Genomic DNA, 72,089 nt, shown 5'->3' on the forward strand with positions numbered 1-72,089 from the left:
TCTGCATAAAGACAATCAGTTAGGTTATGAACTCTTTCTGCTACTACTTCTGCTTTTTTGTTTACTTCACTGTCCCTGTATATACTCATATTTGTATGTGCTGTTGTCTCTTTGTGTTTTGTCTGTAATAATTATGTATTAAGTGGGTTTTATTATCAACTTATTACATGTTTCACAGTACGCAAAACTCTAATAAGAAAGCAGTTATCATTTCATTATTCAACATGGCAAGATTATGAATATGGCACCTTCATCATGTATGCTGCACACACTGCCTATGTTTCTGCATGAGTAGCTTAGTATACTGGATAGAACTTCATAATAGAATGCTATTTATATCAATGCATTGCTTAATGCACTAATTAGCTCATGATATTTATCCCAATGATCCTTGACAGTTTTTGGTCAGCATTATAAGAATCCCTTGTACAGAGTTTTCATGAAAAGTAAATGCACATGTGATATCATCCTGGGTGTTAGTGTTAGCAGTGCACGGTGGCGTGAGTTATGGTTGCTTATCTTACCATAACTGCCGAATTTCAGGGGTTTTTCGGTTTTACTTTGAACCATAACGTCCCTTTAACAACGTTTTTTTCACTGAATTTCATAGGTTTTTAGTAGTGCAACTTAACCATAACGTCCCTTTAACAAAGTTTTTTACTGAATTTCATAGGTCTTTAGTAGCAAAACTTAACCATAACGTCCCTTTAACAAAGTTTTTTTACTGAATTTCATAGGTTTTTAGTAGCACAACTTAACCATAATATCCCTGACTTTAAATACATGTAACATAGAACATACTGAACCCCTAGGTAGTGATTTCGATGTCTGCGGACTATGGCCATGTCCACAGACATATCAAAAATCTGAGCGTGGTGAATGTAAATTTAAATAGTGTGCCCCATTTCCCCTTTGAGGTTGGCTCTGAAAAGAGACTTTTTTTTGTTTTTTTTGCAGATGCTTGACAGACACCTGTTATTTTGTATTTTTCTTTCTTACTTTACTCCTAAAATCTTCACATAACCTTCTCCAAAGCAACCCTTACATTCCAAAACAGCATGGCATTTCCCATAAAAGATAAGGAAATGCCAGCATTACTGGAATCAATATTCTCATTATTACAGAAGAACATACCAGCTCTAAGCATGAAGGCACACATGCCTCGGTTGATTAGACACCTAGCATTGTTTTGCTGAGGACAAAAAACTGAACTATTGTCCCATATTGCCCTAGGTAGTAATCCAGAAAAAATGACTTTGGCATTTGGAAGGATGTTCATTACTGCTTGAACCAAGTGTTCCAAATCTGCCAACAAAGTAGGGGCACTGACATAGCCCAAATGGAAAGCACCATAGTGCACAACTACCACATGGGGACTGTTCATCCTGCCCATATCTTCACAAACTTGTACAATTCCCTGTACATTGCAATCAGGCACAGTGCTCATCACCACCTCCACTCCTTTAACATCAAAATTCTTTGCAACATGCCTGCATTGAGCATGCTGTTGTAAACCATGCACAAACATATCTCCAAGCACCAACACCCTGACTTTCTCCACTTCTGCCATCTCACTACACACAGTCTCTTTCAACACAAATCCACAACCTCAACATCTGATTGGCTGATCCCTACAGTCTTCTTTCCATGCTGGATTTGCTGGAAAACCCTGGATGTAGGACGCCCTGTCCGCGGACAGCCGCGTTGTCTGCGGACCGCGTATCTCTTGGACAGCCCTTCTACCATTTCCACTTCACTCCCTGTGCCATTCCCTCATTGCATACAGCTAAGCAGTCAAACAATACAGAGAACGTCCTCAGAACACTCCATTTTGTTTATTTTCGAACATTTCAGGACACCGCGAGTGTTCTTATAACACATGCAACTTGCCAGCGAACAATACGGACAACGTCCTCAGAACACCCCCATTTTCTTTATGTACGAACATTTCAGGACACCGCAAGTGTTCTTCTGGCTCACTCTTTTTTCTTTTGCTGACATATCTAGGCCACATGGTTTTCTTCAGTAACAGTCAGAAACTAAAAATGTTATTTTATTTGTAGACATATCCTACAAGTAGGTTCTTATAGTAAGTCCCTTAGAGTCCAGTCACATCATATGAAACATATACATAGGGGAAGACACAAGCTTTAAAGACAGCATTATTTTCATGCAAATAAATGATGGTTTCTCTGTTTCAAAGCTGCTATTTACCCTATGTATATGTATATTGGTATGTGTTCTTGTCTCTTTGTGTTTTCTCTATAGTAATGCAATTATGTAATACATGGGTTTTATTAGCTACTTATTACATATTTCACAGTACACAAAAATCTATTAAGAAAACAATTATCATTTCATTATTCAACATATTAACATTACGAATATTATACCTTCATATTGTACGCTGCACACAATGCTATGTTTCTGCATTAGTAGCTTGGTATACTAGATAGAACCCCATAATAAAATGCTATTTATATCAATGCATCGTTCAAAGCACTAATTAGGGTATGATGTTTATTGCAATGATTCTTGACACTTTTTTCGCAACATTATAATAAGAATCCCTTGTACACATATTTCATGAAAAGTACATACACATTTGATGTCATCAGTGATGTCATCAATGAAATTTGTGATGTCATCTTTGATGTCGTGTGTGTTAGTCTTAGCAGTGCACGGTAGTGGCGCGAGTTATGGGTGCTTAGCTTACCATAACTGGCAAATTTCATGGGTTTTTCGGTTTTACTTGGAACCATAACGTCCCTTTAACAAAGTTTTTTTCACTGAATTTCATAGGTTCTTAGCAGCGTAACTTAACCATAACGTCCCGTTAACAAAGTTTTTTTATTAGCACGCAAACGATATACAAAGATGGAGTGAAAAAAGCAATTTTTCAGAGATGGCTGTACACAGAATGTTGCAAACTAAGAATTTATGGTCGTTTACAGTGAAGGTCAGCTGCTTCCATTTTTTGCTCGTGTGCCCGAGAGGCCCACGACTCGCACTATAAGGTTCTATTGTTTTTTGACCATGACAGACAGGGATCGTGCTAAAAGACTTCTTTTGAAGTAGTGTTGCAAAAACGTAAGACACGATAAGGATGACATTTCTGAAACGAAACCACTTTTATATACTATATCAGTATGAGAAAGATCGTTGGCACAGACGGAGTCGTATTTTGGGACTGCACTACGCTTAGACAATGGAAAATGCCAATATAATGTAAGTAACCCTTTAGATTATTTTATACCGGAATATAATAACAATAGCGTGGCGTTAAAGCCCTGTTAAATTGTACTTGTTCGTTCAATGTGGCATAGTGTTTTCTACTGTGCACTATCACCGCCAAATTGGTCGCCTGTCGTTTGGAGGGCTCTGAAAAAAGCAGAGGACAGAGGGTGGGTTAATCAGAATAAGTTAAGATACTCCGTTGCACTATCCTCGATAGGAAATAGTTTCACGCCCTAATAAATAAAATTAATATTTTTAATGAAGATCGACTGGTGAGACTAATTTATGTTTTTTAAAACAGGTACGTCCTTCCGTATTGTCAATGCCACGATTTTCAGACCCCAGCCGATGGTTGCTTTAACTGCCAGGTGCAGCTCCATGTAAGCAACTTCATGACCCTCACCATTTTATGGGACAATCACCAAGGACCAATATGCCCTTATGCAGTACTAGCGGCTAGAAGCAACATACCAACCATTATGGTGGTCTAATGCCTCTTTGTTGGAGCAGCCTTCCGATTATCAGTGCGACCATTTACTTCTTTTATCATAAACCAACAGCCTGTGTACCGCAAAGGAACAGCGCGTGGCTCAAGATGAACTTTTGCTGATCGACAGCAAAGACAAATGCAAATCGCTGAATATTCTCTAAACATTTGATGTGAAATAAATGTACTTTACGAACTGTACAATCTTGCTGTTTGCTTTTAAATCACAGTTTCATATTCCGAATTGTGACACACTCTGTTGTGAGATGATGTGTGTTGTTTTCCAGGTTCTGTGTAAAGTCGCGTAGGACTGGAGAGGACTGAGCACGTTTGGCTACGCACCCTGTAACGTCACGGAGAGAGGCAGGGAATATGAATGCTTTGATAATGTCAGGCTTAGGTGCGGGACATATGATTTAGTGTCGTAAAAGCAGGTCAGCCAGGTCGATGGCGCAAGTGATAGGATTATCACATAATGTCGGCGCACAGCAGCCTGATTTATCGTTTCTTTAGTGAACAAAAAGTCGAGTAAGGCCCATAGGAAATTGTACTATCAGCGGACATAAGGAGGGTTCTTAGAACACTTTCAACCGCAAACAACGAACAATACGAACAGCGTTCTCAGAACACCCCCATTTTGTTTAATTGCAAACATTTCGGGACACCGGGAGTGTTCTTAGAACACATTCAACTTGCCAGAGTACAATACGGACAGCGTCCTCAGGACACCCCCATTTTGTTTATGTATGAACATTTAAGGACACCGCGAGTGTTCTTAGCTCAATTTTAGCTTGCTTGCGAACAAAACGGACACATACTCCGTCCTCAGAACACCCCACCATTTAGTTTATTTACAAAATTTCAGAACAGCCGTGTTGTCCGCAGACAAATCGAACACAACAAAAGCGTCTAGCACATAAAAAAAACAGAACATTGAACCTATCTCATACTCCCCCACCCTCCCCAAACACTCTTACACACCAACACACTCCACTAAATACAATTTTTAATCCAAGTTTCACCACGCTGTCCGCGGTTGACGGCAAATGCAAGATGGCGGGCGCCACAGAAAATCTGACGCGCTCCACGCACCACGCCGTCCAATCAGCGAACACGTCGCATGTCCGCGGACATCATGCAAGCCGCTCGGCCAATCGGGGCACTGTCCGCGGAGCGAACCGGGAAGTCCGTCCGCGGAGCGAACGGAGCTATCACAATTTTTTTTGCCTTACATTTTGCTCATTTAAAAAAAAAACTACTGGACGGATTTACACCAAATTTGCAAAAGCACGCTTTCGGGACCAAGCCCCCACTCCTGCCGCAAATTTGGTGTAAATCCGTCCAGCGGTTTGGGCTGTAGGCGTGTACAAAGTTTTTTCCCATTATGTCTATGGGAAAAACAAAAGTTTTGGGATCCCCCCCTATAACTTTGCCCCCCCTGGACCAAACCTCTCCAGACTTTGTAAAAGAATTCAGAGTTGGCCATATACTTTTTTTGTAAAGTTTGGTGAGGATTCATCCAGAGGGAGCGAAGTTATAAGCCACCCAAAAAATGTTCTTCCTATGGAAACACCAACTTAACCATAACTACATGAACGCTAATGCGACCATGTAATATATATGAAAAAACAAGATAGCCAAAAATAGTGCACTGACTAACTTGTAGCTGGTGCTAGGAAAGGAAACTTTGGCTAAGCTCCTTAATGTATTTAATAAAACACATGTATATAGAGGGTTGTAGCACTACAAAAAAAACCCCCATAAAACATGTCACACATTTTCCAGCACTCAAGACCAAAACACCTTCTTACAAAAATACTTAGTTTTTATTCATTCTAAAAACAAACATTCAACAGTGCAAATATGCAATAAGGGGCAGGTATAAATCAAAAACCTCCCCATGGCATTCAAGTTAAACATCACTCACCCGCCAGGGTGGAAAATCGCCACGCGTTCCGCCTGGATATACCAAGCTTCCTCAGGCTGATCAAACTCCATATTCGTGAGAACACACCAATTTAAAACATAGGGAAAGCAACTCGAGCAAGCAGCTCCTCCCCCCTTCCTCATCAGGTTCGATCATGTGATCGCATAATACTGCATAGAAAACAGCATAAAGCGGGCCGCCAAGATGGAATGACTGAATAGTCCTTGTGTTCACTATGAACACAAAACGCTGGCCATAAATTAAACACCAGTATAATGTGAGAGTTTAGGAGAAGTGAACTTCTCGATCCACGATGCATTACCATAATTAAAATCTTATTATTAATGCACATTTTCTTGTGTTAAATTGCGCCAGTGCACCTGTCTATAACATGAATAGACCTCATCAACCTTGATATGGGTCTATCCATTACGTCCCTAGGTTTGTAACAATGTACTGCAAGCTAAACACTGCACGGCAACAAACTCTAGTCAAAACCATGGCTCTCCATTGTGAATATAAGACACAGTGCCCTCTAGTGGAGAAAGACTATGTTTGTCTTAATTCAGTCTCTGACACAATGTTCTGACACATATGGAATAATTTCCTTTGAATAGTTGTTCCTGCTCAATGCATGTGCATATATTCTCCACAGCAGATATGGTACCATACCGTGACTAGTGCATACTCAATCAAGTACAGATACTTGCAGTTTACAAATTAAAATATATTATTGAATGATAAAGTGCTGGTGCCATCGACCCTAAGTTGTTATTAAGTTTTGACCAACTGTGGTCTATACTCCACATTTAAATGAACCAAACTTTCTCACTGAAAGGACAATACCATTAGAGTGTAGAAAATGCCATCTTAGTTCCTGTTATTTCATACACATTCATAGACATAATTCCAATCTATTGAAGAAATACATACATCTCTGAATCAATGTTGAGTCCATTTGGCCTTAAGGTGTCAAATTTACAAATTAGAGATGCCTCTAATTGTCTAAGTTTAAGTTCTCTGTTTCACAATCTCTTATGTTGTGGGACATGAGCAAGGCCAACAAAAGACAATTCCTTAACATTGCCTCCATGTTTTTCCATGAAATGTCCTGTCAAAGGATTGGTTACATCTCCATTCTTGATGGCTCTATAGTGTTGAAGGATCCTAAGTTTAAGCATTCCTATAGTCGATCCAATATAATGAAGACCACAGGCACAAGTAATGGCATACACCACAAATTTGGTCAAGCAAGTCATTTTGTGTTTGTATTTCCGCGACAAGCCATTAGAACTGACAAATGGAGTTTTAGATACAAAACAACATATTTTACAATTCGCACATTTGCGAAAACTTCCCTGCTCCTGTTTCAAAAAATTGCCTGACTTTGTGGTTTCTGTAACTACCATGCTCGGTGACAATATATTTTTGAGAGTGGGCGCTTTACGGTATGTCACATTTGGGACTACATCTAACACCTTTTTCAGATCTGGATCTGTCAGGAGCACATTCCAATGTTTTTTCATTATTAATTTAACATTGTTAGCTTGATGATTATACCCTGTTATGAATCTTATTTTCTCTGTTTTCTTTCTAGCATGTGCCCCAAACAATTCCGATCTTTTGATAACTTCTGCTTTATAGAAGCAGTCTACAATTACATTTTTGTTGTAGCCTCGTTTGACAAACCTTTTACCAATCAGATTGTATTCAGCCTGATAATCTGGTTCTTTACTACACGCTCTCTTTGCTCTAAGAAACTCTCCATAGGGGATAGAATTCTTCAATGGGATAGGGTGGTGGCTAATGGCATGCAAAGTGGAGTTCAAACTAGTTTCTTTCCTAAATAACTTCAATGTCAGATTGTTGTTCTCTACAATAAACGATACATCTAGAAAAAACAATTCTTTTCTACTGTGTATACATGTCAATTCCAAATTGAGATTATTGACATTAAGAGTATGGACATAGTTATGTAGCTGAGTCTCGGTACCGTCCCATTTAATGAACCAGTCATCTATGAAATGGTACCAGACAACTATCAGGCCGATTCATGGAAATAATGTGCGCGGAAAAACCAGCGCACGCGTGCGAAAACGTGCGATTCGCAGTGGCACAGAAAAAATCGCAGAAAATCGCACAGAAAACAGCGCACATCCATTCATGGAAGCACAGGCACGCGCAAAATGTGGGATGTGCGCTGAGAAAGTGCACGGCGCACGCTGGCGCACGCTGGCGCACAGGTCATCGAACGCCGTGCGATAAGGCAACAGTAAATTCGCACATAGCGCGGCGCATAGAACAAAAGTAGGCGTAACACGGGGCGTCACACGCAGAATGGGGAACAACTCGTGAAAATGTGGGTGTCACGGGGGAAGTACAGGAGGCAAGTGCGCAGAACGCCCACACGCTCGCCTACAACACGTATTCATGGAATCGAATAGGGAAAAACAGCGCACGGCCAAAGACGCGCACAGGCCCATACATGTCCGCCACACGAAAGCAGGCGGTAGCGTCCCTGCGCAGGAAAAAAATGTGCGCCAAAGTCCTACACGCGCGAGAAGGCCCACACGCGATCGGGCCTGGGGGAGCGTGTGCGTGTATTTCAGGGGTGCGCGTGAAGTCCCACACGCGATTGGCCTGGGCGCGTGTATTTCAGGGGCTCGCGGGTGTTTTCACACGCAATTATCCTGGGCGCGTGTATTCCAGGGGTGCGCAAGAAGATTCACACGCGATCGGGCCTGGGGGAGCGTGTGCGTGTATATCAGGGGCTCGCGGGTGTTTTCCCACGCGATTGCCCTGGGCGCGTGTATTTCAGGGGTGCGCGAGAAGATTCACACGCGATCGGGCCTGGGGGAGCGTGTGCGTGTATTCCAGGGGCTCGCGGGTGTTTTCACACGCGATTGTCCTGGGCGCGTGTATTTCAGGGGTGCGCGAGAAGATTCACACGCGATCGGGCCTGGGGGAGCGTGTGCGTGTATTTCAGGGGCTCGCGGGTGTTTTCACACGCGAATGTCCTGGGCGCGTGTATTTCAGGGGTGCGCGAGAAGATTCACACGTGATCGGGCCTGGGGGAGCATGTGCGTGTATTTCAGGGGCTCGCGGGTGTTTTCACACGCAATTGTCCTGGGTGCGTGTATTCCAGTGGTGCGCGAGAAGTACCACACGCGTATTGGCTGGGTACGCGAATCCATTGGACCAAAGGCCCTTACAGCGCAGGCACGTCTGTGACGTGAACTGCACGTCCTAGTATCAGCACTTGTAATAGGTCCTTAGCACGTATACGCGGAAGTGACGTTGGACGTGTGGTCCGGTTTAAAAGGTACGTGTAGGACGTCATTTCCTTGTACGTGCTTTTCGTGGAGAGCGAGTGGGTGAAATCTGTACTTCTTGTCGGTTCACACGCGAATTACTTCACAGCGTTTCGAGTTCGTACTCCCTGTTACCTCTGTCAGATTTTATTTTTTCTCTTTTTCTCTGGACCTGTTCCCTCAGACAGCGTTCACTTCTCCTGTAGTCCTGTCTCCTCAGACAGCGTACAATTCTTCTTTTGGCGGGGGTGTTGCCAATGCGTGCTTCACGCACTTTTTCCAGGCAGACGGTGAGTTGCGCACCTATTTTCCAACAGTGCTTGCCCCGTGTGTCGCGTACCCCTTCAGAGGTCATTGTAGGCTGCGTGTGACACGCATACGTTCATTATTGTGTTTCTGGGTGCCACAGCGTAGTGCGTGTTTTTGTTTACACGCACGTGGTCTACGAGGGGTCGCTTGCACGTCATTTTCTGTAATTGGGGTGCCTGTGCATTGCGTGACCTGTCATCTTACCCCAGGGGTTCCATTCAGCCTTGCAAGTGCACTAGGGTACGAATACCATCTAGTACCCTACCCCTTTGACCCCCAATTGCCCAGGACAATACTTCCCTGCTACTCCCATACGCACAGCCATGTGCCATGTCTGGGAGGCGAGCAAGAGGTAAGGGTGGCAAAGGTGGCCGACCCTCAAGAGGTGGGCGTGGTGGGCGCGGTAGGGGACGTGGCCGGGATTTGCAGGGTACCCCTAGCACCCCACTTGTGGAGGACCAGTCAGGGAGACCCATGCCCCCTCCCCCCCATGGTTGAGGAAAACGTGGCTGACACCATCAATGCTCAGCCCTTGTTGGACCCGTCCATTGTGGCACCTGACCTGGCACAGGCTGACTCCGAGACTGATTTCCAGGTCCACAAGTCTAGGCCACGGGTGGCGTGCCAGTCAGTGTCACCAGGCCACGTGTATCAGGGGCAGCCATGTCATCTGCTGCCCCAAGTAGGCGGGGTGGGAAGGCTGCAGGGGCAGCTGCAGCTCCGTCCACCCCAGCTCTGACTCTCCCAGCCAGGACAGTGTTGGTCCCAGTCCGTCAGTCTGAGGTTCCCCCTGCCACTATCACACTCGAGCTAATGCCTGCAGGAAGTCAGATGGTCAGTGTGCCATTGCACACTACGACACAGTCCACCGGTGCTCCTTCCCCGAGTGGCCAGAGCGGCATATGCCACTCATAGTCCCCACCACCTTACAAGAGGAAGAGGAAGAGTGCACGTGCACTACAGGCTGATGCCCCAGACATGGCTACACAGTCCGGGACGCCGAGGAAGCCTAGCTTCAATGATGCCGAACTGAATCAACTTGTGCAGTATGTGTCCGATCATAACGCCAAAATGTTGAGCACTCCAGGGTCTAGGATCACACCTGCTCGCCGTCAGGCACACTGGCAGGCCGTCGCGGACAGCATAAGTTCACTTGGGTTTATGAGGCGCACAGCTACCGAGTGCTACAAGCGATGGAATGACCTGAAGCGCAGGGCAAAGAGTAAGCTGGCCTCAAGTCAAGCCGCAACTCTGGTGACTGGAGGTGGGTCTCCAGTAGAGGACATTGAGCTCACTCCACATGAGAATGTCGCTGGGACCTACGTCACAGAGGAGCAGATCCAAGGTGTGGGAGAACTTCCAGATTACGAGGCATTGTCCGGTGAGTGCACATGCATGTGTGTGTGATCCATGTGTACGTTGCATGTGGGAGGGGTCCAGGGTGGGTGCCAGGTCAGGGTGTGTGTGCCTGAGTGGTTTGGGTCACCCATGTGCTTCATCCAATGCATTTTAACCCCCGGGATTTGGGTATTGCAGTGTCCCTTCTGGCCACAGCAGGCATTTGCCACTATATTGCGCCAGTTGACCTTGAAGTGGCAACATGCAACAACATTGTTCCGTATTTCGCTGTGCACGTTCTGGCTGATTGTAGGAATACCCCCAGTTCTATTGCACATCACTCTGCCCTATTCTCACAAATATGACATGCCTATGGTACATGCCAACTGTGGGATGGCACTGCTAGCCAGCATGCATCTTATGTGTTGCCCTTCCATCTTGGTGTCATCAGTGTCTGACATTTACCTCCCCTTCCAACTCAGTGACAGTGCATGCATGTGAGGGACATAGTCATGTGGGACATGTGTCTATCAAGTACATTTCCTGTAGCTTGTCTGGCCTATTTGTGTGCCATGGTGCTAATGCCTGTTTCCATTTTCTGTCTTTCATGTTTTTTCAGAGGATGACGCACTTGATGCTGTTGAGGGTGAGGAGATGGTGCTCACCCAGGAGGGATCTCTGACACGTCCGAGCACGAGTGGGGGACGTGGTGTGTTGGTGGGTGAGAACCCACTCTTGCTGCAGGGCATTCTCTCCAGGGCTGTATATGGGTGCACCTCCCGAGAACTCTTTTCAAGTGTTGATTCGGATGAGACCCATGTGGATTCGCAGGTATGTGTTCATGGAAGGGATACTGTTCTGTCTGACCCACCTGCACCAGGGGTAGAGCCCACAATGGGGATGTCAGTGTTGGTAGCTGCGCCTGTGGTGGTTAGGGATGCAGGGCCACACTCCGCAACATCTGATCCTGTTCCTGGGCCAGCAGATCAGAGGGGAAATGCAGTCCTGCAGCCTCAGGCAGTGCCGACACAGCGAGGCGCAGTTCTCCTTGCCCCAGACAGGTGTGGTGCCCGCCAACGCGGTGGCCGTCCGCCACCTGGCAATACCGTATGGGAGCAATCCATATATGGTATGGCCAACCAACAGGCAGCATCATCAGAAATGATTGCTCAAGCCATGGACAGGGTGGCCACTTCCATTGTCCCCCCAGAAAGGCAGAGGGAGCTACTAGAGCAGGCAACAGCCTCCATTTGCCAATCAGTAAGGGAGGACATGTTGGCATCCAACAGGGACAGACAGGCAGCCCTGGACAATCTGAGGGAATCAATTTCTCTAGATGCCCAGGGACAGAGGGAAGCCCTGAGGGGGGAGGTCCAGCACCTCAGGCAGACTCTACTGGACCTTGAGGCTTCCACTCTCACCAGGACAGAACAGCTGCTGGAGCGCGTCACCCGTACGCTCTCGGCAGAGATGCAGGCAACTCGTGCGGAGGTCCGGGCAACACGTCGGGTGTTGCATGGGGATCTCCGCACCATATCCCTCCAGAACGAGGCCTTCAACACCCGCATGCTTGCTGCAATGGAGGACCACACCAAGGCTTTGCGTGGGCTGCCTCCCATAGCACCACCACCTCCTGTGGCAGCAGCAGAGGTCGAGGAGAGCGAATCCAGCAGTGATTCTCCTACAAATTAGTAGCCGTGCAGGCCATGAGCCCATGGAGGTGTTTTATTTTCGCAACATTCACCCAGGTGGCTGTTGGTGAGCATCCTGTCCTCGGACCTCCTGGGTGGACTCCCCCACCCCCCCTGCCCCCCACATGGCCATTTTTGATTTTTGCTTTTTGATTGTTGAAGTGCAGTGTGTTGCCTTGTGTGGCTCCCGTGGGCTTCCACTGTGTTCCGTTGGGCACCTGCAGGCTTGTCCTGAGTTTGGGTTAGATGCTTGGGTTTGTGAGACACACACTCCTCCTGCTTCCCGTTTCCATGGGCTTGCAAAGGGTGTGCCCAAGTGACAGTGAATTACACAGTGACGTTGGACTCCCATGAGCTATGTGGCCAGTCTGTAGTCAATACTGTGTATACATTCCTAGTGCATATTGTAGTAGTATTGTACACTGCATGGTGTATTGATGTGTGCTTGTGCTTCCATGTCTCCCTCCTAATTTGCAGGGTCAGTCCTCATGTCTTCACAAGCCCGTCTACTGTGGAGATGGAGTTCATGTTGTTAGCAGTGCACTCGCAGATGTGGCTGGCACCAACACTGTACAGTAAGAGGTGGTCGATGTGCTGGCATCATCAGGTTGTAGGTCAACGTATCCTTTAGTATTTGGTCATGTTTGTTGTTATTTATACATGTATGTAGGCATACTGTGTGTGGGCAGTTTCCATTTGGGACACTGTACTCTGTGGCACTTGTGTAATGTTTGGGGTATGAATTTGTTTGCTCTCACATTGCATGACATGCCATGGTGGAGATGAGTGTGGGCCTGTTGGCAGGTGCCCCTCACTGCTGGGGGGTGGGGGTGCAGGGGGACATGGATGGGGGCCTGTGGGGGAGGTGTTGGGTGACATGGCACTGTTGTCATGTACTATCTTTGATGGTGGTAGTGATATTGGCATCATTGAAGTGTGTCTTTTGATGACACAGCATTGGTGGTGTTTGTGTAGGTAGGGTGGCACACAATGGTACACTTCCAGTTGTACAGTCTCAGGCTGGTATGGTTGTGACAGGTGACTCTCCATTGAGGCATCATCTTTGTCAGAATGAGTCATCATTGATTGTCAGCTGGTATGTGCCAGGGCTGTGCCCACTCCACAGGGGTGTGATTTTATGTGAAGTAATCAGCCACCAGCTGCGTGCGGGCTGCCTCCCCCCGTGCCCTTTCCCCTCCCATGCGCAGTGGGCGTGCATGTGGTTGGGGATGTGGGGGCACCACCATGTCCACGGCCAGGCCCCGGCGTGTTGCAACGTTGTGCAGGACACATGCTGCCACTATGATCCTGCACACTACTGGGGGAGCGTATAACAGCTGCCCGCCAGAACGGTCAAGGGAGCGAAAGCGTGACTTGAGCACTCCGAATGTGCGCTCCACTATGCCCCGGGTTGCAATGTGGGCTGTGTTGTATCTTACCTGGGGTGGCGTGGTGGGGTTCCGAATTGGCGTCATCATGTGGGTGCTGAGAGGGTAGGCACTGTCCCCTGGGGAGGTGGTGATGGGTATCATTAGTGGGGTTGTGACATTACTCAGTATCTGACATGCATGCACGTGCAGTGGCATTTATACTCACCGAGCAGCCATGTATCGCCATGCCGCCCAGCCTCTATGTCCCGGTTTAGGGTAGACATTCTGTAGATGAAGCTGTCGTGGGTTGAGCCTGGATAGTTTGCATATACTGAGGTGATGATTCCCTTGGCATCACATACTACCTGGACGTTGATGGAATGCCAGTGCTTGCGGTTTCTGTAGATGTGCTCAGTTGCCCTGGGGGGACGTAGAGCCACATGGGTGCAATCAATGGCACCTAGCACTTTGGGGAATCGTGCCACCCTGTAGTATTCCTGTGCGACAGCCTGCCTTTCTGCAGGTGTTCTGGGCAGGTATATGTGCCTGCGGACTGATGGGCGTGCAGTGATGATGGCCAAGACCTGGTGTAGGCAGCCTGACTGGGTGGCCTGTGTCACCCCCCCCACTATGGCACTTGTCTGCTGAAATGATCCAGTGGCCAAGAAGTGCAGTACATTGAGGACCTTCTCCAGGGGGCTGAGGGCTTGGGAGCAAAGGGTGGGTGATGTGAGGTCATCCTCCCACTCACTGACCAGGTCGAGTATAATGTGAGGTGGAAACCTGTACCTCCCATACACCTGGTCATCAGGCATCCCAAAAAGGCTGGTTCTGGGTGTGACTATTCTGGCCCGGATTATCCTCCTCCTCCTGTGATATCCCACGGCCACTGCTGCTAGGAACGGTATATTCATCCTGGCGTCTGAGCTTGTTTGTTGTTTGCGCGCACTTTTATGCTGTGTGGGTCAACGTACGCCTGCTTCCTGCTGGCGTACGTGCTTCCGGATTGGCCACGTTCGATTCCATGAATACGTGTTGTAGGCGAGCGTGTAGGACTTCCCGCGCACCCCTGAAATACACGCGCCCAGGCTAATCGCGCGTGGAACTTCTCGCGCACCCCTGAATTACACGCACACGCTCCCCACAGGCCCGATCGCGAGTGGAAGCACCCGCGAGCCCCTGAAATACACGCGCCCAGGCCAATCGCGTGTGGAACTTCTCGCGCACCCCTGAATTACACGCGCCAAGGCTAATCGCGTGTAGAACTTCTCGCGCTCACCTGTAATACACGCACCCAGCCCATTCGCGTGTAGAATTACTCGCGCTCCCCTGTAATACACGCACCCAGCCCTAACGCGTGTAAAACTTCTTGCGCACCCCTGCAATACACGCACCCAGCCCTAACGCGTGTATTACTCCTCGCGCACCCCTGGAATACACGCACACGCTCCCCCCAGGCCCGATCGCGTGTGGAAGCACCGGCGAGCCCCTGAAATACATGCGCCCAGGCCAATCGCGTGTGGAACTTCTCACGCACCCCTGGAATACATGCACACGCTCCCCCCAGGCCCGATCACGTGTGGAAGCACCCGCGAGCCCCTGAAATACACACGCCCAGGCCAATCGCGTGTGGAACTTCTCGCGCACCCCTGAATTACACGCACACGCTCCCCACAGGCCCGATCGCGTGTGGAGGCACCCGCGAGCCCCTGGAATACACGCGCCCAGGCCAATCGCGTGTGGGACTTCTCGCGCACCCCTGAATTACACGCACACGCTCCCCCCAGGCCCGATCGCGTGTGGAAGCACCCGCGAGCCCCTGAAATACACGCGCCCAGGCCAATCGCGTGTGGAACTTCTCACGCACCCCTGAATTAAACGCACACGCTCCCCCCAGGCCCGATCGCGTGTGGGAGCACCCGCGAGCCCCTGAAATGCACGCGTCCAGGCCTAACGCGTGTGTAACTTCTCACGCACCCCTGAAATACACGCGCCAAGGCTAATCACGTGTAGAACTTCTCGCGCTCCCCTGTAATACAGGCACCCAGCCCATTTGCGTGTAGAATTACTCGCGCTCCCCTGTGATACACGCGCCCAGGCCAATCGCGTGTGGAACTTCTCGCGCACCCCTGTATTACACGCACACGCTCCCCCAGGTCGCGTGTGTTGCTTCTCGCACTGGTACAGGGTTGGCGAAGCCCTTTCGATGGTTTTGCGATCTTGATGGCTTTTCCTTGCGCGAGGGCGTTCTTGGGGGCGTAACTGGCGCTGCTGCAGGGTCGCTGCGATACTCTGCGCCACGGCTTGTTTTGGAGGATTAATCCATGAATACGATGTGCACTGAAATGGATTTTATCGCACGCGGCTGCCGCAGACATTCGCACGGGAACACTCTGCGCCAGCCGCGTGCGATACTTTTGACTGTATTTCCATGAATCGGCCTGTATGTGTTTGGTGAATTCTTCCATCTCCTCTCTGCAAGCTATCTGTGTCTCCCACCATCCCATATAGAGATTGGCGTAAGTGGGGGCCATACAAGACCTCATGGCCATTCCCTGAGTTTGTTTATATATGGAGCCATCATGTGAAAAACAAATTGTGACATGTTTTATGGGTTTTTTTGTAGCGCTACAACCCTCTATATACATGTGTTTTTTTACAAATATATATATATATATATATATATATATATATATATATATATATATATATATATATACATATATATATATATATATATATATTCAGCGAAAAAACTTTGTTAAAGGGACGTTATGGTTAAGTTGCGCTACTAAAAACCTATGAAATTCTGTGAAAAAACGTTGTCAAAGGGACGTTATGGTTCCAAGTAAAACCGAAAAACCCTTGAAATTCGCCAGTTATGGTAAGCTAAGCAACCATAACTCGCGCCACCACCGTGCACTGCTAAGAGTAACACCCAGGACATCAAAGATGACATCATTTAAATGCACTATGTTCTAAAATGGAATATACCACAAGAAGATAAATTGGCTTCCAACAAGAGCAGACCCACTGAGTACATAGGACATATCTTACCTGAAATAGTAAGTGTACTTAATTTTATTCATGTATTTATAAACTTTCAAAAATATTATCTTTTTTTTTTTTTTTTCTCTCACAGAAATGTCTAGTACTATGGAATGGCTAGAGGAGCATTTCCCACATGAAGAAATGTCACAAGACTAATGAAACTAATGGTAAACACTTTATAATATAAACCATTTAATTATTATTATTTTGTATACATTTAACATATATATTTTTTTTTTGTACAGAGAATACCAAAATTGAAAATACTTCAGAAAAACCTGTTATGGATAACAGTTTTCACAGTATAGAAGAAAAAATGGATTTATTGTTGACTAATTTTAATAATTTGAAAACTTTTGTGGAAGATCATTTTAAACCAAAAACCTCATACCATTGCCCCACATGTACTTGTCCCTCCTCACCATATCCCAGTCAATTATCCCCAAACCCTCTCCATAACCCAAAACGTTTTGATGAGACTTCCATCCCTTCTTCACCTAACAACAATCATGTTGAAACCCCTAATTCTCCTGTTTTTGTTTCTGTTTCTGCCTCACCTTCTCTGTCATAAATTATTAATTATGTTAAATAAAGTTTAATTTTTATATTGTGTTGTAAATAGTTTCGTTTTTTTTTTTTTTTAAACAATGTAGGTGTCCGCGGACAGTGCAGGTGTTCTGAAATGTTCGTAAATAAACGAAAATGGAGGTGTCCTGAAGAACACTATATCTGTCCGTAGTGTTCGCTATCAAGTTTAAACTGTTCTAAGAACACAATTGGTGTCCTGAAATGTTCGTACGTAAACGAAAATGGAGGTGTCCTGAAGTACACTATACCTGTTCGTAGTGTTCGCTAGCAAGTTCAAACTGTTCTAAGAACACACGCGGTGTCCTGAATTGTTTGTAATTAAACGAAAATGGAGGTGTCTTAAAGAACACTATATCTGTCCGTACTGTTCGCTAGCAAGTTGAAACTGTTCTAAGAACACAATTGGTGTCCTGAAATGTTCGTACATAAACGAAATTGGACGTGTCCTGAAGAACACTATATCTGTCCTTACTGTTCGCTAGCAAGTTTAAACTGTTCTAAGAACACATGCAGTGTCCTGAAATGTTCGTTTCACGTGTGACGCAATTTTATTTAGTTCAGGACCCGAACAGTGTCCGTAGAACATCAACGCGCATGCGCTAGCCAATCTCCGTGCATTTGGTGCCCTGCGGACATGCGCTTCCTTCGTGGACTTGTTCACGAACGGATCATATGACCGCGCCCACGCTGATCGCGTGTTCTGAATGCGGACACTGTTCATGTCCCCGAACAAATGAAAAGTACATTTTCAATTAATCCATAATATTTTTCAATAAAATCTCACCACGGCACAAGTCCCACATAGTAATCCTGAGTTTCTACATACCTTTTGAAACTTTTCAAACTTTTTTTTGTGTTCGATCTGTCCGCGGAGAGCGTGCATGTCCGCGGACCGTGCACAAGCACCCCTATAAAAGACCACGCCCTAGAGCTTATTCTCATTGTGTTTCTGGCTATTCTTCAGAACACAGCGATTTTTGCTGCCACCTGCAGATTACACCATCAACGAGATGGCATCCCTGGCTGCTGAACTGCCACCTGGTGCTGCACCTGCTTCAGCACCACCCCCACCCCCTCCACCACCACGACCTCCCCAAGGGCCTGAAGAGGGGAACAGGAGTGAGGATGCAGAGGAGGAAGAAGAGGATGATGAGAATGAGGTAGAGTAAATCCCTACTACCCGCACTAGGCGTGAGTCTTGGGTGTGGCGGTTATTTACCATTCATGGGAATGTTCCTAAGGCTCGTGCGAACCGTGTTACCTGCAATGAGTGCAAAATGATACTCAGTCGCGGGAAGCACGGTAAGTACAACTTTGGGACCCCTACTATGAAGCGACACCTGAGGTCATTTCACTCTGGGGCTATTCGCAGGGTTGTACCTTGCGAAGAACGTAGCAGGTTGATTTCCTCTACTTCATCCTCTGTTTCTGATCCTGTTACCACAAGGACCACCTCTGTGGGACAGCGTCTTCCTCAAGCTGCCTCACAGGCCATACAGAATGCTGATTACCCTTACCTTTCGAGGGTCACAGTTGTATGTATGTACTGTGACACAGTACTCTGCAGGGGGGAGCGACTTTGTAGTGCTTTTGAGACTATCGTCTCAGAGCACGAGAAGATCTGCTCACTACCCAAATAAAACCCACTCTATACATCTTCCTCTCTCAGCTCGCCCTTTCTTATCCCTGTGGTTGGTGTCCCCCCTTTACCTTCCTTTCCCCTCCTCTCCTAGTGTGTCGTGTATAAAAAACCAAAAAAAATACAAAATATCAAAAATCAAAAAAGAAATAAGGCTCTTTTCAGAGCCGCCTTTCACAGTTAAAAAATAGATGTGAAAATAAATGAAGCAGGGCCCTTTGTATTTTTTAGAAGTGCGCGGACAGTTCGCGAACATTTTAAAAATTGGGTTGCTACCCTATCACAAACATTGCAATTTTCTCTGGGAGGAAGTGGTGGCTCTGAAAAGAGCCTTTGGGAGGTGTTTGTAAGTCAAAAATTATAAATGCTTAACACCTACTTCAAAATGGATGTTGTAATTCCAAAAAAGGTCGCAATGCATTTTGTACATTTCTCAGAAAAATCTGATTACCACCATAAGTAAGATGGACTCCATCTTTGCAAAAAATGTTTGTACTACGAAACAGAATATTTTCATTGTGAAAAGAAGACATGCCAAAATCTTTTAGAAAGGCACAAACAGCTTTATTAACATTGCGCCTTGCTTTTTCCATTTGTGGACCAAATGAAGAAGAACGAAGCCACATTTGTCTCTGCGCAATCCATGAAAATATCACTTGAGAATTAGGAAACATGTCCATAACCTTCCCAAGTCCTTCTTTCATAGCAAACTGCAAAAAAATTCCAGTCACATGTCCTAAACTGTTCCCTCCACAATGAATTACAATTATGTCTGGATGTTGCTCTGTCTCCAAAGTAGCACAGAGAGGTAGCACGTCCAACCACTTCATTCCACGTACTCCATGCCAGTGTACTTCCACATGTGGGAATCCAAGATCTACAGCTACTCCACAGCTTTCTGCATGCACCTTCAACCAATATATCCATGAATCTCCCAAAATCCATACAATCTTTTTCCTAAAATACACAGACATAGCTATCTGTTGTTCTCTCAGCAAAAACAGTATATGAGAAACTCTTTTCTGGCACAACACACCCACTAAACTTTCCTGACCAATCCCTTTCAGTACTCATTCTCATTTGCATGACTTCTGAACCCAAAAATCCCCGGATGTAACACCCGATGTCCGCGAACTACCGCCATGTCCGCGGACATATCGTAACATGAACAGCACTTCTACCATATCCACTTCCCTCTCTCTGCCATTACCTCATTGAATGTAGCTAAGAAGTCACATGACCATGCACCAATCACATTCAAGACCTCTACATCTAACTGCATCATCATAGATCAGCACTGAAAATGTACTGTGAATCTCTCTGAGTACAAGTGTCATATCATTGGAAAGCACCATCTACCAGAAATACTGTACAAGTCTCCAAGATTTCTACTTGCAGCTCCATGCATATCCATATGCATGAACACAAACTTCAGGTATGCATATTTTCTGTACAGTAGATGAACACATTTTCAAACAGACTTTTAGCTTGTGTAATCTGTAAAATGAATTTACTGTATTTTTTTCAATTTCCTAAAATCAACTATCACTTATAAACTTTTATACTATTTACTTTCTTTATACACACACACTCAAATCATGTTAAACTAACATTTTTTAAATGAAATATATAGACTACATATATTCAAACAAAATTGCATGCAAGCACAATCTATGTTTAAATCTTTAAAAAAAATATTTATACAATTTCATATTTTTTTTGTTTTTATTTATTTATTTACTTAATTACTTTAATTTAGACATGACATTGAGGCGCTATTACCTAGAACAGCTTAGTTACAGAAATAGTGGTATTCACTGGTATATTATAAATTTAACAAGGCCTCATCACGACTTGGGCGGTAACGCTATTAGCGTGGGTGTTATTAGCCCTACCGCCGAACTCCCCGGTGCTAATAGCGCCGGATCACGAGTTCGGCGGTAATGTAAGTCGCCATTCACCACTGAGCCCATTCGGGAATGCCCCATTCCCCATTGGGCTCAATGGGGAATCTTCGCGCTAATACCGCCTGTGGCTTTCCCACCAGCGGTAATAGCGCAAATTTTCGGCGGATTTCCCCCCAGCTCGGAGCTGGGGCAAAATCCGCCGAAGCCCTGATTCGGTGGACCCTTAAATCCGGCAGAAATAGTGCTACCGCCGGATTTAAGGGTTACCGCCGAAGTCGTGATGAGGCCTATAGTAAAGATATTTTTTTTGCTACAGTTAGTCATTCAATACAATTTGTTCATTAAGAACATATCATATGTACTGAACTGATGCAATGTATCTTATTTAAATTAATTAGTTTAATGGTTTTAAAGAAGGCACTGAGGATTTCAATTAAAAAAATCAATATCTAAATTAAAAACAGCGCTATATACAAACAAAGTTACTAATTTTAAGCTTTTACAATTGCAGTGAAGACCAGTCTCCTGAAAAGAAGCAGCCGAATTCAAAGAACAAAGAAGAACTAAGAAGTACCTGTTAATTTAAGAAAAAAAGTAAGTAGAATATAACCATAATAGTTGTATTATTACTCAAACATACTATAAAGTTAATACAAGCTATTTCTGTGCCTAAAAATAGAGATTGTGTACCATTTTGTCCAAAAATCTCCATGTCTTAAACAGCGATTTACAGCCAGAATGGCCCACAAATTCCTATTTTTGGACACACAAATTACCCAACTGAACCGCTACAATTTTCATATTATAGAACAAACAGCTGTTTTAATTGTATACATTAGATTTACTATTTGTACTTTTCCACACCACTAGCTTACTTTTTTTTTGTCATCTGAACCACAGTTTAGTAACACATAAATTCAAGAATACCTATCCCTACTAGTTGTAGTTCCCAATGCACAATCACACACCATTACATACATCTTTATCATTTTACTCAAACACTCATGCACACAGCACACATACATTGCAGAACACCCCAATCCATACCTTCTTTATTTTTTTCAACAGACCCTAAAGAATGCCTACCAAAAGTCAAGTCCGTAGAAAGCAACACAAAAGTAGAGCAAATGAAAATAAAAGTGTCCAACATAAGCATCCATCTCTAGCAGAATTTGTAAAAAAAAGTTGAAACAAAACAGCTAATACAGTCGTTTAGTAAAACACAAGAAGTTTCAAGTACAAAAACTTTGCCTCCTCTATCAAAATGTAAAACAAACCAAAAAACAATTAACAGAAAATCAGCTATCACTACAGATAAAACTACTTCTTTAAATTTTAATATAGTGCAAAGTGAGCATACCAAGAAAAGTATTTTAGCCAAAATGTACCGTCACAAAGTCCTTCAAAATCTTATAAAAACAGGAGAGAAATCAGGTTCAATGCTTAAAACCTATCGTAGGAAATTAATCTTAGAAGCGTTGATGGACAGTGCAATTCTTCTCAAAAGAAAGTTATTTATTTTACTGTTAAACAAAATGAAACCACTAACAAAACTAATAACTAAATTACAAAAAAGACTTCTCAATAAGCAAAATGTCAACAGAAAGAACTTCTTAAGTATCTGCGGAGGTGAATGGAATCACACTACGAGCACAGAACCATATTTTAATGAAGAAGCGTACAAACAAAAGCAAACAAATACAATTGCCATACATAGCAGTGGTCGAGGTTATAAAAAAGTGAATAATACCATAATGGAACAAGAAGTACTCCTTACAAAAATATGCCCTGAAAACTTAGAATTACCACTCCATTCAACTGAATCAGAACGTCTAGTGTACAAATGGCCATGCACGTCAATGTGTAACATTCCCAAACAATGTTTCAAATCTTTACGCCAATTCCTCAATAAATATGTAAAAAGCAAAGACAAAATTAAAATTAAATTACTGCAAAATATGGATACCTGTCCAGGGCGCAAGTACACAGGACTACAAGGACATTCATTGGCCTGTATTACAGGACCTACTTGTAAAACCACTTTCCATGGTATCAAAAGGATATCAACACATCATTCAACTATAAGAAATCTAGTCTATAAACTGTACTATGCTAAAAGTCCTGCTTTAGCACTAGCAAAGTTAAATAACATCCTTCTACATGGTACAGCGAAAGACCTACTTGAAGAAATTCACTATATCCAGAAAAAATATTTTGGAAGTGAAAGCCATTTACAGAATGAAATAGCTTTAAATCAATTAAGCAACAATTCTACACATGGCAACCTTTTGCTAAACACATACAAAAAAGAAATACAAAAATTTAAAAGTACATCAGCTGAAGTACCAAACCATGTATGTGTATGTTGCCGTAGAACTTTTTATAAAAGTAACACAAAAACTGTAGACCTATCATACACAATAGAAGACAATGAAGATTCTAAATGGTTTGAATTAGCTCTCTACCTTGTAGCAGAAAACAAATACGAAATAACTGAGCCCTTAATACTTTGCGGTTACTGCAATACAAAACTTGACAACAACCAAACTCCTTCACGTGCTATCACAAATAATTTGGAATTATACCCAGTACCAAAACCCCTACAACAACTTAATTTATATGAGAGCATCATAATTCAAACAGTACACCCATTTCAAGCAATAATACGCCTTCAACCAAAAACAGCAAAATTACCCCCCTCTGAATTGGTAAAAGGCATTCGAGGAAAAGTAGTTTATTTATCATTAGATATAAAAGAAAATGTGCATACTCTATGAGTGCAACGTCCAATGCAGCAATCTTTAATTATCTTAGTAAATCGAGTACCTACAAAAGACAAAAAAATATAGCAACAGCTGGCAGATTTATATAAAGTTAGACAAGCCTTCCAATATCTTAAAGAGAATAATGAATATTGCAAAGAAATTAATATTGAAGAAAACTTGAAAGATACAACTGAAATAATTCAAGAAACACAAGCAAAAAAGAATCAATTAGGGAAAGTACACCAGGTACTTCTTTAAAGAAGGAAGACAAACTCCAAAAAAAGCAGTTACATACAGAACTACCTGGACCATTTAAATTCTCAAATATAGTTGGTGTAAGTTGCTACGCAAATGTAGCAATGAATATTCTATTTCAATTACCACCAATTGTTGACAACATTTACTTACACAGTACAGACCCATTGTGTTTGCAAATGTTAGTACTTCACAGAAATGCAGCAAACAATCCTGACAACACGTATAGTGTTTATGGAATAAGACAACAATTGGACTACTGTGCTGGAATGGTGAAATTCACTATAAACTCACAGGAAGATGCACAAGAATTTCTAATGTACTTACTACAAGTACTGGAAAACAAAAACATACCTATAAATGAAATCTTTCAGATTACATACATGTGGAAACATACATGCACTCTCTGCAACAATGTGACACAAGAAGCAATCCCCAATGAACGCTTCATATATATATCAATACCAAATTGTGAATCCATTCCATTTCAGCGACTTGTACAAAATGCAAACCATGGTAGATTATGCTCTACCTGCAATTCAGATAATAGCTCCACGTTAGTAATACAAACACATAGTAAATACATAATACTAATGCTTCTACGTTACAATGCAGATGGTACCAAAAACAACTGCAAGCTGACTGGATTCACACATGGTCAAATATCACTTGGTAAGAAAACCTTCACAACAATAGGTATAATCTAAAACGCAGGAGCCACAACCAATTCAGGGCACTACACTGCATATATAAAAAAGAAATGTGGATGGTTTGAATGTAATGATAATACCATTACTCTAAAGCAGAGATTACCAGCAAATCTTACAAACGCTTATTTGATGTTCTTAAAACCAAAAATTGCTCACTAAACTGTATTTAAACCCTAAGTAAACGTGTGTTAAAAAAATATAAACTGTTAGAATACTCCAAAAGCTCAAAGATTCTACAACAACTAATCAGATAAATGAATACCACTAAATTAGACCAAAAAATACACAGTAAGAATACGCCAATTGGTATCTAACTGTCCCAAAATTTAACAATATCCATATAGATAAATCAATACCACTAAAATATATCAAAAAAATAGCCAGTTAGAATACGCCAATTGGTATCTAACTGCTCCAACATTTTGTAATATCCAAACAAATAAATAATATGTTACTGCTCCAAAAAAATGCAACAAGCCAAATTATAAAGCATTAGCCAGAAACAACAAGTGAACACTGAAAACAAACAAACAAATAAACTGTAGCATAACAGAAAAAGGTTTTTTTTTAATCCAACATGGATTTTTTTTTTTCTCCCACAGACCCAATGATTTTAGCAACAAATACAGAAACTGAGCAAATTGCACAGTACTCTGATTTGTAATCTACTAAATATGAGGGTCCATAAAAAAAAAGTATGTTGATTATACAATGTAATAAGTCATTACAAAATACTAATACTAACATGCTATTTTCTTTTATCACAGAAATTAACAAGAAATACATGTACTCCGGTTACTAGACCAAACAGTAAGTATACAATAATAAGGAGAACCATAGCAGCATATCACATCCATAGTATCTAATACCTTTGTTCCTTATACATTTGTTTTTCACCCAAAGTTATAAGCAAATATGAATGTGATATGCTGCGTTGGTTGTTGCCAGGACATAAAGTCTTGGGTGCATGGCCAAATGGCCATGCACCCAAGATTCTATGCCCTGGCAACAACCACCGCAGCATATCACATCCATAGAGTCAAACATTTCAACTATGGTCTATGGAAACTTTTAATGTCCGCGGACATTATGAGTGTTCTTAGAACACTTTCAACTTGCCAGCGAACAATACGGACAGCGTTTTCAGGACACCCCCTACGAACATTTCAGAACAACGCGATAGTTCTTAGAACACTTTCAACTTGACAACGAACAATACGGACAGTGTCCTCAGAACACCCCCATTTAGTTTATTTGCGAACATTTCAGGACACCATGAGTGTTCTAAGAACATATTCAACTTGCCATCGAACAATACGAACAGTATCTTCAGGACACCCCCTACGAACATTTCAGAACAACGCGAGAGTTCTTAGAACACATTCAACTTGACAAAGAACAATACGGACAGCGTCCTCGGGACACCCCCATTTTGTTTATTTGCGAACATTTCAGGACACCGCAAGTGTTCTTTGAACACATTCAACTTGCCAGCGAACAATACGGACTACGCCTTCAGGACACCCCCTACGAACATTCCAGGACACCGCAAGTGTTCTTAGAAACGTCTTCAGAACACCCCCATTTTGTTTATTTGCGAACATTTCAGGACACCGCGAGTGTTCTTAGAACACATTCAACTTGACAGAGAACAATACGGACAACGTCCTCAGGACACCCCCATTTTGTTTATTTGCGAACATTTCAGGACACCGCGAGTGTTCTTAGAAGCGTCTTCAGAACACCACCATTTTGTTTATTTGCGAACATTTCAGGACACCGCGAGTGTTCTTAGAACACATTCAACTTGACAGAGAACAATACGGACAGCGTCCTCAGGACACACCCATTTTGTCTATTTGCGAACATTTCAGGACACCGCGAGAGTTCTTAGAACACATTCCACTTGCCAGCCACAACCCCCCATTCATATTTGCAAACATTTCAGGACACAGCGAGTGTTCGACAACGTCTTCAGAACACCCCCATTTTGTGTATTTGCGAACATTTCAGGACCCCCGAGTGTTCTTAAAACACATTCAACTTGTCAACGAACAATACAGACAGCGTCCTCAGGACACCCCCATTTTGTTCATTTGCGAACATTTCAGGACACCGCGAGTGTTTTAGAACAGTTTCAGCTTGCTTGCGAACAAAACAGACACATATTGAGTCCTCAGAACACCCCCATTCAGTTTATTTAGAACATTTCAGAACACCTGTGATGTCCGCAGACAAATCAAACACAAAAAGAACGTCTAACACATAAAAAAACACAACTTTCATCCTATCTCATACACTCCCACCCTCCCCAACACTCCTACACACCAACACACTCTACTAAATACAAATTGTGAACAAAGTTTCAGCGCGCTGTCCACGGACGTCCGCGAATCCAAGATGGCGGGCGCTACCGAAAATCTGTTGCGCTTCACGCTCCACGCGTCCAATCAGCGAACACGTTACATGTCCGCGGACATCACGCAAGCCGATTGGCCAATCAGGACACTGTCCGCGGAGCGAACAGGGAAGTGTGTCCGCGGACATAACACAGATATCACACATTTTTTTTACCTACTTTTTGGTCATTTTAAAAATAACTACTGGACGGATTTTCACCAAATTTGCAAAAGCACAGTTTCGGGACCAAGCCGCTGCTCCTTGTCCAAATTTGGTGAAAATCCGTCCAGCGGTTTGGGCTGTAGACGCGAGCAAAAAAGATTTCCCATTCAGTCTATGGAAAAAAAAAAGTTTTGGGACCCACCCTATAACTTTGCCCCCCCCTTTAAGAATCCTCACCAAACTTTGCAGAAAAATTCAGAGTGACCAAAATACTTTTTTTTGCAAAGTTTGGTGAGGAGTCGTCCAGGGAGAGCGAAGTTATAAGCCACCCAAAAAGTGCTCTTCCTATGGAAACACCAACTTAACCATAACTACATGGTCACTACCATGGCCATGTAATCTTATTAGTGGTAGCAAGGGAGACCTCAGGGGTCACAGTTGCGAGCCTTGACGACCCTCAAATGACATCCCGGTATGTATTCCTTCAATCACGTAAAGGCATATTCATGCCTTCATATATTTGGAGATAATACATTGCAACTGTTAGGAGGCCACTGAAATTGACATCTGTAAATGAGATTTTTGGCCGACCTTTGCCTGCTCAGGGCCTACCCTATTTTCTCCACTGGATAGGCCAGGCAGTGGAAGAATGGGAAGCAACGGCAGATGCACCATACATTGACAATGGCAAGGAACACAACAAGGTTGATGCAATCCCCTGATTTCACATGGCACTGTCAGATGCAGGAAATGGATAATGTGTGAGATATTGAGGTATCTGAGAAAAATGTGTGGGAGAAAGTTCAAGTTTGGTTGGGCAAAACACAAAACAAAGGGCCCTAGACGAATCAGGAGCAAATGGTCTAGACAAGGCAGAAATGACAAGCAACTAACTGGTCATGTCTTGCCTCATTTCTGTGTGGAAGGAACGCATGTCTGTGGTGTATGATGTGAGTTGATGTTCAAGTACAAATCAGATACAATCGGTTGCTTGCATCCATGAGAGAATTGAGATACAGTGGGCCTCATTACAACTCAGGCGGTAAGGGTTTTACGGCGCCATAAACAGCGCCGACCCTTACCGCCTGAGTACGAGGTTCCTTAGCGCCATGGCGGACTTAACACCTGCTTTTAGCAGGTGTTAAAATCCATGGTGCTAAGGGACCATGGAGTTAATTACGCCACCGTAATTTACAGTGACGTAATTAACGCCTTCCCCACTCCCATTATGCCCTATGGGGCAAAAATGGGAATGGGGAAGGGTAAATGGGGATTGGGGACTTACCGCCCCGCCAAGGTCGGAATGGGGCGGTAAGTCCGCCAACCACCATGGCGTAAACGTAGTTTACGCCATGGTGGTAAAGTCACGGCCCAGGCGGTAACTTACCGCCTGGGTCGTAATGAGGCCCAGTGAGTGTGGCAGCCCACCATTAATTGTGGAGGAATCGAGCACTCAGTAACCTATGTATCTTACTCCCAAAGGGTGGGTCTATATTTTCTGTGCCACAAATCAAAACATCCACAATGTAATCGTCACATTATCAGTCTACAAGTATTGCATTAGCTATAGAACTTAAGGCTTCGGGTCCATCACAGGTTACCAGCTGAGGAGGGAACAATTTGGCGCAAAAATGATGGGTTAATGTACTTGCTATACCGAAGATCCCCTAGATAGTCCCAGTTGCTGTGAAGCCAAACACAGCAGGAGCAGTGGAGATAGCAGTGTCTGCACAGGGCTCAACATTGGGCTGTGCATGAGGGTTTGGTGGTATGTTGGACAGCAATAGTCAGGGGACTAGAAACATATGCACATGTGAGACTTTGCTGAATAGTGTGCAGTGGCTGTACATGGGATGTTGCATCTAATTCCCTGTGCTACACCTATTGTCCACATTTCCTCAGCCACAACTGGATGATGCTTTTGTAGTAGTTGTCTGTGAAGAACTTGGCATAGTTTGTACAATGGCCCTTCCAGTACTTCCAGTTCAACTGGCCAATAATTGGTAGATAGGCCTCTTTAGCCATGTTGTGCAGTGAAATGTGGACTTGCAGTGTAAGTAGTGTGGCTTAGTGGTGACACAATCATAAATATGAAAACAGGCACAATATGAATGCTACTTCTTAGGATGGCATGATTCGAGGGAAGGATATACTCTTGAAAAGGGATTACCGCACCAATGTCCTTAACGGTGCCCGGTATCCGTTTGCGCCCACCTCGTAATGAGGCCCTATGTCTTTAAAAATGTAGAGTGGGTATCTTACATTTCTATATGTCCATCAAAACCAGTCCAGCCAGACAAATACACTACACACACTTTACAGACTTGTTCTAGAAGCTTGTCTTGTAAGCTTTGTCCATATTTTTGAGAGAGTGTCATGATGAGTTGAGTTGGGCTTCCCATATGAGTTAAGTCAGCATTGAGATGATTTGAGTCAGTGCTCTCAGTGAGTTGAGTCGGCATCAAGACTGTTGGTGTATTGCTCCGAGTGGGCCAAGTGAGCATGAAGACTGTTTGAGTCAGTGTCCCAAATGTGTTGAGTTGGCTTTGAGGTGGATTGAATCCATTGGTCCCAGATGGGTCAAGTCGGCATCAAGGCAGTTTGATTTGGTGAATCAAACGGGTCAAGTTGGCATTCAGTTGCCTTGTTGGGCATGTTTCCAATGGCTCAGGTTGGCGTTAAGATGACTCAAAAGCATAAAATGCTAAAGGCAACTCTGGGGGTCTTCTGGTAGGTAATACATGCCTCAAAAGCATATTAATGTGGCTTGTAAGTGGAAAGAGCAGATACACAGAACTGTTCAATTTGTCCTGGTTTGCTCTGGGACCCTGTCCGGGGTCTTAGAGAATAACATAAGCCTTTATTCTGCCTTCTTCTGCCAGGAGGTTTGCCAGAGAGCACTTGAAGGGCTGACACTACCAGTAGGCAGGTTACTGGCTACCAATGTCTCAGCAGAATGCAGGCCTATGCAACTGCAGGTCACTTCAAATGTTCATCTGAAGTGGTTAAGAGGAAGGTCTGACTCCCTCTTTGGAAATATGTATTGTTACATCAATTACCATGAACTGTGGGCAGATTGTACCCAAATGAAATTCCAACTCCTTCTTCTTTTTGCTGTTTTTGAATCAAAGGGTGGTTGTTCCCCCTTTAATAGGTATTTGGTCACAGTGGCCTGGTCCTTTTCAAACATTTTGCAATGATCCAATTGTGGCTGCTGCAACAAGTGTTTTTGCATGGTGATCTCAATCCCTGAGTGATTTGTCTGTGGTATGTTAGTAGCATCATTGCAAGTGCAGATGGCCTAGGACATTCCAATATAATGCAACCCTTCTCATTGAGACAGCTCCTCTACTGAGCTACCTAAACCTCACCTCTCCTCTCTGCCCTACATAAAAGAGACTCCAGTTATTATACCTCTTGTTTGATATCCACATTGCTCTGACTTTCTTTGAGCAGTTTTTTCCACCTGGCCCCCCAGGGGTCTGATCCTGTGCCTCTGGGAAGGTGTCAAGCCTTCCCACCAAAGAACGAAATGGAGCCTCTGCAGATGGATGAATCATCTTGGTATTATGGAAATCCAGGCTCAAACAGTGAACACAAAATTCGGACAGTTTCAGGGGCAACTGGAAAGGCAATTAAATAAAAAGATGTTGAATGTGTTTGGCCATTTTATAATTGTAGCTTCCCAAAGACCACTATTTCAAACCAGATATAGCTTCATATGTATTTACCATCACTTTGGTGTAAAGTGCTATATAAATTACAAATAAAATATTAAAAACAAAAAATATAAATATCATCCTACTTCCAGGCCTTGTGAATGTACAGTTATATTTAATGTGGATCACAGGTGCCCACTGTTAGTGGTAGTCGATGGTCAAACTTCATTTGATTTCCGGCAGGATGTCAGGAATGTACATGTGACGCTATGGTTGCCATTTTGCAAGTCAGTGTATAGGAATCATCCAAGATAACACATATGTTATATAGTTTTAGGCATGGAGCCTTTAACAACATGAGGTCTGACTAGCAGAGCTCCCTCTGTTAGCTATAATTATCAACGTCATTTTGTGTGACAAAAATCAAAGCATCTCAGGATTGCCTACCCACACAGATTCGACACAATGCAACTATCCTGCATTCTTGTATTTTGGATAAAAGAGAGGTGGCTATTATCCAGTGTGCGTGCCCCGAGTATTAGGTTTTGATTGTTTTTACTGTGCTTCTTAATGGTGTGGACTGGCAGCAAAACCTAGCATTGACTGATATCCACTTGTCAGTCTGTAAGTGTGAATGAAGGAGGTACGTATGGTAGGTTACTTGCACTTGGCCTTTAAGCTCAAAAGAAGTTCAACAGAGGTAACTACTATAAGTATTTTAGTTATTTGTTGAAAACCAAGTAGTGTTTTTAATGGTTTTAAAAAGTGCCAACATACTCCATTTGGAGGCACCTGCTATTGTTTCGCCCTTGCTCAGGATTTTTCAAGGCACAAATTGTGAATATATAGACAGTATTACATGTGCAATAAATAGGTATAATCCAATACATAGTTGTCTAACAGTGCATAGTTCAAGCCCAGTGTTTCAAATGAAACTTGAATACATCAAACATGAGATTTCATAACATTTTGAGTAGCTGCTCAGTTATTAAACATGCCTAGTAGCTCTGTCGGGAGAAGAGGGAGGAAAGAAAAATGGATTATAAGGATGTTAGTTTAGGAGAATAGTCTGATCAATCATGCAGTTGGTTACTGGTGTTAGATTTTGGGCTAAGTCCTTGCTGTGTCTCATTTACAGATTCCAACTGGAATTCTGATCTTCTTATATTGCTTAGATCCTTTAGTCTGTCCCAGATTTGCATGAGGGATATTTGTAGTTACAGTATGGTCCTATTGCCTTGGTATATTTTGAATGGTGTTCTATGTTGACAACTGTCTGCGTGTAGGGTGGCGTTGACTTACATTTTTTTGTGTAATGTCCTAGTCTGTAATGTTCCATGTTATAGATGTATAAGTCCAGGAAATTCACTTTAATGTTGATCATTTCTAATGTTTGCTTCACTTATGATCACTTAACAATCCTGTGATTCTTGACTACTTGTCACAAGATGTCAATGCTGACCATTACTGGTCTCATCTGATTAATGATCTACTGGTCAAAAGAGCCTTATGGACTTGATACATGATACCAATGCATTGTCCCATGTGAAAGCACCAGACGCATTAAAAATAGAAACTCCTGTCCACGCGACCGATAAACTAGAAAATGAATATCGGCAAACTAACCTTTTTCCATACAAGCACACAAGCCCAATCAAGCGAATAATCACGCTGTGGTCAGTGCTTCTCTGTGAATACTGCACGTACCTAACACTCGAACAATATATGTTTTAAATTTAGATTAAAATGTTGTGACTTGCATGTGGGAATTAAACTAGAAATAACAGAAACAGTATGTGCCCGGAATCAATGTAAAAGGGCAAAACCAATGAGACACACATGCATTTGAATTAGAATGTGTTTCATGTAATACTAGCACATAACGCATTAATTAATCAAAGCCTTAAAGTAATGGTTAACATAAATGATATATGTTCGAAACTGATTTTGGAAACATAATGAGTAGGATTCAATGAATAAGAAGGATCACACGCAACTGTGGGTTGAATGAAGCTGCATGGGGACAGCAATGACATCATCACTCAATGACAGATGACATCATCGCATCACTAATCCATAAATACTCACTTTCAGGATTACAGCGATCGAACTACACACGGAACACCACCACCCTGAAAGAACCCGGCCCCATCCATATGATATAAGCCTTTCCATGGTAAGGAAGATTGCGAAGAAAACATAGGGAAGTTAGCAGACACTGGCCCTCATTACAACCCTGGCGTTAAGGGGTTAACGGCGCCGTAAAAGGTGGCGGCGCCGTTAACCCCTTAACGCCTGATTACGAGGTCCCTTTGCAGGTTGGCGATTTTAACGCCTGCTTTTTGCAGGCATTAAAAACCAACCCGCAAAGGAACCTTGGTGCGAAGTACGGTGCCGCAATTTGCGGCACCGTACTTAGCGCCTTCCCCATTCCCATTGAGCCCTATGGGGCAAAAATGGGAATGGGGAAGGGCCATGGCGGCATGGGGAATTACCGCCCCGCCAACCTCGGAATGGGGCGGTAATTCCCCATTCCGCCATGGCGGAGTCGGTAAGTTACCGGCATGGACCATGGTGCTATTAGCACTATGGTCCAACGCCAGGGTTGTAATGAGGGCCACTATATTTAGTCATATTCTGTAACCATGGGTAATATCTGATCTGATTTACTTTTAGGCAGAACACCTATAAGGAATACAAAGGATAAAAAGGAATCCACTTAAGAGGACAACCATACAGAGATAACTGATACCTTGACTGCTAATTATATAAGGTAAAATACAATACGGAGAGTAACATATAAGTACATTATTTCACTGTAACAACGTTAAAGGTCTATAAATATAACTGTTCTTTATCTAGGAATTGCACTGATATGCACCAAGGCAATAGGACCATAATATCCCCCATGTAAATCTGGGACAGACTAAAGGATGTAAGCAGTATAAGAAGATTAGAATTCCCATTGGAATCTGAAAGTAAGACCCAATCGGACTTAACAAAAAAACGACAGTAACTCATTGCATGCTAGATCAGACTTTTCTCCTAAACTAACAACCTTGTTCTCTATCTTTCCTTCTCCCCTCTTCACCCGACAGAGCTACCAGGCATGTTTAATAACTGATCAGCTACCCAAAATGTAATGAAATCTCATGTTTGATGTAGTCAATTTAGTTTGAAACACTGGGCTTGAACTATGTGCTGTGAGACAAATATGTATAAGATTATACATAGTATATTGCACATGCAATACCTTCTATATATTCACTATCTCTGCCTTGAAAAAGCCGGAGCTAGGTTGAAACAATAGCACGTACCTCCAAATGGAGTATGTTGGCACTTTTTAAAACCATTACAAACACTACTTTGGTTTACTTCTTGCATTTGACATATTTAATGGCATCGGCATAGGAAACATTTTTTGGGGTTGATTTGTGTGCACATGACTTTTAGGTAGTGTTTTGTCTCTCTTCATTGTTCATGGCTTTTCACATGACCAGGAGACGGTGCTACTAAATTAGAGCCTTGACATTCAAATGGAAATCAAAGCCATGCAAATATTAAGGTAATTTGTGCCTCGTATATAATGTGACAACATATTTTTGAACCAGTATTACACACATGCACATAGACAATCAGGTGCTGACATCATTAAACAGAACTGTAGTTAATCCAGAGTCACAGCTGTGCCACTGGAGCATCAATTGGCACCCATTTGGACTATATGGTACTCAATCATCGTCATAAACCTTCCCGGACAATACTATTCATATTTTTGTCTTTACTTTCCATTTGCAAGACTTTGGAACACCCTTATTTATTTTCAGAAACCGCATGTCCCATAATGCACCTTTTGGCAGTTCCCATTCTCTGGCTACTCATATGCAGAAGTCTTAGAACTTCAATCCCCAGAAGCCTTAGAGATCAGTGCTGCTTTCACTTCCCCATGACCAGAGAGGGAGGATGACAATTACCTTCAGCTGTACTGCTGCAGGTGCTGCTATTTACCCTGCTGCCACACTGGGCAGTATTTAAGCAGCTGCCTGCAGAAGCACAGTTCTCTTGCATTGTGCTTGCTACCAGCCCTTTGTTGCCTTGATCCTTGGATTTCTGTCAAGCCCTATTGTTTTCAGAACCTGTTCCTGTTCCAGAGCCTTGCGGCCCCTGCCATGCACCCCTGCTACTCTACCTTCACTCCCTGCCTTTTTCCCTACACCTTTGTGCTTCCTGTAACGCAGGTCTGCTCCCTTGCTTGCAACCTCAGTTCCCTGTATACAGCCCCGTACTCTCTACCACCAATTATATTGTTCCCTACTGACATTTCCATGTTCTGTGCCCATTGCCCATGTTACCAAGTTTTAGCTTCCTTGAGTCTTGAGTCTAGCTCGTGTTATCCCAATTCAGAGCTACAGTTTTCTTATTATCAGTATTCATTCATGCCCGTGTTATCCCACTTCAGAGCTACAGTATCCTTGTCATCAGTCTTCAATCCTGCCCTTGTTATCCCACTTCAGAGCTACAGTTTCCTTGTTTCCCTCTGCCGTCCTATCCTTGTTTTTTCAGTCCAGAGTTACTGTTCCTTGTTACCAGTCTGCAGTTTCCAGTCTCCTTACCGCTGCACTTAGATTCTAGTTTTCTTGCTTCTCTTTTTTCTTCCGGTTCTCTGTCCTGAACCCTGCTCACTGGATAATGATTTTACAGTTCTTGTCTTCACTTGTGCCTTGTGTATTTCCTTTGTTCAGAGTTTGGCTGTTGGGTTTCCAGCAGGCAGTCTATGCCCCCTTTCCTTTTTTGCCTTTCAGAATTGTACCTTGTGCCATTGTTAACGGTGTACTACTTCCTGTCTCAGGAGGCACTAATTGTTCAGTTCCTGCTGGACCCGTGCAGGCTTCAGTCTTGTGAGTGTTGTTTCCCTGTTCATGCCTTAGGATACAGCCACTCACTGCTGTTGCTCCTTTCCATGTGCTTTCAGAGTGGTTCCCTGTAATAGTAACCAGCCCAGAAGGCTCGGGTTTCCCTTGTTCTGTGGGAAACTGTTCCCCCATTTGCATACACCCAAAGAGGGAACCTAACATGTTTGTTTTACTTGTACTCCCTGCCCCTTTCTGTTTACTGCATTTGTTGCCTACCCTTTCTTGTCTGCAGGACTCCTTGTACTCCTGCTTTGTGTGTACTTTTCTCCCTTTGGCTTTGTGGGCACATCTCTACCCTCAAGCCACTTGACATCCAGCACCTGTTGAACATTTTGGCCCTGTTGTATTGCTTGTTCTCCCTTGCTGTGCCTTGTTGTATGACATATTTTGCCCAATGCCTGCAGTTGGCAGCCCCTATCACATGAGATAGGAAGATAACAGCTGTTTTAGTTCAAAGCACAGTCAGTATGTGTTATTTAGAAGGATTTTGGATCAAGGTAGGTTTTGTGCAAAATGTGTGCAGAGTAGCCACACACACGTTTGTATGCTGACTTACCAAACAATACAGTTTTTGTATAAATGTTTCTGCATATGTCTTGATTCCTGACTGGCTTTTAAAATTCCAGCATAACACCATTATTCAGGGAAGCATCTCAGGTAGGCGATAAACCGTATATGTGCATCAAACACCATGTGATTGTTGGGAGCAGTGCTCCCTTCCGAGTTATTAGTGGGTGTTTGCCCCAGCACGAGGATTCTTTGGTGGATAGATGTGTGCAGTGAGTGGCATGGTTGGCTAGGGGCAATTTGGCTGCCTCATAGGAAGCTTACTTGACAGACCTGATGTTCACAAAGGAGTGTGTAAAGGTAACATATTGTACCACATGTGGTTTGAATACCTTTGCGACCTCCCATACTGCTTTGCAGATGAAGGGTTGACATATACACAAGATGTCTCTTTTGACATAGTACAGTAGCCTCTTGCATAAAAGCATTGTGCAGTGAGATGTTTTGCATGAGGAGTTCTCTTGAAGCTGTTGTGTGAGGCTTTCATTGGGCAGGTAGTTCTGTATGCATTTGCTGTCAGTGTAACAGTGCTAGACTTTGCTGCTTGTGGAACTGTTTGCTTCTGTGTACCATCCTCCAGATGCAAACCGTATCTTCTGGTCTGTATGCAAGCTGCAGAACCAGGTCCATCTTTCCCAGATGTTGCCACTGGCTTAGTGCTCATACTGGTACCCTAGTAGTATGCGTTGTGCAGTGGTTTGGGCCGTTGTGGTTTACATAACATTTCAACTGTTTCTGGTAGGCAGCGATAGCTCCTTGGCTGGCAACCACACTTCCACAATCTGAATGACACAAGGCCTAGTAAGATTGTTGTTTTGTCCTCCTTCTATTTCCCCCTCCCTGTCTGTCGCGCCTAGAAACACTTGTGTAGAGGCATGTTATAAATTACTTATATCATATCATAGCAATGCTCCTTAATGCATGCATTCCCTTGTGATATGCACTAGGTGAGGGGATTCCCAATACCTTGAAGAGACTATCAGGCCGATTTATGGAATTAATGTGCGCTGGAAAAATCGGCGCACGCGTGCGAAAACGTGCGATTCGCAGTGTTACTTGAAAAATCGCAGTGCAAGTGCGAATATCGCAGGGAAACCAGCGCACATCTATTCATGGAAGTCCGTGCGCGAGTAAAATGTGGGATGTGCGCTGAAAAAGTGTGCGGCGCACGCCGGCGCACAAGTCATCTAACAGCGAGCGCTAAGGCCACAGTGAAATCGCACATAGCGCGGCGCACATAACAAAAGTAGGCGGAACACGGGGCGTTACACGCAGAATGGGGAACAACTCGTGAAAATGTGGGCGTCACGGGGGAAGAACAGGAGGCAAGTGAGCGGAATGCCCACACGCTCGCCTAAAACACGTATTCATGGAATCGAATAGGGCAAACCAGTGCACGGGCAAAGACGCGCACAGGGCCATACACGTCTGCCACACGAATGCAGGCGGTAGCGTCCCTGCGCAGGAAAAAAATGTGCGCCAAAATGTGCGCTAACAAAAAGCACGTATATACAGCTATGATGAATGTCCCATACTGTGGCCCTCTAGGACAAATGACATGCAAAGGGGTACGCGACAAACACGGACACCCGCTGTGTCAAAAATAGTGTGTGCATGTATTCCTGGCGTGCACGGGAAGTTTTACACACGATTGGCCTGGGTACGTGTATTTCAGGGGTGCGTGGGTGTTTTCACACGCGATCGGGCCTGGGGGAGCGGGTACGTGTATTTCAGGGGTGCGCGAGAATTTTTACACAGGATTGGCCTGTGTACGTGTATTTCAGGGGTGCGTGGGTGTTTTCACACGCGATCGGGCCTGGGGGAGCGGGTACGTGTATTTCAGGGGTGCGTGAGAAGTTTTACACGCGATTGGCCTGGGTACGTGTATTTCAGGGGTGCACGGGTGTTTTCACATGCGATCGGGCCTGGGGGAGCGGGTACGTCTATTTCAGGGGTGCGCGAGAAGTTTTACACGCGATTGGCCTGGGTATGTGTATTTCAGGGGTGCACGGGTGTTTTCACACGCGATTGGCCTGGGTACGTGTATTCCAGGGGTGCACGCAAAGTTTTACATGCACGATTGTCCCTGATCCCGGGTGCATGTTACACGTCCGAGAACTGCACGTGCCAGTGTCATCTCGTGTAATTGGAGGATAGGGCCTCAGTGCGTATTCGGGAAGTGACGTCGGACGTATGGTCCGGTTTAAAAGGTACATGTAGGACGTCATTTCCTTGTGCGTGCTTTTCGTGGAGAGCGAGTGGGTGAATACTGTACTTCTTGTCGGTTCACACGCAATTTACTTCACAGCGTTTCTAGTTCGTACTCCCTGTTACCTTTGTCAGTTTATTTCTGATTTTCTCTTGGACCTGTTTCCTCAAACCGCGTTCACTTCTTCTTTTGTCCTGTCTCCTCAGACAGCGTACAATTCTTCTTTTGGCGGGGGTGTTGCCAAAGCGCACACGCGCGTATTTTTCACACTCTTTTCCCAGGCAGACGGTGGGTCGCGCACGTATTTACCAACTCTGCTTGCCCCGTGTGTCACGTACCCCTTCAGAGGTCATTGTAGGCTGCGTGTGACACACGTACATTCATTATTGTGTTTCTGGGTGCCACAGTGTAATGCGGGTTCATTTTTCCATGCACGTGGTCTACGAGGGGTCGCGTGCATGTCATTTTCTGGTTTTGGGGTGCCTGTGCATTGCGTGACCATCATCTTTCCTCAGGGGTTCCATACAGCCTTGCTAGAGCACTAGGGTACAAATTCCATCTAGTATCCTACCCCTTTGACCCCCAATTGCCCAGGACAATAGTTTACTGCAACTCCCATACGCACAACAACATCAGTGCCATGGCCGAGCCTCAAGAGGTGGGCATGGTGGGCGCGGTAGGGGACGTGGCCGGGATCTATAGGCTACCCCCAGCCCCCCACGTGTGGAGGACCAGTCAGGGACACCCATGCCCCCCCCCATGGTTGAGGGAAACATGGCTGACACCATCTCTGCTCAGCCCTTGTCGGACCGGCCCATTGTGGCACCTGACCTGGCACAGGGTGACTCCCAGGCTGACTTCCAGGTCCCCAAGTCTAGGCCACGGGTGGCGATGCAAGTCAGTGTCACCAGGTCACGTGGATCAGGGACAGCCATGTCATCTGCTGCCCCGAGTAGGCGGGGTGGGGAGACTGCAGGGGCAGCTGCAGCTCTGTCCACCCTAGCTCTGACTCTCCCAGCCAGGACAGTGTTGGTCCCGGTCCGTCAGACTGAGGTTCCCCCTGCCAACATCACACTTCAGCTGATGCCTGCCGAAAGTCATATGGTCAGTGTGCCATCGCACACTACTACTACACAGTCCACCAGTGCTCCTGCCCCTAGTGGCCAGAGCGGCGTAGGCCACTCAGGATCCCCACCACCTTCAAAAAGAAAGAGGAAGAGTGCTCGTCCAGTACAGGCTGATGCCCCAGACACGGCTATACAGTCCGGCACGCCAAGGAAGCCTAGCTTCAATGATGCCGAACTGGATGCACTTGTGCAGTATGTGTCCGCACTCGACGGCGAAATGTTGATCACTTCAGGGTGTAAGATCACACCTGCTCGAAATCAGGCACACTGGCAGTACATCGCGGACAGCATAAGTGCCCTTGGGTTTGTGAGGCGCACAGCTGGTGAGTGCTACAAGCGCTGGAACGACCTTAAGCGCAGGGCAAAGAAAAAGCTGGCCTCAAGTCATGCCGCAACTCTGGTGACTGGAGGTGGGTCTCCACAAGAGGACATTGAACTCACTCTACATGAGCATGTTGCTGGGACCTACGTCACAGAGGAGCAGATCCAAGGTGTGGGAGAACTGCCGGATTACGAGGCATTGTCCGGTGAGTGCACATGCATATGTGTGTGATCCATGTGTATGTTGTTTGTGGGAGGGGTTCTGGTTGAGTGCCAGGTGAGGGTGTGTGTGCCTGAGTGGTTCGGTCACCCATGTGCTTCATCCAATACATTCTGCGGCCCTGGATTTGGGTATTACAGTATCCCTTCTGCCCACAGTAGACATTTTGCACTACATCACGCCAGTTGCCCTTGAAGTGGCATCCTGCAACAACATTGTTCCGTATTTTGCTGTGTTCATTCAGGCTGATTGTTTGAATTCCCCCACTTTTACTACGCATTTCTCTTCCCTAGTGTCACATATATGACATGCCTATGGTACATGCCATCTGTGTGATGGCATGTGTCATGTATGTGGATTGGACATGCCACTCACAGGCCAATGTGTGATGGCACTGCCAGCCAGCATGCAGCTAATGTGTTGGTCTTCCATCTTGGTGTCATCAGTGTCTGACATTTTCCTCCGCTTCCAACTCAGTGACAGTGCATGCATGGGAGGGTTATAGTCATGTGGGACATGTGGCAATCAAGTACTGGTTCTGTAGCTTGTCTGGCCTAATTGTGTGCCATGGTGCTAATGCCTGTTTCCATTTTTTGTCTTTCATGTTTTTCCAGAGGATGACGCACATGATGCTGTTGAGGGTGAGGAGATGGTGCAGACCCAGGAGAGTTATCAAGCACGACCGGGCACCAGTGGGGGACGTGGTTTGGTGGTGGGGGAGAACCCTCTCTTGCTGCAGGCCATAGTGTCCAGGGGTGTCTCTGGCTGCACCTCCCCAGACCTCTTTTCAGGTGTTGATTCGGATGAGACCTATGTGGATTCGCAGGTATGTGTTCATGGAAGGGATACTGCTCTGTCCGACCCACCTGCACCAGGGGTAGAGCCCACTATGGGGATGTCAGTGTTGGTAGGTGCGCCTTTGGTGGTTACGGATGCAGGGCCACACTCCGCAACATCTGATCCTGTTCCTGGGCCAGCAGATCAGAGGGGGAATGCAGTCCTGCAGCCTCAGGCAGTGCCCACACAGCAAGGTGCAGTTCGCCTTGGCCCAGACAGGTGTGGTGCCCGCCAACGCGGTGGCCGTCTGCCACCAGGCAATACCGCATGGGAGCAATCCATATACGGTATGGCAAACCAACAGGCAGCTTCATCTCAGATGATGGCTCAAGCCATGGAGAGGGTGGCCACTTCCATTGTCCCCCCAGAAAGGCAGATGGAGCAACTACAGCAGGCAACAGACTCCATTTGCCAATCACTTAGGGAGGACATGTTGGCGTCCAACAGGGACAGACGGGCGGCCATGGACAATCTGAGGGAATCCATTTCTTTAGAGGCCCAGGGCCAGAGGGAAGCCCTGAGGGGAGAAGTCCGGCACCTCAGGCAGACTCTTGTGGACCTTGAGGCTTCCACTGCCACGAGGACGGAACAGCTACTGGAGCGCATCACCCATACACTCTCAGCAGAGATGCAGGCAACTCGGGCGGAGATCCGGGCATCACGTCGGGTGGTGCATGGGGATCTCCGCACAATATACCTCCAGAACGAGACCTTCCACACCCGCATGCTTGCTGCCATGGAGGACCAAACTAGGGCTTTGCGTGGGCTGCCTCCCATAGCACCACCACCTCCTGTGGCAGCAGCAGCAGAGGTTGAGGAGAGCGAATCCAGCGATGAATCTCCCACAATGTTGTAGCCGTGCAGGCCATGAGCCCATGGACGTGTTTTTTTCTCGCAACATCCACACAAGTGGCTGTTGGTGAGCACCCTGTCCTCAGACCTCCTGGGTGGCCTCCCCCACCCCCCTGGCCCACACATGGCCATTTTTGATTCTTGATTTTTGATTTTTTGTTGCAGTTTGTTGCCTTGTGTGGCTCCCGTGGGCATCCACTGTATTCCGGCTGGGCACATGCAGGCTTGTTCTGAGTTTGGGTTAGATGCTTGGGTTCGTGAGACACACACCTCTCCTGCTTCCCGTTTCCATGGGCTTGCAAAGGGTCTTCCCAAGTGACAGTGACTTACACAGTGACGTTGGACTCCCACGAAATGTGTGGGCAGTCTGTAGTCAATGCTGTGTATACATTCCTAGTGCATATTGTTGTTGTATTGTGCACTGCATGGTGTATTGATGTGTGCTTGTGCATCCATGTCTGCCTCCTAATTTGCAGGTTCATTCCTCATGTCTTCACAAGGCCGTCCACTTTGGAGATGGAGTTCATGTTGTGAGCAATGGACTTCCAGATGTGCGTGGCAACAACACTGTACAGTTGGAGGTGGTGGATGTGCTGCCATTCTCATGTTGTAAGACTATGTATCCTTTACCTTAGTACTGTCATGTTTATGCTATGTGGATTGTATTGTGGTAAGTATTTGGTCATGTGTGTTGTTATTTCTACATTTATGTGGGCATATTGTGTGTGGCCAGTTTCCATTCGGGACACTGTACTTTGTGACACTTGTGTCATGTTTGGGGGGTGACTTTGTTTGCTCTCACATGGCATGTCATGCCATGGTGTGTTGGGTGGCGGTGCTGGGGAGGGGTTGGGTGACATGGCACTGTTGTCATGTTGTATCTTGCAAGGGGGTAATGATTTTAGCAGCATAGAAGTGTGTCTTTTGATGACACAGCATTGGTGGTGTTTGTGTAGGTAGGGAAGCACACAATGGAACACTTCCAGATGTACAATCTCAGGCTGGTATGGTTGTGACAGTTGACTGTCCATTGAGGCATCATCATTGTCAGATTGATTCATCATTGATTGTCAGCTGGTATGTGCCAGGGCTGTGTGCACTCCACAGGGGTGTGATTTTATGTGAAGTAATTAGCCACCAGCTGCGTACGGGCTGCCTCACCTCGTGCCCTTTCCCCTCCTATGCGCACCGGGCATGCATGTGGTTGGGGATATGGGGGCACCACCATGTCCACGGCCAGGCCCCGGCGTGTTGCAACGTTGTGCAGGACACATGCTGCCACTATGATCCTGCACACCACTGGGGGAGCGTATAACAGCTGGCCGCCATAACGGTCAAGGGAGTGAAAGCGTAACTTGAACACTCCGAATGTGCGCTCCACAATGCCCCGGGTTGCAATGTGGGCTGTGTTGTATCTTACCTGGGGTGGCGTGGTGGGGTTCCGAATTGGCGTCATCATGTGGGTGCTGAGAGGGTAGGCACTGTCCCCTGGGGAGGTGGTGATGGGTATCATTAGTGGGGTTGTGACATTACTCAGTATCTGACATGCATGCATGCGCAGTGGCATTTATACTCACCGAGCAGCCATGTATCGCCATGCCGCCCAGCTTCTATGTCCCGGTTTAGTGTAGACATTCTGTAAATGAAACTGTCGTGGGTGGAGCCTGGATAGTTGGCGTATACTGAGGTGATGATTCCCTTGGCATCACATACTACCTGGACATTGATGGAATGCCAGTGCTTGCGGTTTCTATAGATGTGCTCAGTTGCCCTGGGGGGACGTAGAGCCACATGGGTGCAATCAATGGCACCTAGCACTTTGGGGAATTGTGCCAATCTGTAGAAATCCTGGGCAAAAGCCTGCCTTTCTGCAGGTGTTCTGGGCAGGTATATGTGCCTGCGGACTGATGGGCGTGCAGTCATGATGGCCAAGACCTGGTGTAGGCAGCGTGACTGCGTGGCCTGTGACACCCCCCCCACTATGGCACTTGTCCGCTGAAATGATCCAGTGGCCAAGAAGTGCAGTACATTAAGGACCTTCTCCAGGGGGCTGAGTGCTTGGGAGCACAGGGTGGTTGATGTGAGGTCATCCTCCCACTCACTGACCATGTGAGGTGGAAACCTGTACCTCCCATACACATGGTCATCAGGCATCCCAAAAATGCTTGTTCTGGGTGTAAAAATTCTGGCCCTGACTATCCTCCTCCTCCTCCTGCGGTATGCCACGGCCACTGCTGCTAGGAATAGTATATTCATCCTGGCGTCTGAGCTTGTTTGTTGTTTGCGCGCACTTTTATGCTGTGCGGGTCGACGTACGCCTGCTTCCTGCTGGCGTACGTGTTTCCAGATTGGCCACGTTCGATTCCATGAATACGTGTTGTAGGCGAGCGTGTAATACTTCCCGCGCACCCCTGAAATACACGTACCCAGCCCAATCGCGTGTAAAACTTCCTGCGCACCCCTGAAATACACGTACCCGCTCCCCCAGGCCCGATCGCGTGTGTAAACACAAGCGGCACCCCTGAAATACACGTACCCAGCCCAATCGCGTGTGTAAAACTTCCCCCGCACCCCTGAAATACACATACCCGCTCCCCCAGGCCTGATCACGTGTGTAAACACACACGCACCCCTAAAATACACGTACCTCACCCAATCGCGTGTAAAACTTCCCGCGCACCCCTGAAACACACGTACCCGCTCCCCCAGGCACGATCGCGTGTAAAACTTCCCGCGCACCCATGAAATACACGTACCCAGCCCAATCGCGTGTAAAACTTCCCGCGCACCCCTGAAATACACGTACCCAGGCCAATCGCGTGTGAAAACACCCGCGCACCCATGAAAAACACGTACCCAGCCCAATCGTGTGTAAGACTTCCCGCGCACCCCTGAAATACACGTACCCAGGGTAATCGCGTGTGAAGACACCCGCGCACCCCTGAAATACACGTACCCAGTCCAATCGCGTGTAAAACTTATTGCGCACCCCTGAAATACACGTACCCTCTCCCCCAGGCCTGATCACGTGTGTAAACACACGCGCACCCCTAAAATACACGTACCTCGCCCAATCGCGTGTAAAACTTCCCGCGCACCCCTGAAATACACGTACCCGCTCCCCCAGGCACGATCGCGTGTAAAACTTCCCGCGCACCCATGAAATACACGTACCCAGCCCAATCGCGTGTAAAACTTCCCGCACACCCCTGAAATACACGTACCCAGGAAAATCGCGTGTGAAGACACCCGCGCACCCCTGAAATACACGTACCCAGCCCAATCGCGTGTAAAACTTATTGCGCACCCCTGAAATACACGCACACGCTCCCCCAGGCACGATCGCGTGTGAAACTTCTTGCGCACCCCTGAAATACACATACCCAGCCCAATCGCGTGTAAAACTTCTCGCACACCACTGAAATACACGCACACGCTCCCCCAGGCCCGATCGCGTGTAAAACTTCCCCCGCACCCCTGAAATACACATACCCAGGAAAATCGCGTGTGAAGACACCCGCGCACCCCTGAAATACACGTACCCAGCCCAATCGCGTGTAAAACTTCTCGCTCACCCCTGAAATACACGCACACGCTCCCCCAGGCCCGATCACATGTGAAACTTCTCGCGCACCCCTGAAATACACGCACCCAGGCCAATCGTGTGTAAGACTTCTCGCGCACCCCTGAAATACAGGCACACGCTCCCCCAGGCCCAATCGCGTGTAAAACATCCCGCGCACCCATGAAATACACGTACCCAGCCCAATCGCGTGTAAAACTTCCCGCGCACCCCGGAAATACACGTACCGGCTCCCCCAGGCCCGAGCACGTGTGTAAACACACGTGCACCCCTGGAATACACGTACCCAGCCCAATCGCGTGTTACCGCGAAACCCGTAATACACGTTCCCCGCTTGGTGTTTGCTGTTTGGCAGTGCGGTAAACCGGTCCAGGGTTGGCGCAGCCCTTTGCGCTGGTTTTGGGATTTTGATGGCTTTTCCTTGCGCGAGTGCGTTCTTGGGGGCGTAACTGGCGCTGCTGCAGGCTCGCTGCGCCATGCTGCGCCGCGGATGGTTTTGGATGCGAGAATCCATGAATACGCTGTGCACGGAAATCGATTTTATCGCACGCGGCTGGCGCAGACATTCGCACGGGCACGCTGTGCGCCAGCCGCGTGCGACACTTTTGTGCGAAATTCCATGAATTACCCTGTATATGTTTACATTTGAGTTGTAGGATTTGGACACTGTTAAGAGTTCTTTTTCGTGTGCTTGAGGCTTCTCAGTTTGGATGACTGATTTTCTGTGTGTTCTTCTATTTTCCTTGCGTTCATCAGATATGTGCATTTATTTCTCTACATATCAATGTATGCCACTTCTTGCTAAAGTTCTGCTGGCATACCTTTCTTTTTAAATAAAGCGATTGCAACTGCTCATGTTTGGCGTATTTGTTGTGAGTTATATTCATGTTCACATATTGGCCGTCATTCATAGTTTGGTGGTATCCTGCCAAAATTTCTGGCAGGATGCCACCAAAATGGAATTGGCATTCCCACCACCGGATATCCCGGTATTACCGGGATGTTAGGGGTGGCGGGAATGCCGGTAACTCCCCGTTCCATTGAGCCCCATAGGAATCCCTGGAGCTAAATGAAGTATTCTTATGCCAATGGGGGCCTTATCTACCAGCAGGTCAGGCCCTTAGGGATATATCTGTGACCCCCACTGGCAAACTTGTGTTTCCCAGGTCCGGTAAAAATGTTGGGGCCAGAATTACTAGCAATTTTACCATCATTTTTTGGTTCCATGTAATAATGTCCCCGCAAAAATGTCTCTTGACAAAAATGTTGCCGTTTTTTGCGGAGACATTATTACATTGAACATACGGGGGACACCTCTGCAACCCCCACATTTTTTTTTTTTTACAAGGGGAGCAGGGGACATCCCAGCAACCCGTCCTCATACATAATTTCATCATATATAATGTCGCCAATGGCTTTCCCGGTAACATTATGTATGGGGACATTATTTATGGGGACATTATTACCTGATACCCATTTTTACTGGACCGGGGAACATGTAATAACCCCCATTGAGGGTGCTTTTCTATGGGGGTTAATTGTTAAAACTGGCTTAGGCATGAGTATTGTTTGATGATGAGCTAAGTATTTGTGCTGGTTGCAAAGGTCAGTTGTAATTTTCGTGAACTGCTCCATGTGTTGATAGGAGTAAGAGATCGGTGCTATGGATGGGGTTGTGTTGTTGAGTTTGTAGTCACTGGACTCGGTGTCTGCAAGTGTTTGGTGACTTCTCCATAATCGCTGGAGTTTTAGACTCACAAACATTTCTAATTCTTTTTCTGTATGCTTGCCAACTACGGGTTGGCAAGCCATTGGACACACATACGACACATTGGAATTAATAGGCAGAGTAATCCCTTCAGCTTCAGAAATTACAAAATGATAAAATATTTGGGATGCACTTTCCTGTGCACATTTTCCAAACATTCAAGTAGGAACGTTATTGTGCTAACAGCTGTATCGGTGAAGCCGGGGGGGGGGGTCCCTAGCGGTCACCCCGATTATCAGCAGAGAACACTTGGGCCCAACAAAGACTCCCCACCACAAAAATGGACTCAGCCAGAGGGCAAAAAGTCAATCTTTTATTAGCAAACAAATGACAGGGATCACACCAAAAAACAAGCATCCTCCGGAGCGGTTGTCTTCTAAGCATGTGTCACGTGGTTTTATCCCATTGTGATGTCACAAATCCAGATTTCATCCCAGAAACCTATCACACATTTACATTGGTCAGTTTGGTTAAGCCAAATATAGAAAATATATTGGTTAGTTCAACAATTGGAAATCCCTATCTAGTGGCTCCTCCCAGGACCACCTGTACCAGTATCAATCTACAATGCTGCAGGGTCGCAGAGAGTCCATTGGCCATTGCAACAAATTATATCCCGAAGTGAAAGGTGAATCTGGATTGGGCAGAATGTATCCTCCCATCCCTGAGACTCAGGACAGTTAAAAGACTGTGTGTACCTTTTCAAGGCAATGGTAATGAACATGGAGGTGCAAAGTGTTCCCTAATATTGCCATTGCTGATCACCTAAGCCTGGGAGAATGCATTCAGTTTGCAGCTTGTGGGCAACACGTGTAGCTTGTTTCCCCTCTGGTTCGATGGGAACAGTCTTCTGTATCTACCATGGTTGAATGGGCATTGTCCTGTTCGGCTGGGTCACGTGTGTAGAGAACATGAAATGAAGCTGTCCTGCTTGTAATTACTAGGATTTTAGCCTGACTTTGTGAGGGTGGCTCATTGTCTTTGTAACTGGAGCTATCCTTTCTCCACTTGTCCTTGGTTGAGTGCCTAGTTTCTGCTTGCCTCTGGCTGTGTCGATCATGTCAGCTTTCCCTGTCTCTCCTTTACCATCTATTTCATAGACCTATACCTTCTATATCATTCTTTTAGGCTTCTCCATATTGGTAGCAGTCAAGCATGTGCAAGCTAAATGTATGACATCATTTGCATATTGCGGTGTCAGCATTGGCGAAAGACATGAGTATAAAGCTATGTACGTGTATCTGTCCTCTACCTACATGGATCATAAGCATGTTCTTCGTGCCTATTTGCAATAAACTAGTGCATGTTTGTATAACTTCTTGAATGGATGACTATGTACTTCATGTATAATGCGGCTACGTCGTGATATCAGTAATGACATAATAATTCTCCAGTTTTGCTGTTAGTCGACGTGCTAGATCAATGTTGTTTCCATATCGTCCAAATCATAGCTTGGGTATGGTCTAAACAGCTGTCTGAGAGGATAACGCTTCCCACACCAGTGATACAATGAGTAGAGTGGTGATGGGCATAAGAGTTAGGCACAGCTCTTGTTTCTCTGCCATTGTGTTGAGAGTCGTGTGGGGGGCATGAGGGTCATGCTTGGCTCCCGGTCTACACAGCCTTAAATGGTGGCAGTGTGTACCTGCAGTCACATTACTTGTCGTGTGGGATACCATACAGTACTGCTGTTTTCTTGTGATACTGCAACATAATGGCCCTCATTACGGGTACGGCGGTAACTGTGCCAGGAAAACCAGCAGGTTGCCGCCAGACCCGTAATGAATTACCAGTGCCTGACTTCCTGGTAACACCTGGGTATTCCGACCCCAGCGGCTGGGAAGTCAGGTGCCAGTAATGTTTTAAGTCCCCATTCCCATGGAGTCCCATCAGACTCAATGGGAATGGGGACCACGGAAGCACCGGCACCGTTAGCAACAGTGCAGGTGCTACTGTAAAACCCTGTGGACGGATGCTGTTCCGCTTGCCAGGTCTGACACTGGCGGGTAGGACGGCACCTGCCCGCAGAGTCATACTGTGCCGGTAAGCTTACCGGCACCGATGTTTCCGGACCGGTAAGCTTACCGGCACCGATGTTTCCGGACTGGCGCAGTTGTAATGAGGCCCAATGACCGTTTTTACTGGCAGCTGACGTTAATCACTGTGGTATGCTTTATTGGCACCCATTTGCAACCGTAAATTGCTTGCCATGTTGACTTTATTAGGACCACACATTTATTGGCATGCACCATTGGGTTTAATTGGCTAAAAATATATATGAAACATTTCTAAACCGTTTCCTCGAACACTGTAACCTTCCCGTTTTCAGAAACTCCATTGTATTTGTCAACAGTAAGCGTTGTCAGTGACGGGGCTTTTCGGGATCAGTCACTATATGCTTCCTGTGATGATTTAATAAAGTGCGACTGTTTGCTTCTGTTACCCAACCAGAGCTTCCCTGAGACAATTGGTAGATGGCAGCACTGATATAATGATTGGTTGGACAATAAAACACAGCGCTAAGGAGACAAGCGTCCATGTTGTCAGCAATTATGTGTGTAGCTGTGGTTCTAAATTATTTCAAAGAGACAAATTAGGAAGCTGCCTGTCCGCGAGACACAGGGGTTTTGATTTACAGGTCGCCATAAAGATCTTACAGCGTAATCCCTCGTTCCTGCTCCCTCGTTTGCTATTGTTATTTTCTCTTTAAAAGGCAGACATTTCTAATAGATGTGAGGTAATAGAGCAGGCAGGTTAAGTAACTAAGACTTTGCCTCGGGTGATTCACTATCCCACTGAGGCAATTATCACTCAGAACTTGGCTCTGCACATTTAGCGGTGTGAACATAGCCAGCCGTGGGAAGGCAATGAGCTGCACTGGGCACCTTTCAGGGCCAAAGATAGAGGACCCTTCAGTGGGAGGTCACAGCTTGGAAAATGGCCCAGGTCAGAGGTCTTGGACAAAGCTGGTTTTAAGGCTATTCCTGAACATTTCAGGTTATGTTCATGTAGTACATTTTAAGTACTTGCAACAACAAAGTAAAAAGAACAAGCATTTTCAGGGCCAGTTGGTTCATAAAGGCATATGATACGTACAGCCTTAAATGACCCAATTATGCCATTAATTGGTTGGAATAGTTGCCATATGGTGAGGTTTAACTTAACGAGTGCAGGTGCTGCTGTTAAATGCTAACTGCACCCATGGACACGATCTACTGCCTTCATGTGCATAGCAAGTAAACACATGTATCTGCAACTTAAAGCATCACGCCGTTCCATCATATGCCATATGCATATGTCATTTGCAACAGCCGAAAATGAACAAACAATGCATTTATGAAGCCTGGTATTGTCATCATATATATGGTATAGTCCAATATGTTAACATTTATTATGTGTACCTTAAAATTCCCCACAATGGGGGTCTTTACAAATCTGCCTGTCCGGAAAGAAAAGTGCCAGTATTTCCGTATAACTGCACTTTTCCAGACCACCAGAGTACAAGTTGCCGGTGGGGGTAAACTGATTCATCTCCGCCCAAGAGCTGGAAGTAAATCAGGCCCCCACTGTAAAAAAAACAGCAGGCATTTACGGTGCAGTATTACCGGTGCTGGAAATACCTGCAATTCCACCCATGGAGTCCTATGGGAGTCCATGGAATGGGGATTTACCAGTGTTCCCACTGCCCGTAATAGCCCTGTAATTCTGGGATATCAGGTGGCCGAAAGGGTAATACAGTTTGCAGGTATCCTACTGGTGTTACCGGCAGGATACGGGCAAACATGTAATGATCTACAACATGTCAAATCTAATTTCATGAGTATGCTGTGTGCTGATTGAGGGATTTCTGTTCCGTAATTCTGGAAATGGCTCAGTAATAAACCAATCGAGCAACCAACATTTATCTTTGCCAAGGGTTAACTGATAACGTTACCCGATCATGCCTCATTTTCCTTTTATTTCTAAATTAGGAGGTGATTCTCAGATAACATCAAGCTAAACAAATCAAACACAACAAACATCTAGCCATATCTAAAGTTTACCCAATTATTATGCATGTTGCATTAAAATGGCAGTAGATGCAGAGCACAATGCCAGAAGCTCACACATGAAGGTAATGATGACTGGAGGTGCTCCAAATTCCCAAAATGTGTTCTGTGGAAAGGTTGAATATTAGCTGCTAAATTCAAATCACCTTGTGGGATTCCCACTAGTTTGTTAAGGTTTGTAGCCTCCTTCGGGCGACAAGTTGTGTTTCAAGTTCTGCCTTCTAATCATGAAACCTGAGAAAAGAGAGGGAAGTTTGGCCAGCCAATCAGAGATCTTGAGCCAATCTAAGGTAGGACAACATTCCATTGTTTCTTTATAAATCTTGACTGCTAAGAGTGCAGCTGACCTATGTTAAACCATGATCAAGGATTCCTGGTGTAGAAGTGGAGGGTGAGGAACAGCAGTGCTGACTGTGAATAAATACAATCAACAATGGGTATGAAAATTATCCATGTGAATAGTGTACAAAGTACCATGAACCTTCACTGGATGGCTTGGTTCCTCCCCCACCCGATATGCCTCAGAGGTGTACATATTCAAGATATGTTTTAATATTTAGAAGGACAAAGTAATACTCCTGTTTTAAAGGATAGGAAAACAAATGTTGGCTCATCATTATAATATAATGCAAACAACCCACTTATCTATCCGTGCATGCAAAGTAGTCATTTTTGACACCTTTTATTTAAGTTTATAGGTCATATTGTATTCCTTTATTTATGATTTCATTAATAATTTATATGAGTAGGGACATTCATCATAAACTCAGAGATTCATACATACACCATGAATTTTTTATATATATACATATAATATATATATATATATATATATATATATATATATATATATTCAGTGAAAAAATGTTGTTAAAGGGACGTTATGGTTCCAAGTAAAACCGAAAAACCCTTGAAATTCGCCAGTTATGGTAAGCTAAGCAACCATAACTCGCGCCACCACCGTGCACTGCTAAGACTAACACCCAGGACATCAAAGATGACATCACAAATGTCATTGATGACATCACTGATGACATCACATGTGTATGTACTTCTCATGAAATATGTGTAGAAGGGATTCTTATTATGTTGCGAAAAAAGTGTCAAGAATCATTGCAAGAAATATACCCTAATAAGTGCATTGAACGATGCATTGATATAAATAGCATCCTATTATGGGGTTCTATCTAGTATACTAAGCTACTCATACAGAAACATAACATTGTGTGCAGCGTACAAGATGAAGGTATGATATTCGTAATGTTAATATGTTGAATAATGAAATGATAATTGTTTTCTTAATAGATTTTTGTGTACTGTGAAATATGTAAAAAGTAGCTAATAAAACCCATGTATTACATAATTGCATTACTATAGACAAAACACAAAGACACAAGAACACATACCAATACGGGTATATACAGGGAAAGTGAAGTTAGCAAAAAAGCACAAGTAGTAGCAGAAACAATTCATAACTTAACTGATTAGTTTCATGCAAATAAATGATTGCTCTGTTTCAAAGCTGCCATTTACCCTATGTATATGTATCACTTGATGTGATTGGACCCTAAGGAAAGTAGTTTGTGTACAATGTATACAAATATCACCATATACAGGGAAAGTACAGCCATAAAAAAAACAACAGAACTATCAGAAAGTGCTCATAAGTCTAGTGATTATCTTTATGCACAAAAAGGATTGGTGTCTTTCAAGCTTGTGTTTTCCCATATGTATATGTTTCATATGATGTGACTGTACTCTAAGGGAATTACTGTAAGAACCTACTAGAAGGATATGTCTACAAATAAAATAAAATTCTTAGTTTCTGACTGTTACTGAAGAAAACCATGTGGCCTAGATATGTCAGCAAAAGAAAAAATAGTGAGCCAGACATGTGATGTCATCAGTGATGTCACCAATGACGTGTGTGATGTCATCTTTGATGTCCTGGATGTTAGTCTTAGCAGTGCACGGTGGTGGCATGAGTTATGGTTGCTTAGCTTACCATAACTGGCGAATTTCAAGGGTTTTTCGGTTTTACTTGGAACCATAACGTCCCTTTAACAAAGTTTTTTCACTGAATTTCATAGGTTTTTAGTAGCGCAACTTAACCATAACGTCCCTTTAACAAAGTTTTTTTCACTGAATTTCATAGGTTTTTAGTAGCGCAACTTAACCATAATGTCCCTTTAACAAAGTTTTTTCACTGAATTTCATAGTTTTTTAGTAGCACAACTTAACAATAATGACTTTGACTTTATATACATGTCATATGGAACTGACTAGATCTCTTCTTATGAACTTGATGTCCGCAAACTTATTTAATGTTCGCGGACATGTTCGGAGAACAGTACCACTACCTAAAAACTGTGGGGGGGGGGGTGGTGGGGTATGTTTGATTGTTATATCATAATATAGGAACATTTAACAAATTCAAAAAGCAGCACACAAACAAATTATATATAGTAATACATAAGAAATGTAACCCATATATGTAACACACCAACCATTCATTTAAATACAATATGTTCTGAAATGGAATATACCACAAGAAGATAAATTGGCTTCCAACATAATTACCTCACAGACACAACAGAACTGAGATCAAGACCAGACCCACTGAATACATAGGACTTATCTTACCAGAAATTGTAAGTGTACTTCATTTTACTCATATATTTATAAACTTTCTGTATTAGGTTAAAAAATATATTATCTTTTTTTTTTTTCTCACAGAAATGTCTAGTACTCTGGAATGGCTAGAGGACAATTTCCCACATGAAGAAATGTCACAAGATAGCGAAACTAATGGTAAACACTTTATAATATAAACCATTTATTTATTATTTTTTTTATATACATTTAACATATATATTATTTTTTTGTACAGAGCATACCAAAATAGAAAAAACTTCAGAAAACCCTGTTATGGATAACAGTCTTCAAAATATAGAAGAAAAAATGGATGTATTGTTGGCTAATTTTAATAATTTAAAAACTTTTGTAGAAAATCATTTCAAACCAAAAACCTCGTACCATTGTCCCACATGTACTTGTCCCTCCTCACCATATCCCAGTCAATTATCCCCAAACCCTCTCCATAATCCAAAACGTTTTGATGAGACTTCCATCCCTTCTTCACCTAATACCAATCATGTTGAAACCCCAAATTCTCCTGTTTTTGTTTCTGTTTCTGCCTCACCTTCTCTGTCATAAATTATTAATATATGTTAAATAAAGTTTAATTTTTATATTGTATTGTGAATAGTTTCCGCTTTTTTTTTTTAAACAATAAAAGTGTCCGGTGACAGTGCGAGTGTTCTGAAATGTTCGTACATAAACGAAAATGGAGGTGTCCTGAAGAACACCACACCTGTTCGTACTGTTCGCTAGCAAGTTGAAACTGTTCTAAGAACACACGTGGTGTCCTGAAATGTTCGTAAAGAAACAAAAATTAAAGTGTTCTAAAGAACACTATATCTGTCCGTAATGTTCGCTATCAACTTAAAACTGTCCTAAGAACACAATTGGTGTCCATGAAATGTTCGTAAATAAACGAAAATGATGTGTCCTGAACAACAGTACAACTGTTCGTAGTGTTCGCTAGCAACATGAAACTGTACTAAGAACACACGCGGTGTCCTGAATTGTTCGTAAACAAACAAAAATTAAAGTGTCCTAAAGAACACTATACCTGTCCGGTACTGTTCGCTAGCAAGTTCAAACTGTTCTAAGAACGCTATTGGTGTCCTGAAATGTTCGTACGTAAACGAAAATGGAGGTGTCCTGAAGAACACTATACCTGTCCTTACTGTTCGCTACCAAGTTTAAACTGTTCTAAGAGCACACGCAGTGTCCTGAAATGTTCGTTTCATGTGTGACACACTTTTAATTACTTCAGAACCCGAACAGTGTCCGTAGGACATCAATGCGCATGCGCTAACCAATCTCCGTGCACTTGGTGTCCTGCGGACAGGCGCTTCCTTCGCGGACTAGTTTGCGAACGGATTATATGACCGCGCCCACGCTCATCGTGTGTCCTGAAATGCGGACACTGTTCGTGTCCCCGAACAATTTAAAAGTACATTTTCAGTTAATCCATAATATTTTTCAATAAAATCTCACCATGGCACAAGTCCCACATAGCAATCTTGAGTTTCTATATACATTTTGAAACTTTCCGATCCTTTTTTTGTGTTCGATCTGCCCGCGGACAGTGCGCATGTCTGCAAACCGTGCACAAGCACCCCTATAAAAGACCACGCCCAAGAGCTTATTCCCATTGGGTTTCTGGCTATTCTTCAGAACACAGTGATTTTTGCTGCCACCTGCAGACTACACCATCATCGAGATGGCATCCTTGGCTGCTGAACTGCCACTTGGTGCTGCACCTGCTTCAGCACCACCCCCACCCCCTCCACCACCACCACCTCTTCAAGGGCCTGAAGAGGGGAATAGGAGTGAGGATGCAGAGGAGGAAGAAGAGGATGATGAGAATGAGGTAGAGGAAAACCCTACTACCCGCACTAGGCGTGAGTCTTGGGTGTGGCGGTTATTTACCATTCATGGTAATGTTCCGAAGGCTCGTGCGAACAGTGTTACCTGCAATGAGTGCAAAATGATACTCAGTCGCGGGAAGCACGGTAAGTACAGCTTTGGGACCACCACTATGAAGCGACACCTGAGGTAATTTCACTCTGGGACTATTTGCAGGGTTGTACCTTGCGAAGAACGTAGCAGGTTGATTTCCTCTACTTCATCCTCTGTTTCTGATCCTGTCACCACAAGGACCACCTCTGTGGGACAGCGTCTTCCTCAAGCTGCCTCACAGGCCATACAGAATGCTGATGACCCTTACCTTTCGAGGGTCACAGTTGTATGTACTGTGACACAGTACTCTGCAGGGGGGAGCGACTTCGGAGTGCTTTTGAGACTATCGTCTCAGAGCACGAGAAGACCTGCTCACTACCCAAATAAAACCCACTCTACATCTTCCTCTCTCAGCTCGCCCTTTCTTATCCCTGTGGTTGGTGTCCCCCCCTTTACCCTCCTTTACCCTCCTCTCCTAGTGTGTCGTGTCTGAAAAACCAAAAAAAATACAAAATTACAAAAATCAAAAAAAAATAAGGCTCTTTTCAGAGCCGCCTTTCCCAGTTAAAAAATAGAAGTGAAAATAAATGAAGCAGGGCTCTTTGTATTTTTTAGAAGTCCGCGGACAGTTCGCGAACATTAAAAAAATTGGGTTGCTACTCCATCACAAACATTGTAAATTTCTCTGGAAAGAAGTGGTGGCTCTGAAAAGAGCCTTTGGGTGGTGTCTGTAAGTCAAAAAATTGTGAATGCTTAACATCTACTTCAAAATCGTTGTAGTTCCAAAAAAGGTCGCAATGCATTTTGTACATTTCTCAGAAAAATCTGATTGCCAGCATAAGTAAAATGGACTCCATCTCTGCGAAAAATGTATGTACTACAAAACATAATATTTTCATTGTGAAAAGAAGACATGCCAAAATCTCTTAGAAAGGCACAAACAGCCTTATTAACATTGCGCCTTGCTTTTTCCATTTGTGGACCAAATGAAGAAGAACGAAGCCACATTTGTCTCTGCGCAATCCGTGAAAATATCACTTGAGAATTAGGAAACATGTCCATAACCTTCCTAAGTCCTTCTTTCATAGCAAATTGCAAAAAAATTCCAGTCACATGTCCTAAACTGTTCCCTCCACAATGAATTACAATTATGTCTGGATTTTGCTCTGTCTCCAAAGTAGCACAGAGAGGTAGCAAGTCCAACCACTTCATTCCACGTACTCCATGCCAGTGTACTTCCACATGTGGGAATCCAAGATCTACAGCTACTCCACAGCTTTCTGCATGCACCTTCAACCAATGTATCCACGAATCTCCTAAAATCCAAACAATCTGTTTTCTGAAACACACAGCCATAGCTATCTTTTGTTCTCTCAGCAAAAAGAGTATCTGAGAAAATCTCTCCTGGCACAACACACCCACCAAACTTTCCTGACCAATCCCTTTCAGTGCTTATTCTCATTTGCATGACTTCTGAACCCAAAAATCCCCGGATGTAACTCCTGATGTCCGCGAACTACCGCCATGTCCGCGGACATATCGTAACATGAACAGCCCTTCTACCATTTCCACTACACTCTCTCTGCCATTCCCTCATTGGATGTACCTCAAAAATCACATGACCATGCACCAATCACATTCAAGACCTCTACATCTAACTGCATCATCATAGATCAGCAAAGCAAATGTACTCTGAATCTCTCTGAGTACAAGTGTCATATCATTGGCAAGCAGCATCTACCAGAAATACTGTACAAGTCTTCAAGATTTCTACTTGCAGATCCATGCATATCCATATGCATGAACACAAAATTCAGTTATGCATATTTTCTGTATAGTAGATGAACACATTTTCAAACAGACTTTTACCTTGTAAAATCTGTAAAATGAATTTACTGTACTTTTTTCAATTTCCTAAAATCACTATCACTTATAAACCTTTATACTATTTACATACTATTTACATGCAAACACAATCTATGTTTAAACCTTTATAAAAATACTCATACAATTTCATATTTTTTGTTTTTATTTATTTATTTACTTAATTACTTTAAATTAGACATGACATTGAGGCGCCATTACCTAGAACAGTTTACTTACAGAAATAGTGGTATTCACTAATATATTATAAATTTCACAAGACATAGTAAAGATATTTTTTTTTTGCTACAGTTAGTCATTCAATACAATTTGTTCATTAAGAACATATATGTACTGAACTGATGCAATGTATCTTATGTAAATAAATTAGTTTAATGGTTTTACAGAAGGCACTGAGGATTTCAATTAAAAAAATCAATATCTAAATTACAAACAGTGCTATATACAAACAAAGTTACTAATTTGAAGCTTTTACAATTGCAGTGAAGACCAGTTTCCTGAAAAGAGGCAGCCGAATTCGAAGAAGAAAGAAAAACTAAGAAGTTACCTGTTAATTTCTAAAAAAAAGTAAGTAAAATATCACCATAATATTTGTATTATTAATCAAATATACTATAACGTTAATACGAGCTATTTTGGTTTCTAAAAATAGAGATTTTGTACCATTTTGTCCAAAAATGTCCATGTCTTAAACAGCGATTTACAGCCAGAATGGCCCACAAATTTCTATTTTTGGACACACAAATTACCCAACTACAATTTTCATATTATAGAACAAACAACTGTTTTAATTGTATACATTAGATTTACTATTTGTACTTTTCCACACCACTAGCTTACTTTTTTTTTGTCATCTGAACCCCAGTTTAGTAACACATAAATTCAAGAATACCTATCCCTACTAGTTTTAGTTCCCAATGCACAATCACACACCATTACATACATCTTTATCATCTTACTCAAACACTCATGCACACAGCACACATACATTCCAAAACACCCCAACCCATATCTTCTTTATTTTTTTCAACAGACCCTAAAGAATGCCTACCAAAAGTCAAGTCCGTAGAAAGCAACGCAAAAGTAGAGCAAATGAAAATAAAGGTGTCCAACATAAGCATCCATCTCTAGCAGAATTTGTAAAAAAAAGTTGAAACAAAACAGCTAATACAATCATTTAGTGAAACACAAGAAGTTTCAAGTACAACAACTTTGCTTCCTCTATCAAAATGTAAAACAAACCAAAAAACAATTAACAGAAAATCAGCTATCAGTACAGATAAAACTACTTCTTCAAATTTTAATATAGTGCAAAGTAAGCATACCAAAAAAAGTATTTTAGCCAAGATATACCGTCACAAAGTCCTTCAAAATTTTATAAAAACAGGAGAGAAATCAGGTTCAAAGCTTAAAACCTATCGTAGGAAATTAATCTTAGAAGCATTGATGGACAGTGCAATTCTTCTCAAAAGAAATGTATTTATTTTACTGTTAAACAAAATGAAACCACTAACAAAACTAATAACTAAATTACAAAAAAGACTTCTCAATAAGCGAAATATCAACAGAAAGAACTTCTTAAGTATCAGCGGAGGTGAATGGAATCACACTACAAGCACAGAACCATATTTTAATGAAGAAGCGTACAAACAAAAGCAAACGAATACAATTGCCATACATAGCAGTGGTCGAGGTTATGAAAAAGTGAATAATACCATAATGGAACAAGAAGTACTTCTTACAAAAATATGCCCTGAAAACTTAGAATTACCCCTCCATTCAACTGAATCAGAACGTCTAGTGTACAAATGGCCATGCACGTCAATGTGTAACATTCCCAAACAATGTTTCAAATCTTTACGCCAATTCCTCAATAAATATGTAAAAAGCAAAGACAAAATCAAAATTAAATTACTGCAAAATATAGATACCTGTCCAGTGCGCAAGTACACAGGACTACAAGGACATTCATTGGCCTGCATTACAGGACCTACTTGTAAAACCACTTTCCATGATATCAAAAGGATATCAACACATCATTCAACTATAAGAAATCTAGTCTATAAACTGTACTATGCTAAAAGTCCTGCTTTAGCACTAGCAAAGTTAAATAACATCCTTCTACATGGTACAGCAAAAGACCTACTTGAAGAAATTCACTATATCCAGAAAAAATATTTTGGAAGTGAAAGCCATTTACAGAATGAAATAGCTTTAAACCAACTAAGCAACAATTCTACACATGGCAACCTTTTGCTAAACACATACAAAAAAGAAATACTAAAATTTAAAAGTACATCAGCTGAAGTACCAAACCATGTATGTGTATGTTGCCGTAGAATTTTTTATAAAAGTAACACAAAAACTGTGGACATATCATACAAAATAGAAGACAATGAAGATTCTAAATGGTTTCAATTAGCTCTCTACCTTGTAGCAGAAAACAAATATGAAATAACTGAGCCCTTAATACTCTGCAGTTATTGCACTACAAAACTTGACAACAACCAAACTCCTTCACGTTCTATAACAAATAATTTGGAATTATACCCAGTACCAAAACCTCTAAAACAACTTAATTTATATGAGAGCATCATAATTGAAACAGTACACCCATTTCAAGCAATAATACGCCTTCAACCAAAAACACCAAAATTACCTCCCTCGGAATTGGTAAAAGGCATTTGTGGAAAAGTAGTTTATTTACCATTAAATCTAAAAGAAAATGTGCATACTCTAGGAGTGCAACGTCCAATGCAGCAATCTTTAATTATATTAGTAAATGGAGTACCTACAAAAGACAAAAAAATATGGCAACAGCTGGTAGATTTATATAAAGTTAGACAAGCCTTTCAATATCTTAAAGAGAATAATGAATATTACAAAGAAATTAATATTGAAGAAAACTTGAAAGATACAACTGAAATAATTCAAGAAACACAAGAAGCTGGTCAATTTGAGCTACTAGATCCTGCTACAATATCAAATACTTAAGACCATTATACAATTCATCCTTTGCACTGTAATGACACCGTACAAGATGTACTGGAAACCTACCAAATGCGTCAAACAGAAGGATCGCCAATCAGTATATGGGAAAAAAGTATAAAAGCACATGCTTTTCCTCTACTCTTTCCTACTGGCAAAGGAGGAAGGTATGATGATAGACCTATTCAAATATCAGCTTCAGAATACCGCTCATTACGGATGTATTCTGAAGATCCCAGATTAAGACAAAATGTGGAATACATATTCCACCTACTCTTTGAAAGTGAACTAATAACTTTATAATACAGAGTTGCACACATATTAAAATCAGGATCACACTTTCAAAATATGACAGCTACACAATTATTAGAGAAAGTGCAACAAAAGGATGAGGTTTTACAATCAAATATTACAAATCTATTAGCAAATATGCGTGGTACTAAAGAGTACTGATTTCGACGTCATGGAGATGTACGTTGTATGATCAGAAACCTTGGCCCACCCACTTGGTTTGTTACATTAAGTTGTGCAGAATATGCATGGGAAGATTTACATGATTTCCTACGCATATCAAATAAAAACAAAACAAACATAGATATTCTAACACCTGGAGAACTTTGTTCTTTGGATCCTGTTAATGTTTCAAGATATTTTCACCATCGCTTCATTGCTATGCTACATTTTATCTGTAATAAAACTGTTCCTCCCCTTGGAGAAGTGCAACACTTCTTTTGGAGAAAAGAATACCAAGCCAGTGGAGCACCACATATCCACATGTTTTTATGGATTAAAGATGCTCCTAGATTTGGTCAAGACAGTGATGCCATTGTTTTACAGTTTATTGAAAAATATGTCACTTGTGAAATTCCATCAGAAGCCACAAATAGTGATCTTCATGCACACATTTTACAATTTCAAAGACACAAATGTGGAAAATATTGTTGTCGCAAATACAAAAACAAAGGCAAATACTACACCAAATGCTGATTTGGTTTCCCTAGACCAGTTACAAATACAGGTCAAGTAAACAACCTCATGTCTTCAGTTAGACATAGTGTTAAAGGTAAGTCACCTAAAAATACATATTACATAAAAAGAAAAGAAGAAGAAAAATATATCAATGATTATGATGCAATCATTGCCCACTTATGGAATGCAAACATAGATGTGCAGTACATTGCAGACAATTCTACTGCAGTTGCACGATATGTCACAGCATACTTAGCTAACGCAGAACAGACAGAGCTCCAACACCTCTGGAATGACCTGTCATCAGATAAAACAGTATCTCAGAAATTATACAGCTTGGGCATAAACCTGCTCACCCATAGAGAATGTGGATCTTATGAAGCAGCTGATCATTTAACTGGTACTTCATTGTATGGTAAATCTGCAAATGTAGTATGGCTAAGTCTTGGTCCAGCTAAATATAGAAAAAGAGTTCTAAAATCATATGAAGATATAGAAACAATAGCCAAACATGATCCCAACAGCCAAGACATTTTAAAAAACAATTTATTGGACACATACTACCCAATCAGAAGTAATACTTTGGAAAACATGTTTCTATACCAAATAGCCCAAAACTACACATACAAAAATAATATGAAACCTGATGAAAAAAAAGGTAAATATTCTTTTTTGTTTTTTTTTTTGATGATTTAGTTTGTTTGGAAACTTTTTCATCATTTACAGAAAGTTTGTTAGTCTTTGAATTTAATGCTTTAGGGTTTAGAGTCGGTGATTGTTTTTTTGTTTAGTTCCAATATAGCGCTTAGAAAAAGAACAATTGTGTAGGTGTACTTATTATTATGGCCACTGAGAAGGGCGGCCCACCTTTCTTCCGTGGACATTTGTTTGGTTGAAAGTTGAAAAAACGTTCCAAATTGTTTACATTGTGGGGAAAGTTCTTTGCATTCCATGACTAGGTGAAAGATGGTTTCAGCGATTTTTTGATCTTTGCAGAACCTACAGTAGTTGTTTCCAGCATCAATCTATCTTGTTGTAGATAAGTATGATTTTGTGGGAAGAATGTTCAGACGTACTTTTAAGAACGTTGTTCGAATGGTTTGGTCTGGGAAGATTTGCAAGTAGGCTGGTGGTTCGTGGATTTTCCTATTATCATTTGTACATTGGAGATTCTGTTTGTAAGTATTCTTTTTTTGAATGGTCTTTATCCAGTCATTGTGCAGAAGTTTTATTTTTGCATGTTGTGGGCGGAGCGTGAGAAGTTGTTCTGTAATGTCTTCGATCTCCATTTCATTTCTCATTGAAGATTTCCATTTTTGTATTGTATTGTGGTATTGAAGGTGTTTTTTTTAGCTCGTAGAATTTGGATTACTGGAGTTTTTTCGTCTGTCAGTATTTTGCGGAAGATGTCTAATCTTTTCCATTGTACAAAGGATTCGATTGCGTATTCTTGGTATTGGGTATGTTTGTGGAAGTCGGAGGATTTTACGCCAAAAGATTGATTCATATTTCGTCCAGTTGATTTTGCAGGCATTCAGCATTGCTTCTGTTCCATATGTTAAGATTGGGATGTACTTCTGTCTGTAATAGGCAATAATGGGCTTGAAAGAGAACTTGCCATATTTTCTGTGAAGTATACAGCCTTGCCTTGATAGAGTTTGAGTTGTTTGGTCAATTTTGTCTATCCATTGATCTTCTGCTTTCGATTAATTTATTGGGATGCCAAGGTATTTAAAGGATGTCACATTTTCAATTTTGGAGGCGTTGATCATAAAGCTCGGTTGGTATGGTTTTTTTCCGTATGGTTTGGTGAGGGTCATTGTCTTAGTTTTTCCAGTATTAATCGTTAATTCGTTTGTTCCCATATATTGGCTCAGGGCTGTCAGCGTAGCTTGTAGTCCAGTTGGTGTTTTATCTAGTAAGACGATATCGTCTGCATATGCCATAGCCGGAACTGGAATCAAATTGATTTTTGGAGGGTTGGTTTTATTGGATGTTAGGTGCTCTTCGATGTCAGCAGTGAACAGATTGTAAAGTGTTGCTGCCAGAGGACAACCTTGTTTTAGACTGTTTGCTGTTGATATGGCAGATGTTGTGGCTCCTTGTTTTGATAGTCTTACTTTTATAGTGGTTTTTGAGTACAGTAGAATAATCGGTTCAAGAATGTTCGGTGGACAATTCCATGCTCTAAGTTTCGACCATAGTTTTTCGCGTGAAATTGCATCGAAGGCCATCTTTAGGTCAATGAATGCTGCATATACTTTAGAGTTGGAATTGATAGCTTCATGCTTGATTAATTGCAATAGTATCAGATTGAGGTTTGTTCCAACGTTAGCTGTAAAACCTGTTTGCCTAGTCGAGAATTTGTTGTTTTGTGTGGCCCACGTGGTTAGTTGTTTTAGTAGTACTGCTGCAAATAATTTTCCTAGTGGATCGAGGAGGGCAATCGGACGGAAGTTTTGGGGATCTTCTCTTGATCCTTGCTTGTAGATTGGTACAATTATTGCTGATCTCCATGAGTTTGGTATTCGGTGTAGTGTATTGATCAAAGTTGTGATGTGACACAAGAGATTCGCCCAGGCAATCGGGTCTTGTTTAATGACAGCATTAGATAGACCGTCAGGGCCTGGTGCTCTGGAGGTGTTAAGCCTTTTGATCAGTTGAATGAAGTCTTCGAATTCCGCATGTACTTTGCATGTTGGTTCTATTGCAGGCAGTGTGTTCTGTAGATCTGTTCTACGTGATGCGTAGATGGTGGCAAAGTGAGTTATCCAAGTTTCTTGTGCTACATTGGCTGTGAGTTTATGTTGTTTTTGATGGTTTTCGTTGAGCAAATTCCAGAGCTCTCTGGTATTGTGAGTCTTGTGGAGTTTCAATATGTTTTCTGCGTCAGCTTGTTGAATGGCGCTTTTTTTGAGCTTTCATCCAATTGGAGTACTTCTGTTTCAGAGATTTGATCTGGTTAATGTTCTCTGCAGTTGAGGTTTTCTTTAGTTGTCGTATTGTTCGATTTAGGGATTTTTTCCTTTCAGCAATTTCTTTATTATATGAATGATGGTGGTCTTTATGAAGACGGTTTTTAGTGGTTTGTCGGAAAGGAACTAAAATCCATTCATAGTTAAGTTTTGCAGAGTCTGTCAGGTTGGCGTCTTGGAATTTTTTCAGTAAAGTGGCTATGGTTGGTTGTGGGATCCTTAATCTTGATGTTGTACCATTTAATTCTAGCAGATTTGATATTGCTGGGTCTCTTTGTTGTAAAGAAGGTTGAGAGTGGACAGTGAGTTGATTATGATCACTCCTGTCGGTGTGTACCGTTTGTACTTTTGTGACTGATTGATGTAGGCTTTCAGATAGAAATATGTAATCGATAATTGCATGGGATGAACCTCTACTCCATGTTGGAGTGTAGGGTGTAGAGGTGCTTGCATGATTCAGAAGTATTACATTTCGTGTCGTGGTTTCTTTTATCCATCTCCTTGCATTTGGAGAGAGTTCTGAGTTGGTTTCAAGACAGCCATTCTTGTTGTATAACTTAATATTCAGGTCGCCACAGATTATTATTTCCAATATCTGATATTTTGTTGTAGCTTTGTCAATTGAAAGCAACACTCCATCTAGGAAGGCATCCGTTGTTATTGCTGCTGGGTTCCAGTAGAGGTTTACAATTAGGATTATTAAGTCGTTTTTACTTTCTCCTTTTTTGTCAATCTTTGTGGAGGTTAGTGTGATAAGTTGGGTCCAAGGGTTTATGTTCTCAGAGATTGTTACTGTACTGCATTGATTTATCTTCATTAAAGTGAGTAACCCAGATGCGGGTCTTCCTTGTTTTTGAACGATGGCTGGGTTGAGAAATGTGATAAAACCATCACATGCCGGTGGGTCGCTCAGCCAGGTTTCTTGAAGGCATATAATTTGATATTGTTCTATTTCAGTAGATGGATTTGTAAAAAGGTGTAGGTTCCCTCTAGTGTTCCACGAGCATAGTGACCACGTGATCTCGGGATTAATTGATTGTTATGAGTTGGTCATCATTGAGTCTTCTGTCGATACGATTTCTGCAAAGGTGGTTTCAGGCTCGTAAATTCTTCTGATCGGTTGTACATCTCTGTAGGGATGGCGTGCTCGTGTTGAGTCTTCCATCGATGCGGTGTCTGTAAAGGAAGTGTCAGAGTCGTAGCTTCTTCTACTTGGTTGATCGTTTCTGCGTGACTGGCGTGTTTGTGGCGAGTGACTTAGGCGTCTGTCATCGCTAGTATATTCCGGTGTCTGCTTTTCCTTGTATGATTTTATTTGCTCATTGATCTTTCTCTGACTCTTTGTGGTCGCTTTATACTTTGGTTTATTGGGTAGCCTTGTGTATGTTGATGCCCAGCATATGAATCCAAGTTTGAGTAGTTGGGCTCGCATTGATAAAATGAGTTCTTGATTCTTAGGATCCGGTATTTCTATGACAATCTTATCCAAGTTTAGGTCATCTTTGAAAGTTATGAGATCAATGTCTTTTGTTGTAAGTTTATTCAGGCGAGGTATTACACTAAAGAGACATAGTAAGTTGGTTCTGTTTAGAATTATCGGTTCCAGTCTTTTGGTTTCATTTTCAATGTGAATTTCACATACTTCATTCTGTCGTAATGGATTAACAAATATTGGGAGGATCCGACTCTGTTCAATGGAATCTTCTGGTGTTCTTGTTAGCGAGGCCGATGAGACTAGATCATAGGATTCGTCTCTTGTTTCGTCTGTTGGGTCGTTTTCCATCGATATAGCTGAGATTTCTTCTAGAGAGTGTTCTGTAGTTTTATCTTGATTTTTATTTGTCTGATGATCATAAGCTGAGGAATATTCATCAATTATTATGATGCCCGCCTGGTTTATTGATTGTAAGGAATGTTGATTGTTTTCTGATGCTTGTTCTTCGTGGGTGGCTAGTTTAAGCAGTTCCTCATCAATCGGTAATTGTGGTGGGATCATTTGCGGTATTTGAAGATGTGTCTGCGTTAGGGGGTCTTGGTCTCTCTGTGTACTGGTGGATGCTGGTATTGTACGGGTTGTGGTTTTGGTCTTTGATGATTGAGGAGGTTGAGTGTTCTGATTTACAGTTCTTAGAAAGGCTCGCGAACCGGTTTGTCGTTTTTTGATATTTTTTTGTTGTGTGGGTTTTGTATCATTTGTTGTTTTTTCCTTTGTGAAAATCTGGAAGGGTTCGGTTGGTTTCTCTGATAGAATGTTTGAGTTGATTGCCTCTGGCTTTTGGGTGGTGATGTTTTGGCCCGATTCTTTCGTTATCCGCTGTGTACCGCTCAAGATTGTCTCAGTTGGATGTTGTGGTAGATTTGGAGGAGGAGGGCTCGAGGTTCGTTGGTCATTTGGTCTGTTCGATTGTTGCTGATGGTGTTCTTTGAGCATCTGTACTAGTTCTGCTGTAAGTTTTGTTTTCTCTTGGCGGTCGCCCCTTGCCATTTCTGCTAGTCTTTGTTGCCATCGATGTGTTTCCTCCGATTCAATTGTCAAACGGGATTCAACTGTCGAGACAAAATGTTCCATATGGATCTGTTTCGAGTGAATTAGCGTTAGGAGAGTTGCTCGATCCTTCATGGTGTCTTTTATAGATTCGTGTAATTTCAGGAAAGGAATCATTGATTGAGAAAGTGTTGCAATGAGCATATTTTGTAAGTCTAACATTGTTGTAGGAATCCTTTGATTTGCGTTTTCTTCAGAGTGATCATGATTGTGCGTTGTATTTGCGTTTTTTTGTTGAAGATTGCCTGGTTTTGGGTTCTTAGTTGTGGGCTCTGGGGTGTAATAGGATTCGTCTGAGTCGTAGTTGAAACATGTTGAGGCCTTTTTCCCTTCATCAAGATCAGATTGCGGTTCTCTTTTCACCGGTTTGTTTTGAGTGTCATGGAGAAAGCACGGTGTTGATGTTAGTTGAATGTGATTTGCTTCTGTTATATTTCCGAATATTTCTTTTCTTTTTTCTATGGTTGTCATTAGTGACTCACTTTCAGTAATGTCCATTGATAGTCTTGCTACTTTAGTTCTTGATTTAAAGGTTGTATGATCCGCTGAAAGTGTGGATTTGACAGAGTTGTGGGTCTGAAGCCACGCAAGTCGTGCAAGTCTTGCTTTTTCTTTTTTCGTATGTTGAGATGTTGTTGGTACTGATGATCGGGTGTTTGAATCTTGTCCCAATTGGTGATGTGGGGTATCTTTGTCACCGTTGTGATTAGGTTTGTCTTTTGCTTTTTGTTTACTGATAGATTCATGTGGCATGACACTGGTTTCAGGAGCTTGTTCAGTTAGTGCGCTTGCTTGAATCTGTTCACCTGTCGGTTTTATAGACTCTTTATTGCTGATCATGGAATTTGGCAGTTCATCTTGTGTCGAGTTACTAAGGAGATTATGATTTGTATATCGCTCTTTTCTGTTAGGGTCGCCAGAAGGGTCGTCTTCTTGACATTCAAGTTGAGGTCGCGAGATGCACAAGGGTGCCACGGGTACAGTGTCTTGTTGGGTTTCAAAACATGAATTGTGGACTTGTGCTTTGATTTCTAGAGGTAGGAGCTCAGGTGAGTTGAGTTGGTGATTAGCTGCTGTAATTTGTGTCACAAGTGCTAGTCGGATAGTTTCCTGAGTGGAGTTGTCATTTTCTGGCTTGTGTTCTATGATGGACTGAGATTCTTGTTTGGATTGAAGGTCCAGTGCCAAAGCTTTTTGGTTTCCTTTATGGATTGATGCTTTCTTAAAGGATTGCTCCATTGTTAGCTGTGATAAGTCTTGCTCCATGGTAATAGCAGTCGCTAGTTTAGTTGTTTGTCTTGTCTTTGGACGTTGAATGGAGTGTTGTTTAGTGGTACGGATTGTTGTCATCGTTATTGAGTCACTGTGTGTTCGCCTAGGATCCAAGGAGCTTGTCCTTTCGGTTTCCTATGCGTTTTTACAGGTAAGGTTTTATTTCTGTAGAGTTTGGGTTCTGGTAGGCGAGCCCTTTCAGTCCTCTGATTACTGGTGTGGTCAGAGTGCTTTGGGCTCCATGAATGGGTTCCTTTTGTTCTCCGAGCAGTAGTTTAGAGTAGAGTTTAGATGGTGTTACGTTCAGGATCCAAGGGTCGAACCCTTTCGGTCTCCTGTTCAGTGAAGAGAGCCAAGGATATGTTCCTTTCGGTCTTCTGCAGTAGTTGAAAGTACGGTTAAAATGCTGTACTATTCAAGATCCAAGGGATGGACCCTTTCGGTCTCCTGTTCAGTGAGAAGAGCCAAAGATGTGTTCCTTTCGGTCTCCTGTAGTAGTTGAAAATATGGTTAAGATGTTGTACTGTTCAGGATCCATGGGACGAACCCTTTCGGTCTCCTGGTCAGCGAGATGGGCCTACTATTCAGGATCCAAGGGACGAACCCTTTCGGTCTCCTGGTCAGCGAGAGGGGTCAAGGATGTTTTCCTTTCGGTCTCCTGCAGTGGTTGAAAATGCGATTTAACTGTTGTAGTATTCAGGATCCAAGGGGCGGGCCCTTTCGGTCTCCTGATCAGTGATAGTATTAAATTAATGAGCTCTATCCCAGTGTCCCATTTAGTCCATCATCGGGGTTTAATGTTCTCAGTTTGTTACAATGGTTAAAATTAAGCTGACGTTCGGTATCTAGGTCAGGAGTTCTTTTGCTCTCTTTATTGTTGAAGAAAATGAAGATCTTCTTTTTGTGTTGGCGTGTGGATCTGAGTTTTCTCTGTTTCCAGTCAACAGGATGAGACCTTTGGGTAGGTATCAGGGAGGAGAGGGTTGTTGGATGTTCAGGGTTTTGGATCAGGACTGTTATGTCCTTGGTGGGAGCGTTTTTCAGACTTGAGGTCGCAATAGAGGGGTGGTCCAATGAGTTCCTTAGAGCAGAGAGTCTTTTGTTATTTCTTTCCTTTTATTCCATAGAAAAGAAGTTTTTTTTTTCTTTTTTTTTTAATTAAAAGAAGTTTAGCTTAAAACGTTTTTGTGTCGATGTTGGCTGGAATTGTAGGAGGAAAGTCAGGTTCTGGTCCGTGGCAGTGAGGGGGGAGCGTGGGCTGATTGTCTGCTAGGGGCAGACACATAGAAGCACGTAGAGGCAGTCGGGCTGTGGGCGTTGATGACCGCCGATGAACGCCGAGCTGAAGCGCTAAGCCGACGCAGTGCTGGCGCGGGTTCGCTGTTTTCTTTGGAGCTTCACCAGCATGGAGTCAGACGCTAGGAGTAGCCATGAGGCTGCGGGCGCCAAGAGTCCCCACGCTGGAGCGCTGAACTGGAGCAGCGCGGGCAGACGCGGAAAGGGATCAGATGAACTGTCGAGAGGATGCGATAGAGCAGCAATGCTGCGGGCGCCAGAAGCGAGGAAGCTGAAGTGCCGTGCCGCGCCGGAGCGGCGCAGACAGAAGAGTCCGGATCCGCAGGCGAATAAACGTGGAAGGACCGCGGGGCCGAGGGTGCCAAGAACCAGCAGGCCGGAACGCTGGGTCAGCGGAGCGCGGACAGAGGGGGGATGGAGTCCAGAGAGCCGAAAGCAATGTAGAAAATCCGCAAAGATCACAAGTAGAGAATGAAAACGTAACTTCTGAAGGGGTGAAGAGAGATCAGAGAGGAGGGAGGGGAGAGAGAGGGGGCTTTGTGGGTTTTCTCGGAGTCCAGAAGGGGGAGTTACCCCCGAGGGGGGGGGAGTGTCTTTCAACCAAGATTGGTGAAGAGTTGCAGCCAACAATGTAATACAATCAGCTAGTGATAAGAAGCAGTCAATCTGGAGTCTAACGAGCCGGGAGGGAGGTATTGGGGGGCGCCGCTGAGCCTGCAGAGCCTAAAGACCAAAAGACTCTGCAGAAAACTCTGCGGCCGCTCAGCGGCTTTCTGGGTATTTTAAAGGCACCAGTTGAAACAAAAAGAGGACAGGAAGCAGGTCCTCACAGGTACAGGAGCAAAAACTGTAGAGTCTTCTCACAACCGCAACCAAAAGACTCTGCAGCAGACCCCGCGGCCGCTCCGCGGCTTTCTGGGTATTTTAAAGGCACCAGTTGAAACAAAAAGAGGACAGGAAGCAGGTCCTCACAGGTACAGGAGCAAAAACTGTAGAGTCTTCTCACAACCGCAACCAAAAGACTCTGCAGCAGACTCCGTAAGGTAAATATAGAGTGAACACTCGCGGTGGCCGGGGAGTGTTCGTAGGGGGTGTCCTGAGGATGCTGTCCGTATTGTTCTCTGTCAAGTTGAATGTGTCCTAAGAACACTCGCGGTGTCCTGAAATGTTCGCAAATAAACAAGATGGTGGTGTTCTGAAGACGCTTCTAAGAACACTCGCGGTGTCCGGGGAGTGTTCGTAGGGGGTGTCCTGAGGGCGCTGTCCGTATTGTTCTCTGTCAAGTTTAATGTGTCCTAAGAACACTCACGGTGTCCTGAAATGTTCGCAAATAAACAAGATGGTGGTGTTCTGAAGAAGCTTCTAAGAACACTCCCGGTGTCCTGGAATGTTCGTAGGGGGTGTCCTGAGGACGGTGTCCGTATTGTTCATTGTTAAGTTGAAAGTGTTCTAAGAACTATCGCGTTGTTCTGAAATGTTCGTAGGGGGTGTCCTGAAAACGGTGTCCGTATTGTTTGCTGGCAAGTTCAAAGTGTTCTAAGAACACTCACATTGTTCGCGGACATTAAAAGTTTCCCATAGATCATAATTGAAATGTTTGACTCTATGGATGTGATATGCTGCGGTGGTTGTTGCCAGGGCATAGAGTCTTGGGTGCATGGCCATTTGGCCATGCACCCAAGACTCTATGCCCTGGCAACAACCACCGCAGCATATCACATTCATATTTGCTGATAACTTTGGGTGAAAAACAAATGTATAACGAACAAAGGTATTAGATACTATGGATGTGATATGCTGCTATGGTTGTCCTTATTATTGTATACTTACTGTTTGGTCTAGTAATGGGAGTCCATGTTTTTCTTCTTCATTTCTGTGATAAAAGAAAATAGCATGTTAGTATTAGTATTTTATAATGACTTATAACATTGTATAAGCAATATACTTTTATTTTTTTTGCGACCCTCATATTTAGTAGAGTACAATCAGAGTACTGTGCAATTTGCTCAGTTTCTGTATTTGTTGCTAAAATCATTGGGTCTGTGGGAGAAAAAAAAATCCATGTTGGATTAAAAAAAAAAACTTTTTCTGTTATGCTACAGTTTATTTGTTTGTTTGTTTTCAGTGTTCACTTTTTGTTTCTGGCTAATGCTTTATACTTTGCTTTGTTGTATTTTTTTTGGAGCAGTAACAGATTCTTCATTTGTTTTGATATTATAAAATTTTGGAGCAGTTAGATACCAATTGGCGTATTCTAACTGTCTATTTTTTGGTCTAATTTAGTGGTATTCATTTATCTGATTAGTTGTTGTAGAATC

Source organism: Ambystoma mexicanum, chromosome 6q (assembly GCF_040938575.1).
Source record: "Ambystoma mexicanum isolate Mex_15411 chromosome 6q, UKY_AmexF1_1, whole genome shotgun sequence".
NCBI lineage: Eukaryota > Metazoa > Chordata > Amphibia > Caudata > Ambystomatidae > Ambystoma > Ambystoma mexicanum.